Raw genomic sequence first — 53,242 nt, forward strand, 5'->3', positions numbered from 1 at the left:
CACTAGAAATGTGATATGTTCCATCTTGCTTCCAATGCTCTACTATTATCCCAATGCCGAAGAAACCCTTCATCAAGGAACTGAATGACTTCAGACCAGTTGCTCTAATTATCTGTAGTTATGAAGACCTTTGAAAGGCTAGTGCTGGCCCATCTGAAAACCATCACAGATCTGCTGTTATTTCCCCTTGCAATTTGCTTACCGAGCAAATAGATCAACAGATGATGCTGTTAATATGACTCTGTACTACATCCTAAAACATCTTGAATCTCCAAACACCTATGCAAGGGTCCTCTTTGTAGACTTCAGCTCAACATTCAATACCATAATTCTAGACATTCTTTTAACTAAACTAAATCAGCTAGCTGTACCTGACCACACTTGTAAATGGATCATAAGCTTCCTAACAGACATGAAGCAGAAGGTGAAGCTAGGCAAAATCACATCAGATACTTATACAATTACCACAGGAGCCCCCCAGGGCTGTGTGCTCTCTCCACTTCTCTTCTCTCTCTACACCAATGACTGCATCTCAAAAGATCCCTCTGTTAAAGTACTGAAGTTTGCAGATGATACAACAGTGATCGGTCTCATTCAAGACAATGATGAATCTGTCTACAAAGTGGAGGTTGAACAACTAGCCTTGTGGTGCAACCTGAACAATCTAGAACTAAATATACAATCTAGAACTAAATACATACAAAAAAATGGTAGATTTTAGGAGAAACTCTCCTATACTATCACCTCTTACAATAATAGACAACACAACAGTATCAACAGTAGAGACCTTCAAGTTTCTAGGTTCTATCATATCTCAAGGCTTAAAATGAACACCTAACATAAAAAAATCATCAAAAAAGCACAGCAAAGAATGTTCTTTCTGTGCCAGCTCAGAAAGCTCAAACTGCCCAAACAGCTGCTGATTCAGTTCTACAGAGGAATGAGTTGAATCTATCATCTGCATCTCTGTCTGGTTGGGCCCTGCAACCAAACAAGACAGACACAGACTTCACAGGATAATTAGAACTGCAGAAAAAAGAATTGTTACCAACCTGCCTTCCACTGAGGACCTGTATATTGCACAAGTTAAAAAGAGGGCTGTGAAAATATCTATAGACCCTTCATATCCTGGACATAAATTGTTTCAACTTCTACCCTCAAAATGCTATAGGGCAAAGCACACCGGAACGAGACACAAGGAGTTTTAGCAGAATGCCATCACTCTGCTAAACAACTAATTCCCACAACACTATCAAATTATTTACTAAGACTGTATTACTATTATTCTTCTCATCCTTCCTAGTATCTATCTCTTCCCACTTATGACTATAACCATGTTGCTTGTACAATTTATATTGTTTTGTTTCCTAGTGCGATTTGATTGCTTATTAGTAACCTTTGACTATCACTAAGTGTTGTATCTTATGATTCTTGATGAATGTATTTTATTTTTTCTTTATGTACACCAAGAGCATACGCACCAAAGACAAATTCCTTTGTGTGTCCAATCACACTTGGCTAATAAAGAATGCTATAAAGGATTCTATTCTAAATATATGCATTTATATAGGTATTTAGAAGTTGTGAAAAATATGAACTTCTAATCAGTTTAATATCCTTTTGGCACTATGAATATTTCTGTTATAAATATGGATTTATTTCTGAAATCAGAAAAATACGCAATCAGATTCAAGATGAATTGCTCATGGCTTATTGAAATTACTGTTTTCTTTGCTTGTTATATGAGCACCTTGTTATAACAGAAACATTAATGGACTTCTCTAATTCCCCACAGGAATGATGTAGTTAATTTAGCATAGATTTTGCTGCCATGCAACATGTTCTAATATACTTACCTTTTGTGAGAAATGGAGAAGAAATGGCTTCTTATTGCTGATGTCTAAAAGTTTTAAATGTTATGATTTGATGACAGCTGCATTTGTTTACTCAAGGGAGATTTCTGACCATGTGCTTTTTATAGGTTGCATATGTTAATTGTATGCACAATTATGGATTATGTGTAAATAATTATTCAGAATATGTAATTGCAAGGAATTGACGTCTACTTTAAAATAATTAAAGATATGAAAATTCAAGAAGCAACTCAAACAGGAGACCAAAAAAGTTTATTATTCACAATGACTGCATTAAGAAAAAACAAAAATGGTATAACAGAGTCAGCTCACTTGCACTGTGGAAGGCTTAAGTTAAGAAAGAATAAACTTGGGGATCTTGGCTCTCCTGCTAATGTCCATACCTAGAAAAAAGAGTATTTTCCTTTTAGGACAAAGTAGCAATTGTGTCAAAATACAATCATTTTTCTAATCTATGAAGAAGTTATTTAGCTTTATAATCTATGGCAGGGATAAATTTATTTATTTATAGAACTGCTTATCTCACGTAATGATTCTAATTGGTTGAAAACAATCCATTAAAAAAACCTATAAAAATAAAAGATACCCTTCTCTCTGGCACCAGGCCAAACAGCTTTTGAATATAACCCCCATCCTAGCATGAGGGAAAAGTCATGGACTACCAGAAGGTTAAAAGGTTAAGGACCCCTCAGATCTCAGTTGGGAGACTATTCCAAAGGGCTGGGGAAGCCCTGCAAAAGACATGCCTCCAAAATCCCATCAGATGACAATATTTAAGGGAAGAGAAACTGTAGTGCACCCACTCTATCTAACAAAGTGGGTTTGGCAAATATATAGTACCAAGGAGAGATGGTTCTGCAAATAATTTGGCCTGTGCTATATACATAATCTGGTTAGTACTTGGATGGGAGACCAATAGGAAATAGCAGGAAGTTTAGCTAAATTGGTTTTTAAAAACATACTGGAAGAAAGTGTTAGTAAATCACTTCTGGTTAGAAAGAAAACTACACAAACATTTCCGTGAAATCACCAGAAGTTGACCTTAATTTGAAGGAGTCCTGACTTGCAGATATCTTCCAGAAGTTTAGAATGCCAAAATCATAAATGTTTGTTCTTGGTTATATTTAAAGGGACAAATATGAGGTGGTTGAAAACATCTAGAGCAAACTAGGTTACATATTCCTGATTTAAGGGATAGCACCTGCAAATTAGGAAATCATACTGAATAACTCCTATATCCGTGCACTACTTGTTAACTGCTGGTTTGCACAAGCTGGCAATTCTGCCATTTAAAAAGGAATGAAATATTACATCATGCTTATACCATATTTAACTATGGTATATTGTGATGGGCACACTTGATCTTAAATGTTGTGCACACTTTACATGACATAGAATATTGAAAATCTCTGTAAATCTTAACCAATATTATTTATTTGCTCTGATGCTTTTGTTTATAATGCTGCAATTTTATTGATTCTTATATATTAATTAAGGTGAACGGAAATCTCTCCATGTTATCGAGATTTTATTGCTGCTTATTACAACCAAAAAAACCTGATAAGTTATCAGATTTAACAGTCATTTGGCCATAAACTGTTATTAAAGTAGTTGTAAATCTGCTCCATTCATTTGCAAATCTGTCTCTATCAAAGTAAGTTTACAAATATACTTTATACTGTTATTGGCATTTTAACAGACATTAGATTAACTACCTTTATTTCCAAAGATGTTTAGTCCCGAGTACAGATAGTCCCCATTTTAAGGTCTACCCTTCCCAAGGTCTACCCTTAAGTCGAATTTGTGTGTAAGCTGGAACAATATAATCGTATAAATAATATTGCATAATGAACTTGATCCATTATGTATTTAACTTGAATCGATGTATATTTAACTCAAATTTTTCTGGAATAGGCTCCGTTCTTAACTGTGGTTATTCTTAAATCAGAGCATTTTTAACCTGGGGACTAGTAAGCAATCATTCTACTTATACAATGAAATATATGTGCAATCTTGAATACAAGCCTGCATTCTGCATACAAGTATATGCTATACTTTTACCAATGACACTTTTCTCTGCTGCCTAAAGAGTTAATTCATATATGCTTATATAATTCCCTTTAAACAGATGTAGTAATGTTGTACTTTATCTGTATCCCTTTAGAGGAGATGGAAGTGTCAATTTCAGCTTGCCAAAACACTCTTAATATAAGCTCTACCTATAATCAAAATACCTAGATCAGGGATGTTGTCAAACTTGATTTAATTGAGGACCGCATCAGCGTTGTGTTTGACCTCAGGGTGGGAGGCGTGGCCAACTCGACGTCACTTGTATTGGGCGCCTAAGACAGCCCAAGCACTGTCAGCGAAAACGGGCTCTCGAGCTCCATTTTCAGCCATGATGGCTTCATGTAAACCTCGGCTAGTGAAAATGGAGCTTGGAAATTGTCCTCCCAAGCTCCGTTTTTGCTGGCAGAGGCACCATGGGCCGGTCCTTTGCTGTTTCTAGGGTGGCCCCATGGACTAGAGCTAAGAACCCTACAGGCTGGATATAGCCCGTGGGCCTTGAGTTTGACACCCTGACCTAGATGAAATTAAGCATATATTATGTTTAATTGTATTTCCTTTATTTAGGCAAGTATGTGATACTTACTTCTGAAACTCCCATTCTCGATTATCTAATGGGCATACCTGCCGAGTCTTAAGCCAGCGGGAAATGCAATGAAAATGGAAAGCATGCTAAAAAAAAGGAGGGAAAGTTATGACAACAGTATGGTGTAAACTGTTTTATTTCTATTGTTACTTTGTAGAATTACTTCAGAGGATAATGAGATCAGCAGCATATTCAGGGTAAAAATTATCACCAGGAATTGCAAGGCAAAGCCTGGTGTAGAGAAGGTCTCTACCCTCTATGTTGCCCACCTTCTTGGTTTTTATCTTTCTATTTAAGCCTTTTAATTTTAATTGCTTTGTATTATCTTTTTTTAAACCTTTTTGTTATGTTTTAAGCTGCCCAGTCACTGTATTAGTAAGATGGGCAGCATAAAAAATCAATAAATAGAACAGTTTCAACCAAATACAATAGCATAAACAAGTTTCAATTATGTTACAAAGAGAATGCTATTAGGTACACTGCACTCCCCCAAATTTGAAGGCTGGTTTTAAACATTTAGCTTCTTAAGACTTCTAGCTTATTTATTACTGGAAATAAATATTAGTAAATTCTTATTGCTACTGGAATAATCAATATACTTAAAATGGCATAAAAGTAGATTTCTTACATTACAAACACCCCATGCAACAGTGCATTCTTCTGAGGTAGCTGATGCTTGGTTAGCTTGGCATTCTATACCTGCAAGAACAAGAACAACACTAATGTTATGATTCATAACTACTTATTTGAGTAGATGAAACAAGAACCTGTGATGACAAGTATGTTCTCTGCTAAAAGTGGGACTGGAGAAATGAGACAGCTATATTTTATGAGTAACAAAGAAGGCTCAATAAGACATAATAAACAATTTTTTCATTTTTTATTTTCATTACATCATAAGAAGCTATAGAAGCCAACAGACAAGCATAGCAAGCAACACTGGTTCTCATAATCATACTGACATGGAAAAATTTGTCCATCTGTGACTGGAATGAGTCTTAAAGCCAAAAGAAAAAAAAAGAAAGAAAAAGGGGTCTGGGCATAAAAATATGCCTTCTACTAACTGGAATATACTTCATGGATGTGTAACTGATAGCTCTCCAAAGCCTGAGTGCATCCCTAAAAACCTTCAAATACTGCATTAAAATAATAATTTGCAATGTGACAGAAAGGAAAAATTAGTAAAAATATTGGCATAATTATGTCTCCATCTACATTTAGCAAAAGTAACTTAAATGAATACAATTTATTTATTTAATGTGGTATACTTGCTATTAAGATCTCTTTAATAGTTTACAATAAATTTGATATCAAGATATTAAAAACAAGTAAAATAACAAGTAAAAAGAAAACAAATCAAGAGGAATAACAATGGTTCAGACCCCATATTTTTTTCTTTGCAAATGGCAAAGGCAATTTATTATTCATTTGAATTATTAATTTGAATTTTGAATGGTTACTTATTATGAATCTCAAAATTAAGAAATGATGCTCAAGGCATATTGGGCTTAATTTGCCACACCATTCCATAATAAAAGCAAACTTCAAAGGTAAAAATTCTAGCTTGTCTCAAAGGTTTCTTCTTTAAAAGCCAAAAATCAGTTTATAGAATAGAATAGAATTCTTTATTGGCTAAGTGTGATTGGACACACAAGGAATTTGTCTTGGTGCAAATGCTCCAAGAAAAGATACATTCCTCAAGAGTCAAAAATCATAAGGTACAACACTTAATAATAGTCATAGGTACAATAAGCAAATCATACTAGGAAACAGTCATGACATTTGTAATTCCCAGCCCACAAAGTAATTGCAATTCAGTGAGAGTTTGAAAGTTGGCAACCCAGACCCAGAACTATGAATACAGCTTCAAGTGGGAGTGTGACAGAGAATTTACACAAATGGTGGCAGGCAATTATTGCCCTACTTTCCATTTGAAGTTGTTTTTTCATCATGTCACTGGACTTTTCTATTAATCTTTGCACATCTGTAATTATAGGACTTGCAATACACAAACACATATATTCTCTCTACAAGTACTTACAGAGATCCATAATATGATTTCTGCATATTGCACAGTTGTCAACAACTATGTCCCAAGCCCAGAGGGCAACTGCATTCCACTACAAAAAGAAGAGACATTTAAGTGTATACAAGTATCTACAAAAGAATTAATTTTACCCACTTCCTCCTAGTCATCCTTGACACAATTCAGCTCTTTTATTAAATGTTTTACTGAACAGCAATACATAGACCCAATCATTTCTAGTTATTTTATAAACATTTTCATTGAATCCCAGTGACTTTCCACAACCACTAGTGTTATTGTACAGATGTATTCTATTGTTCTAATTAATAAAAATAAATCAAAAGCTTTATTCATTTCATATTAAGCCATACTACTTGATTTAACAATGGATTAAATGTGAAGGTTTCAAACTATTGTTTCCAAATTACCATATTAAGATATTATGTTAATTCAAATCAAATAAAAAACATAAGAGAAACAAGAACTATTCTCAGTCATCTATGAATCATGAATGCTGAGCCTGTACCTTTTTCTCAACCTGACTTAATACATATGCTAAAAGACTACAAATCAGTAATATTTAATAATTTAATGCAGTTACAGCCATTATTTAATAGCAATTAATTTTGACTTTTTTCCTCTGATGAACCATCCAATTAGAAAATAAATTGTTTTGTAACTCAGAAGTATGTACCAATTCAGAAAATGTTATTTCAAGTAAATATAATTAAATTTTGCTGAAGTTACTTTCATCTGTTAGCAATGATTTATTTTTAAGCATTTCATTTTCTTGTATGAAAATTCAGGAAAATTATTGTTCCATGGAGATGGTTCTACATACACTTTGTCTGTTACCTTTCACCCCAATTAGCCAACTGCAGTGACAGCTACAAGTATCCTTAGAAATCACCTGTACACAGTACCACTTTCTTATCTAGTGAACTAAGTTATGGGACTATCTCATAAGGACACATACTGATTGGAAATTAATATAGGTAGTCCTCAACTTACCAAAATTGAGCCCAAAATTTAGGTTGCCTAGTGAGAAATTTGTTAAGTGAGTTTTGTCCCATTTCACAACTTTTTTTGCCAGTTAAGTGAATCACTGCAGTTATTAAATTAGTCATACAGTTGTTAAGTGAATCTGGCTGCTCCATTGACTGCTTGTCAGAAGATCACAAAAGGGGATCACATGATCCCAGGATACTGCAATTGTCATAAGTGTGAAAAATGCTCAGAAGTCTCCTTTTTCAGTGCTGTTATAATTTCGAATGGTCACCACACAAACTGTTAGGACTACCTGCATGTTCATATTTACAAACACTGTCACATGTAGATTAGACAACCGATTGGTATGATCTTAGAACAGAGCCAGAAGGGCCAATTTCCTGATGTATCATTTATCCAGTATTTTCTTGGTCATAGATCTTACTGCCAGGTTCCCACCCCACCCCTCGCGCAGGCATCTCAAATCAAAGAACTACCGAGAGCTGGTCATCGAAATGCCGTCTTTAAAAAGCCTAGTGACTAGATAAGTCCACCGGTAAACTTCTCCGTCACTTTCCTCTCACCCCTCTCTTCTCCTCACTGCCTTTCGCACGGAGCCACGCAATACCCAAGCACTTGGCGGCTCACTCCCGCGCCTGACAGCCCCTTCTTAAACTCGGTCCAGGAGGATGCTGCCTAATCTAAGCACCTTCCCATTCACATATAATAAAGAAGCCCCCCAAAACAATCGACACCCGCTCTAGGCCGTTCGGCTTCATTACCATTACCGGTCAAGCCGCTTTCCCTTTTCTCACCTTCTTCACTTCAAAGCGCTTTTTACCGGCACCGCTGTTGGTTCCACTCGGAGTATCAACATCCATCGCAGCAGCCATTTTGGATGAGGAAATTCCTGCAGCGGTCTACCCTCAACTCGCATGCGCGCGACTAAATAAAAGCCACGCGATAGTTTCCTTTTGGTTCCCCTCCCCTTAATATTGTGTTCGGTGTCTGACACCCTCCCCTTCCTACAAGCAGGTGTGAACGAAAAGGGGGAGCGGAGGGGGGGATCTGATCACGTGCCCCTTCTCTCTTAAAGGCGCGGGCCAAGGCGGGGCCCGCTACGCGCAGCCTTTGCGTCGTCTTCGTTGTCGCTCCTCGCCAGTGGCCCGACTCTGGCAAGGGAGGGTGGAGGAAAAGAGGTAGAACCTCGTAGACGCTCCTTTAAAGAGATACTATCGAATTACTCAACCTCAGTTGATCAGCCGCAGAAAAGGCAGGGTTACCAAATCTGGTGGCCCTACCTTTTCTTTATTTCCTTGTTGCCAACTGATGGTTGGATTTGCGCGGCCCGAAATAAATACAACATGGGAATAATTAAAGGGAGGAGGGGGGGGGATAAAGGCGGGTGGGTGGGCTGGTAAAATAGAAGGTGCAGTAGTCCAAATCTTAAGTCATGTCACTCGCTTCAGAAGCAAGTGCTCTTAAGAATCGCCGCTACAAATTTCGAGCAAGTTGCAGCGTTGGCAGTTCATCTGGTCCCTGCAAAATCCCGCCCCCCCCATCCCCAATGTATTGGGCTTAACACCAGCTCGCGTCGGAAGCCTCTCTAGTACTGCCTAAATCTTTTACGTGCATCCTGCCTACTATGGCCCGGATTAGCAACTCTTGATTTAACCAGGGTTTGCAAAGCGATTTCTTTCCACGAACCTTTTGAAAACATTTTATGAGGCACTTCGCCGCCGTCTCCTCGGACGCTTTTGTTTCGTCCTGCAATACATTTTTGCACGGATATTGTGTGCCATAGCTGGTTACAGTCGATCGCGTGCAAAATGCACTTGCAGCCCCAGCCAGCAGAGAATCACGTTGCCCCATTAATTTGAACAGTACTTCTAACGAACGAAATATTAGGATGACAATCAATATATAGCCGTCCATCTTCTCAGCGTGTTAACTCACAAACAAGTCTCGCTGAACTCCGTGCTTGTATACTCTGCGTCATATCGTCCCTGTATCATCTTGGCATATCCACAAAAGCTCGTTTGTTCTCTCAGTTTTTGACTTTGATGTAACAGTTTGAAGTTGCCCCTGATTCTGATTACCAAGCAAACGAAATAAGGCAAGGGAGCCAAAAGGGGGGGGGCTTAAATTCATAATCATAGTCATTAATAAACTAAAGATTAAAATCTTATACACACAATTAAAATTATTAAAATGCCACTTTGAATACAATACTCAGTTGCTTCCCCCTCTTATTAACAGCCTCCATGGCTGACTTCATGCAGCTACATCCCCAGCCCAAGATAGACTCCTAAATTGTTAAGGTATATAAAGGCCTATTTCAAATGCAAAAAGACTGAATTGTAGGTTTTATATAATATAGAGAAGATTCACCAGCATTTTAAAAAAAACCTTTTTCTTGACACTTAAACTTCCTTTTCCTTTAAAAAATGAGTAAACTGAGGAAACTCAAAATGTTTTATGTTTTACCAACTTCCACATATCCTGAATCATTGATAACCGACTTACCCTGGATCTACGCAAAAATATTTTTGGAAACTTCCAGTTTTTCATATACTCAAATAACTGCTTCTTTGGTACTTAACATGGTTTAATATCTACATACTTTAGGCTTGGAATAACACTCTTACCTAAATGTATTTACTAAATAAAATAGATACGCATTAAATAAGTAGGGAGCATTTCTGCAAAATTACTTACTGGAGTGCAATACTCTTGGTACAAGCATTAGCTTCTACCAAGAATACATTTCAGCAGTATCTACAACATTTTTCAGTGCCTAAGGTAATTGTTTTGTGAGACCTTAATCCGAAAAATGGATTATAAATTGTAGATTAAATCAAGCAGCCCAAACACCCATTCTAGATTAGTAAATATGCACACACTTAGCTTTCCCAGCTAAATTAGCTAAAACTTTTGAGGAGGGAGAATGGAAGCCAGCAAAAAGAAGTTACCCAAAATTGGCATGGATCCTTTACATAAGCCTTATTGTGAATAATCACTAAATAAGTATGTTGAAGTAAACAGGAACAGAAACATCACCTGGCTTGTTCTATACTAACACATATCAATTAGTATAGAAGAAAAATTAGTAATCTGCAGGCCTAATTTTAATAATCCTCTGTAAGAGATAAATTTGGATCTCAGTGATGAAAGTGTTTTTCCTCTAAAGATATCAGAGGATGAGTATGTAGTGTCAGAAAGAAATAAAATCTGTCAAAGAGAAGGGGGTATCTATCCACTTCTGCTGCTGTCTACTTACTGTGGCTCTAACTTTTTTTAAAAAGCTGTCCAAGCCTAAATAAAGCCTGGAATAAATTCAAGACTATAGCCATACAATGGTCAGTTCAGATTTCAGAAATGTCATAGTATTATAGAATTACAGAACCTAGTTACAGGTCAACTGTTTTTTGGGGTTTTTTTGGACTTTAAAGGCTTATCAAGAAATAATACTTGAAGAGAAATAATACTGTTTTAGATCCACTGAAATGTGTATTAAATAGAAAATAAAAGGACTCTTAAGCATTTCATTATTTCCTGTTATTAAAACAATAGGAATGCCATGAAAATGACCTGAAAAAGAAGGCAAAGGTCTTTGAAAGAAGTTTGTAAGGCTCCTTTCTTTGTCGTCTGAAAATACTTTTTTCAACAGAGTATCCTTAAGCTTCTGATCAAAGCTTTGTACAAACTCTTCAATAAAATTAAATAATTTAGCTTTATCAGCAGTATAGGTTATGTGGTTCTCCAGCATAGCAGAAATTTTATTTTTTTGCAAGAAGCTAAAAAAACATTCCCCAGTCCTTCTCTTTAATTTGAAATCATTTTATAACTGGGTAAAATGTTCTTATGATATCTCAAAGGAACTGGGCTTTTTGATAAAGGGTTTCTATTATATTAGCCCCATATCTTTTTTCAAAACCCAAATGTTAAACTACCTTCTTCCAGCTAACTTAGGAAAACTATTACAAAAAGGATGCAACAAAGTAACCTGATAACTACTTATATATGGTACTAATCAGGATAGTTATTAAAGAGATGCAATTCTCCTTTCCCCTATTTAATGACATCCATCATTAAAAATGGATTGAATCCGCATGTATCAAGATTTCATAGCAGAAAGAACATGAACTGCCTCTACCTATGAAAGCAAAGTTTTTTCAAAAGGTGAATGCTTAAATTACCCATGCTTCCTTAAAACTATGCAATATTTTATCTATATACAGGTAGTCCTTGACCTTTGATACCACTTGGGACTGTAATTTTGGTTCCTAAACTATGCAGTAGTTAAAATGATGTATCATGTGACTGAAGTTGATTTTACAATCATTTTTACTTTGGTCGTTAAGCCCATCATGCAATTGTTATGTGAATCATGTGGTCACTCAGCAAATCCTGATTTCTGATTTTACTTGTTAGAAGCCAGCTGGGAAAGTTGCAAATTGCAATCATGTGACCACAAGATGTTGTAGCTGTTGTAAATACAAGCCAGTTGTCAATCATCTGAATTGCAATTGTGAAGAGGTGCAACAGTTGTAACTTTGAGGATCTGTCTGTGGGTGTACAGCTAATAAGGCTAGCTTGGTCGGTCAACAGTGAGACACTGGTGAAACGGGCACAGCAGCGCCTGCATTTTCTGCGTCACATGAGAAAAGTACATATTCCTTCCCCTGTCCTTACCACTTTCTATAGAAGGATTATTAAGAGCATCCTATTGCATTACTGTCTGGTTTGGAAGCATTGCTGCTTCACACAGGAAGGTGGTGCAGATTATTTTCATTTCATTTTTTATATTTCATTTTCTTCTATCCATGACATAGCATGTAAGTGGTGCTTGAGCAAGGTCCACAGTATTGCCTGGGAAGCTACATATCTTCTCCATGACCTCTTTTCCTTATTATCTTCTGAGAAGAGGCTTCGTGATATCCAAAACAACATCTAGACACAGTCAAACATCAACCTTGTGAACTCTCAAGTTTTCCTCAGCGTTGGTAGGGCACTTTGTATCAGGAGACCTTCTGCCACCATTGCTTTCCCTTCTCCCCGTGCTGCCGCGGCGTTTAGAACAATGCCGTGGCGTTTGACGCAGCCACATGACATTTGGCGCAGCCACGCGTGGCCAGCCAGGGCTCCTCCCTGCAACTGGAGCCCGGCAGAGACACTCGGCTTCAGGTGCTCCTGTCGCCGCCTTCCCGGGCATCGTTCGAAGGCAAAGCCCATTCTTTTAAAAACAACACCCTACTACTGATACGACAAAGCCTCCCCTGCCCAACCCCACGTGGGGAGGTGAATCTCCCAGGGCCGCAGTACAGGATCGGCCCACCCCGGGAGAAGCTCCCAGCCGCCATCCCTGCCTAGCGCTGGGCAGAGCGCGAAAAGCTTTGCCTGGGGTGCCCAGCGCAGCTGACAGGCGGGCCCTCCTGCCCAGTGGCGGAGCTCTGGCCAAGGCAGTGAGCGCCTCCCCGCCGGGCCCTCCGCTCATCCTGCCAGGGCCGTGCTGGAGCCAGACGGGCTGGGCAGAGCTGGGAAAGTGAGCCGCAGGTGCGCGCCCGCTTGCCAAGTGAAAGAGCCAGGCTGACCCGAGCTTGGCTTCCCAAGTCCCTCCAGCCCGATCCTGAAGTGGCCACTGGGAGAGGCTGCCCGACGCAGTGATAGCGCCCACCCATCCGCAGACAGGGAGGTGAGGTGACGGCAGAGCTGCTTCCCTGGCCGGCGGGTCTGGCGGAGAGAGCCCGAAGCCGCCCGTCCTTTCCACCCCTTGCCCAGCCCGTCCCGGTCCCCACACGTTTCCAAATGCGCTGGCAGCTCCAAACGCTGCAGCGGCATGGGCATCGGCCCTCACTCAGCCGGTCTCAACTCGGGGGAGGATGTGGTGTGGGCCGTCGCCTTGCCTCCCTGTCCACAGATGGGTGGGCACTACCACTGCCTCGGGCAGCCTCTCTCGTTGTGTATATATGTGTTATGGATGGGTATGGGTACTTTTTTTGAGAGCAAACAACAGAATTTCATTTTTAATGTGGGTCAGTGTGTTCACAGAAAAAAATGACAATAAAGTTATCTGTTTTAACTCACTTTTTCCAATGTCATAACTTTGAACCATCAATAAACCATCAAGGACTATTTGTACTACTAAAAACTCTTGTCACTGTTTGTAATCTTCAATTGGGTGAAATGGTATGTCACAGGGGTCCCAACTCACAGGGCATGGACTGGCACTGGTCCATTGCCTGCCAGGAATCAGTCCATGCAAGGCAGATAAGCCTTATCTATGCACATGCGGGATGCAGACAGCACATAAAACTATGCTCCCCCCCCCACTCTGCAGAAAAACCGCTCTCCATGAAACTGGTCCCTGATTCCCAAAAGATTGGAGACTGCTGGTCTATCATATGGCAACAATTTTTGAATCAATGAACATCAAATGGGTTAACTTACATAATTTGTCCAAAATCTGGGAGTCATAACAGGAATGGGTCTGAATGTTAGTTTTGTGACTGCTTCAGTGCAGCTGTGCTGGGTGGCACTATAGTCAGTTGTAGTCATATGATCATCATTTCTGACATTCCTGGTTAGCTTCCTATGAAAAAAGTCAATGAAAAAGCCAGCTGGTAGTTGGAAATTGCTTCCACTCCCATTGCTTGTTTGGCCACTAGCAATCATTCTGTTATTCTGTTTAGGAAAGAAAAGATCTCTGAATCACTGATCCAATAAGTCATGGGTTATTTAGTATATGTTAAAAACAGATTCATATCTTCAGTGGCTATCACTGATAAAAGGCAAGAAAGTTCTCATTTTAGGATATTGAAGAAAATAGGTTAACTGATAGGGGGGGGAGGTTATGTAAGCTGAGTTTTAAATATAATTTTTTAAATTATATTTTTACCAATACACATATTTTTTCTTTTTAGAAGAATAAAACACTTTTATATATTACACATCTGTAATTACATTGCACACAGATAGCATCTTTCTTTTAAAAATGTAAAAAGCACTTCAAAAAAAGTATTCACCAGATAATTATGTAACATTTCATCTTTCATACAAATTCCTTGGTAAACAATTTGATTTGACCCAACTAAAATAGTATTAAGCCTTAATCATATTTGTGAACTTATTAGCGTACTTATTTTTATGTTTCTACTTGTTGATTTCTCAATTTTTTGATTGTTTTGATCTTCTGATAATATGTGGCATTAAGACCTCAACCTTAAAACATTTTGTAAGAATTTCAAATAAAAAAATCCTGATGCTTTGCATCACTTCAGAAATAGTCTTATATCAGTTGCTAGATTTTACCACAATATAAAAATTGGAGTGTTACCAGTTTTTGGGTTACCATTTGTGGGTATTTAGTCAAGGAAAATTTAATATAAATGCAGTACTTTTCATAGTTTGGATCCCAAAGTACTTCTGTATTCACATCTCCTATGAGAGGTTGAGTACATAAAGAAGAAAAATACAGCAATCACAATTCCGTTGATAAGCATCTTGGATCTGATTCACTGTGAATTTATCAAATGAGTTCATATTATTTTAACCTAAAACTGACATTTTTTAATAACTAAAACCATCATCAATATATGCAGTACTGTGTGTGCTTAAACACATTGTAACCAATAGCTTTGCCACATCTAATTCTGCACAGGCATTTATCTCTAGTTGTCCTTTATATATAGTACCCTCATTTTCACATTAATGGATTTCCCAACACCGCAGCCCTTCTTGTATCTTCTGAAAAGGGGAAAAACTCTTCTAATTTCAAGTTTGAGGGTGGGTTGGTTTTTATTTTTATTTTGCTTTTCCTTTATACACTGGAAATTATTGTATCCAGAAAAACTCTCCTTTTCTTTTCAGCTCTTACAACTAAAAAACTAAAACTGAAATTTAATTGTTATGGAGGCACGTATGCAGTATGAGAAATGTCAATACAACTGATATTCACTACATCTCTGTAAATAACATCATCACGGTATAAGCAGAGAAAGAAATAGACCAAATGAATTTTGTTTCATCGGCTTTGTTTTAGTATTAGCATAACTTTAAAATACATGTTGAACAGTAATGTACATTTTCCCATTTAAATAGTGTAATTGTGCCTTGCAAAATATTTACACACAGTTCCTTGCAAGTAATATTTTTCTAGTAGTGACTCTATCTAGTTAAGCAATTCTATAAGTTACGAAAAACTCTTAGATATGCACATGTATTTTCCAATCTAAACCCGAGCAAAGTATAAAAGGCAGTGAAGAACAATCAAAGGCTACAGCTGCAAACCTGTTCAATATCATAGATCTCCTTTGGGCAATCTGCAGACAAGATTAATGGTACATTCTCTGTCACCACCACATCATCTTCAATGCGTATTCCTATGCCACGGAATCGTTCAGGGGCACTTGTATCATCTTCAGGTATGTAAATGCCTGGAAATAAAAATACTGATCAAAATCTATCAGATTCAGTTAGCAAATTATACAGTATATTTCTTCAGGGTTTAGAAGGCATAGCAAGTATATCTCCATTTTGATCCAATTGATATAATACAATACACACTTCATTTTGTATCAGCAGTGGAAATACTGGGCCAAACTTACAAGAATAGAATAGTTTTTACAAGCTACTCTACCCTGATATAAGTCCTATTAAGCACCCTTTTAAAATTATTTTCCTACAGACTAAATATCATGAAGGTTGCTTGTTCATAGTTAAATCTATCAAGCAAATGGCAGTGTTTTCTGGATAGTTCTCAATGCTTCTAAGATGATTGCCTTCTCACATTTATGGGGGTGAATAATAGATACAGTAGAGAGAGGATATATTAAGAATCCGAAGCTATTTAAAAACAAAACAGAAAAACAATTGCACTGAAATTTTTGAGAATAATTTTAAAAAAATAATTTTTGAGAAATGATTGTAGCAATCATTGCATAAATAAGTGGGGATTCTTCATTTCAAGATACCACACATAGACACACATCTTTTTATATTGCTTTCACTGGTGCAGTATTTTACCTGGCTCGATGGTAATCACCATGCTTGGCTGGAGGAAAGTTGATCGGGATACGTCAGGTGTATCATGAACATCCATTCCCAGATAATGCCCTACATGATGTGGACAGTATTTACGAACAGCCTATGAGGCAAAAAAAATAATACATTCCTAAAACAAGCAAAATTTGGAGTAATGTTGGATGGATATGTCTTCAGCACAAAATGTAATAGAAGCATACAATGAAAAGGAAATATAACATTAATTTGTTGTTCTTACTTATAAATACAACTATTATGTTTTCTGTTGGCACCATTTCTGCCTTGCATCTATAAAATTTACTGTTTGTTGTAAGGGCAACAGACTCTAGTCTTTAAGAAAAATATATAAATGACAATCAGTTTGGTGTTAAAGGCAAATAGTGTCTATTTTGAGCTCCAAGGTACCTTTGATTTTTTAGCTGGCAGATTCCTCTGTGGGTAAAAATTAATATTACATGGAATTGTGAGGCCATCATTTATTTCAGTATCTTGCCTAAATTTTATGCAATGTTTATTCAAAATCATTTGACCTAAGCTTGGGTTCTTGTTCAAAACCTCATCACTTTTTCCAGCAGACGAGCATGAACATAACCATTTTTCAAATAGGTTATTCTTACTGGGGTTCTGAAACTTTTCAGCTCCTGTGAATTTCACAAATCAGAGTAGGCAAGAATATCCAGAAGCAGCAGTACGCCTCACTCTGCGAGGTAGTTGGTCTATGACTTTATGTTGTTGAAGTAGCCATTACATAAAAATATTCTTAAAGAGCATAACACAAAAAAGCCCAGGATAGGATCACTTTCCATTTTAAAATGTTCTCAATACATAACTTGCAAGAGTAGCACATCTCATAACACTCTGTTTTACTTAGTATGAAATATTTTCCTACATTTGCCCGTTGAAACAGAAATTCATATTAGTTCAAAATATCCACTGATTTAAGCTAATTTTATTGGAAGCTGTACAATGCAAAACCATACTCTCTCCATCTAATATTGTTTATGCCAACAGGTTGTGGCTCTTCAGAGATCCACAAGTTTTTTCTTGCTCCATTAGAAGAGATACTGGGCAGACCAATATAGGATTGCTGGGTTAAATACATATTTAAGGTTTATTCTGTTGGCTCCCACAACTTGTGAAAAATTTCAAAATAATGCTATAGTGATGCATCTTGTATTTATCCCACCATTCCTGAAGAATTAAAACAATTGGTGTACGTGTGTGTGTGTATGTGTTTGTGTTTGTGTATGTGTGTATACATACATACATTCTGCCATCTGCTGGATGAAAGAGATACTATACTGCTAATAACCTTCGACTTATCACCAACTAATAAAGGTACTTCTTGATTCATGACAGAAATTGAGCCTGGAATTATAGTAATAAATTGAGGCATAATGTGACCATATTTGAATTTACAATTGTTTTTTACAGCAGTGGTTGTGAATACTGTGATTCTGAAGCAAATTCATTTCCCACAATGATTTTTTTTTTTTTGGTCAAAAGCTGGAAGTAAAGGTGACTCAGTTGCCAAGAGCCCAAAATGGGATTGTGTGACTGGGGGTGGGGGTGTTGTTCTAACTCCAAAAATAAATTGTAAGTAACTCTGGGGAGGTCCATCATAAGTCTAAATGATTCTTAAGGGTCAGGTTGTAAATCTATGACTATCTGTATTTCTTTTAGACCTGTATATATGCAGGAAATTACAACTTCAAAACTTAAATGGGATGATTTAAAGCAAGTCTTCAAATTTTGCAAGATTTGTGGACTTCAACTCCCAGAATTCCTGAGCTAACATGACTGGAGGAGGAATTCTGGGAGTTGAAGTCCACAAGTCTTAAAGCTGTCAAGTTTGAAAACCCCTGATTTAAAGGATTGCTCACGTTTTTTACTGTTCACTGTTGTTGTTTTTAGCCAGGGAAAATAACAGGGTAACAGATATGCAAAGAAACCAAATACCTTGAAGACCTGACCCTCACTAGTGCTATCCTTTAGGATTCCCAATTCTTTCAACTTCTGTCCAATGAGAGTTAGCATTAAATTGTAGATGTTTTCTAGGCTCACACCTGAAGAACAAAGTCTTAGGCATGACTTCTGGACCTCCAATATAGCCTGGTACAGCTCTGCCTGGGGACTAGTGAACCTGTCAATAAGAGAAAAACACAAATCAGCTCAAGTGAGATTTAAGCAGAAAGAAAAGCAAAAAATTAAATGCTAAGATGCATGTACAAAACAATTATGAGGCACAGTCCTTTGGGCTTGTTCTAGTCCAAAATGTTGGTGGAAGACTGCATACCTGAACACCTCGTTTCAAATCTTTCCGTAATTTTAACTTGGAAAATATCAGTGAAATTGATAAATAATATTTTGCCATTAACATTCTGAAATGAAATAATGACATGCAAACTTTTCTGAATTATCTGGTTTTGCAGTACCACAAAGCATATCTGAACTCTAGAGCAGGGGAAGCAGGATGCCTGTAGTACATTGCACTAAAAACTGCAATTACAGTGTTGGCAAGGATGATTCTGAAGTATAATGAAATGAAGAAATCACAATAATGAAACATTTTCAGAAAAACTGCAACCAACTTGATGTTTCTTTGCTGGGTACAGGACCTACCTGCCATTGATGGGCCAAGTGCGGGTAATGTCACTCACATAACAAGAGTATTCACACCCTCCGTCCAATAAAACCATTTCTCCATCCTGCAGCATAAGAAAAAGCAATTACTTGGCACTTAAGAATTTCATTTAAACAGTATAGTTTTTTTTAAAACAAACAGACAAACCTGGATTTATCCTTAGTGAGATAAATTACATTTGCTTTTTCATCAAATAGTTCAGCAGAGTGTAGCTTTTTATAGTTACAGTGCACTCTCCTTCTCTGCAAGCTTTGATGTTCAACTTATTTTAACACTTTCCATCACTCTTATTTTTTTTATTATTATTATTAGTTAATCTTTACTGAGATTCACAGCCTTTGGGGCTTGTTGGTAGCTCAACAGCTCGAGTCCTAACCAAGGACCTAGGAACTGTTAAGGTTGCGTCGGAGGATATAAACTGTTCCAAGTAGGGTGGTTTTTTGTAGAATCAGGGTATTCAAATCTGATAGTCAGAATTTCCAAATAGCGAGGTAGCCCTTTGGGTATTGCTCCAAGGGCTCCAATTACAATTGGGATAACACATGATTTCTTTTTCCAAAGTCATATTATTATTAATATTATTTAATTTTTAGTGAGATTCACAGCCTTTGGGGCTGGTTGGTAGCTCAACAGCTCAAGTCCTAACCAAAGACCTAGGAACTGTTCAAGTAGTTTATTATTATTATTATTATTATTATTATTATTATTATTATTATTATTATTATTATTATTATCATCATCATCATCATCATCATCATCATCAAAAATGACAGTGTACACAGCAAACGAGATAACTATGCTGGGTTTCGTATCACAAATCATTAGGACTGCGTGATGTATCGGCGAATTATGCGAGCAGATCCCAGTAAGGTGGCCTTCTACAGCTGACCAATGGTGATATCATGCCCGTTAGAATCTGAGGGAGAGAAGGAACAGCTGACAGAGAGTGGGAGTGTGGGTCCGGAGGTTGTGGAGGAAAATGGGGAACAGCACAGGCCAGCTGGGCTTTCAGAGGAAGACCCAGGCCCATCCCCTCTTCATCCTAGGGCACACAGGGTGGAGCGGACAAGGGAGAAATGTGAATGGAGTGGTCTACGGGGGAGGAAAGAGCCTTGATTGCCTTCATGGGCTGCAGCTGTGAGGACTGTTTAAAAGGACAAACTGCACATGGGCCAATGCTGGAAGCAAAGCATGAAAATATTTCTAGTTTGTCAGTTCTTATCGGAGTTCTGGTTTCCTTCCCAGTGTGTGTATTTTGATATCTGTGTATGTCTTCAAGCCCTTATCCTGCCTTGTCTCATTAATTGCTTCAGTGTGGTTTGTGTTGTTTTTTCCTGTTTATAATTTATATGTATTTTGAGTTTGAATGGAAGTTCTTCCTTTTCGCAACTGTTTGTGGGGAGTTTTTTCTCCAGTCATTGATAATTGAACTGAAGCCAAGTTGAAGGAATTAAAGGGATTTCACTTGTTTTTGTGACTTTGTTGCTTTTGTATCCCACCCTGGGTCATCATATGTGATTTTGTCAGTGCCAATTGTTTTTAAGTGCTTGCCTAGGTCTTTGGCACAGCACCCAGTGTGCCAAATACGACTGGAACCACCTGCACTGGTTTATGCCAGAGTCTCTGCAGTTCAATTTTCAAGTCTTGATATCTGGTGATTTTTTCAAGTTGTTTCTTGTTGATTCTGCTGTCACCAGGTATGACAATGTCAATGATCCACACATTTTTCTTCTCCACAATCATGATATCCGGGGTATTGTGTTCAAAAACTTTGTCAGTCTGTATTCGGATGTCCCACTGTAGTTTTGCATGCTCATTTTTGACCACTTTTTCAGGCTTATGATCCCACCAGTTCTTTGCTACAGGCAGATGGTAGTTGTGACACAAGTTCCAGTGGACCATCTGAGTGACTGTGTTGTGATGTTGTTTGTAGTAAGTCTGAGCAATTTTCTTGCAACGGTTCAGTATGCGATCAATGGTTTCGCCTCCTTCTTTGCATTTGGAGTCATCAGTTCATTTTTCTATTCTGGCTTTGAATGCATTCGTTCTGATGACTTGTTCTTGGGCTGCAAGAATCAGGCCTTCTGTCTCTTTCTTCAGTGTTTTGTTGGTAAGCCATAACCATGTCTTTTTCTTATCTACTTTTCCTTGGATCTTTTTAATGAACTGTCCATACAGTGCTTTGTTACACCAGATGTCAGCCCGAGTTTGCATCGCTGGTTTCCTGTATTGATTCTTGGTTTGCTGCACTTTGAGCAGCTTATTGTTGACCTCCATCAAAGCTGGTTCAACACTGTCTTTCACATAATCTGCCAGAGCATTTTTCTCTTCTTCAACTGTCTGCTTCACTTGCAAAAGTCCTCTGCCGCCTGCTTTTCTGCACAAATATAGCCTGTCAACATCACTACGCGGGTGTAGCGCATAGTGTATGGTCATTGGTTTTCTCATTTTCCTATCTAGGCTGTCCAGCTCTGCCTGTGCCCAGTTTACGATCCCAGCAGTATATCTGATGACTGGTATGGCACAGGTATTTATAGCTTTGATGGTGTTACCATAATTCAGTTTGCTTTTTAGAATTTTCTGACCCTCTGTGTGTATTCTTTGCTGACCACATTTTTCACTTGCCCATGCTTGACATTGTCCAGCTGCAGTATGCCCAGGTATTTGTAGGCTTCAGGTTGGCGGCACTTGATGGTTTGTCCATTGGGCATTTTGATTCCATCACTTTCTACGATTTTTCTTTTCTTCAGTGCCATTGTGGAGCATTTGTCCAGGCCGAACTCCATGCTGGTGTCAGTGCTGAAAATTCGAACTGTATTGGTCATTAACTGTGATTTCAATTTCTGATTTTCCATATAACTTCAAATCATCCATGTACAGCGGGTGAGAGATTTTTTGTGAATTTTTAGCAATTTGATAACCCAGGTTAGTTTTCTGTAAAATTGTGGATGGGGGGTCATGGCGATGATGAACAGAAGAGGTGACAAATTATTATTATTATTACTATTACTATTATTATTATCTTCTGTAATCCAATAACTGTCAGTCCAGCACAAGGTGCCAAAATGAGAAAGTTGATCTAACTTAAAAGCTATTGCTGTGTTAAATCTCATTTACTTTCATTTAAGTACTATCTTTTAATTGCACCCACTTTTATTGGCCAATACTGGTCATATTCATCAAGCACATTGGTGGGGAAGGAGGCGAAGAGAAGGCTGCCTGAAAAAATTCATTTTTCTCATGAAACAAATCAACCAATTCATATGAGTAGTGGCAGATATTATTGGGGGCCATGCCTGTTCAGAGGTAGATTGCTTTTATACTCTTTAAACAAATCCCCATATTTCCTCATTAAAAGATTCATATGCAATACACCGTAAGAATATTCCTAAATTTCTTTGTTCTACTCCATAGAATGAGGAAGTAGATTTTTTCCTCTAGAAATATAGGACAGTCAGAAACACACTAGAATGCAGTAGAACTGGTTATGGTCTACTCAGTTTAAGAAGGTACTCAGAAACAGGATTATATCCTCTCTTAAAACTGTAGTTTCATTCCAATCTTCTTAAATGGCTTAGTTAATATATTACGGCAGTGTATCTTGATTTATTTCTTTTGGAGAGGTTCAGTAGATAATAATGCTATTATATTGCAGCGTTCATTCAGTTACCTTGATAAGTTGATTGTTTTTCACATAATGCAAGGTATTGGACCTGTTGCCACCGGCAACCACAGGGGGATAAGCTAAAATATCAGCACCACGAGCCCGGCACTCAAATTCAAACTGGAAATAAAATAATCCATTAATTGTTGAAATAAATGCACAGCTTTTATCCAAGCCCTTTCTCACAAAGGTTCTGCCAATGCCCATACTTGAGCTAGCAAAGTAGCAAAATATATGGGATACACTGTATGTTTGAATAGGAAGGTGGTCCTCGCTTAACAATCATTCATGATTGTTCAAACTTACAACAGTGCAGGAATGAATGGTACTTATGACCATACTTATAACAATTGCAGTATCACCGCAGGCACATAATCACCATTTACATCCTTCTTTGCCAACTTCCTACAAACAAAGTCAATGGGAAAGCTGGAGTTCACAAAAGGGGACTACATGACATCCTTTTTTAATGACTTGCGATGATTCACTTACCAACAACTGAAAATGCCACAATTTCCATTGTTAAGCAGCAAAGTCATCTGTCATTGTGCTTTACAACTGTATCACTTAGCAATAGAAATTATGGTCCCAATTACAGTTGGTGAGTAAGGACTTAATGGATCTGTATCATAGTTTGCTGTGAGGACAAAAAAATGATCAACCACATAAAAGGTATTTTTAGCTCCTTGAAGGAAATATATACATCAACTCACAGAGCAAGCTACTGCTTAAGTAAAATACCTAACAGCTTCAGTTATTGGAATTAGCGGAGAGGAATTTTGTTGTTCAGTACCATCTGAAAAGCCATACATTTCTCTTCTCTTCTACAGAATGTGAATACAGAAACCTAGTACGCTATGCGAAGCAAAAAGTATAACATGTCTATTTTTTTCAGGAAAAAACTCTCAAGAACTTGGTGATTGTTTTGAAACAGCAAAATCAAAGGTAATTTTTCTTGCGTGCTTCTATCTATGCCCAATCTTTCTCCCTGTACCTATATTTATCTTGATCTGGGTGCATATCCATAGACAAAAATTGGTTTCTTAGGAGCAGCAAACCAGGCAAGGATTTCTTTTACTAAATGAAAACAACATGAAACACTAGGAGGTACTAACCACATTATTTTTTTTTGTAGGCTGTATTTCCTACTCAATTTTGTTCCTTTGAAAAGGAAGAGACTTTAATCTGTACTTATTCTTACATTGTCATTAGGTTTGAGGGGGTGGCTGTTGGTTCTCTCAACTGTTAATTAGAACCAAAATATATTTTTAGATACTATATATGTATAAGAGAATGTTTATAGGGAAAATACCTCTAAATTAAAATGTGCAAATACATTAACACTTTGCATTTGCACTATTTTTCCCTTGATATTTCATTTTTATAACAGGTATTCTTAAGGAAAGATAATGTTCAAGAAGTGCTGAAGAGCAAAATTCTCTCATCGTTCAGATGAAAGGCTATCAGTAGTCCCCTACACAAATCTATTCAAAAGCATATCTTATCAAGTTCAATGGGATTTACCATCTGTAAGTACTGAGGCAATTTGTTAATAAATCCTTTCTACACTTTATTAAAATCCTGGTGTCTCTCTTGATGTTCTCCTTTAGTAATAATTTTTTGTTAATAGTTCTAAATTAAGCATATGAGGATTAATAGAAACCTATCACATGTTATGTCAGCATACACATCACATGTGAATATAACCTAAAAACTGGCTGTCAGGTTATAGTGAAGGACTCTTTTCCACAATGCAAAAAAAGCACATACCTTAGCATATAGAAATGCTTCATCCACTGGTGCTTTACTTGTAAACATAGTCTCTATGAATGCCTGTTGAAATGCAGTAATAAAAACTACTAATTAATATGTTAAGTTTCCAAAATATCATTATATTTTCCAAAAGATGAGACAAGAGGATCAGGTCTCCTAATCTGATTTCTAACCAGTGAGGAAGAGCTGGTTGAGGAGGTGAATGTACCATATTGGGATGCAATATAAATTGGATCACTGCTGTAAATGTACACTTTAGATTATGATGTATTATGGAAAGTGTTCAGGTATGTTTGATTTCTTCCTCACTGGTATTTGTCACACTAACTTCTATGATTATAATCTTATTATGTGAAACATAAGGAACTACAGTGGTACTTGTTGACAGAAGGCTTTCCATAAACACAAGGAGAAGGACCCCATATTTTATTTCTGGAATAAATAATCAGCATTAGTTACAGAAACATCCTAGTAGAAAGATGCCAGCTATATCTACGTGTCATTTTCCTTTTGGCATGAATTCCAATATCATGCCTTTTTTGTTTCTTAACACCTTGTGCAACATAAATGCTTTGATCGATACCTGTGAAGTGATTTTGGCAGCAAATTTCATCCTCTCAATCTCTGTGGCAGATTTGATCAGCCGTAAGTTTTGCACTAGATGCCGGACAGCTCGAACACGGTTGTTGTATTTAGCTTTTACCTCAGCCAGATGCAGAAGATAATCAGAATGGAGCTGGGGATGCACAGATTTAGCAACATCATACCAAACTGTGCTAGAATCATCTGTGAAACAGAATATAGTTACACTTTAAGTTTAATTAACTATGCTCTTCTTTGGAGAGATGTTTGCGTATTTTTGGTAAATGTCAGATTGCAGCCAAATTTGGATAACTATTCAAATCAATACTGGAATCCTTAATAAGAGATGTTACTTTTATTTTATAGTGTTTTTAAACCTGCCTGAAAGGAATCAGTAGTAAGAAATATTGATGAAGTGTAACCCACTAACAGATCAGCACCTTAGAAACAAAGATATGGATCTAAATTAACTGAGTAAAGAGGGCATGTGTTTTCCCAGTGCATCATCTTTTATATACAAAAATAGATTTCAAGTACATTTGAATAAGAATATATAATTCTTTTGGATCAAGAACTGTACTTGGTCTTTGAACAGAGTGCCAAGAATTGCACTGCAAAAATGGAGGAGATAAAATATATAAAAAATAATTTAAACTAGAGTTAATATAAATTGATTGAATTAAATTATTAGTTATTCTCAATTGACTTAATAAAACTATTAGTTATTCCTATAGTATTTAATATTGTCCACTTCCATTGCATTAAAGATTTCAGATTAGCAATATCTTTTGATAGGACTCTGGAGCCACTTCCATGGCTATGGCAGTGGCTCTGGAGCTATAGATTATGAATCTCTATACCATAATTTAACAAAGCTTCTTCTTTTCAGAATACATTCTCATTCATGTGACACAGAAGTAATGTTTTTAACACTCTAAGTGTGTTAAGAATGCACCCTAAATGAAGTACCTAGTAGGACTATGCAAATCCTTTGAAAAAGTTGGAAGCATATACTTTTGCACGATTAAAGCAACAGTTTCCAAATTAAGTAGCTAATTGAGAAGCTATTTTCAATTATTTTTGTTGCCTTGTGCATGGACAGCTATTTTCTTTTGTGCACTAACCCTATTACTTACCACCTTCAATATGTTGCACATATACATGACTCTACTACAAAATTTCTTAAAGAAAGGAATTGTGAAAGAAGAACTTAAATGTTCTCTTTGGAACAAAAGACCAATAAAATTAATTACAGTTCTGTAGTAATCATTTCTTCTGTATAATTTACAAGTATCAAATATATATAAGCCCCACAAACTTAGGAGACTTTCACTATTGCATAACAGCTATCATGTGGCTACAGACTGGGCAAAGTAAGACTCTCCAAAGCCTGTCTGTCTCTATTCATAATTTTTATAAACTTTGCCCTTAAATATACCCATGATCTAGAAGGCCGTTTGGGATTGGGGGAACCTAGAAATAATGTTAAATAAACATTTGTATGTGTTTCTGAAATGTAAACTTTCAATCAAATAATATTTAGTTGGGCACTTTATACTGTTTTTCAGGTGGCGTATAGTTTCAGAAAATATGAACTTTGCATGTTAATATTTGCATTAAAATCCAAAAATAAATTTGCTCCCCTTACTATTGAAATTATTATTTTTGAGGGGTTTTTTTTCCCTATAAAGGCATTTATGAAGCTAGGAATGCAAGATTTTAATTGAGTTAAACTTCTCACATGAAGTTATTATTTCCTTAGTTATAGGTCACTGAATAATTGATGTGCAATTCACATAACATGCCTACCATGAACCATATTTTATGAATCACAATTGTTGGGTTCAAATATTAAGGCGAATCCAACCCATACTAAGACTTACAGGTAGTTGTCAACTTACGACTGGTTAACTGTTCAAAGTTATGACCAACTCCCCCCCAAAAATGTACTTACATCTTGGATTTGAAGTTCTGACACCCACCCCACCCATTACATGACTGTATTTTGGGCATTCAGCAACTGGCCATAAGTTGAGGACTACCTGTAATGCAGTGCATGCATCCAGCTTTCTATCTCCTCTCTTTTATGCCTTTGCTTGACAGCAAATGGTTGAAATGATTCAATATCATCCTATTTCATACAGTGCAAAATCTATTTTGTTTTCATACCTTTTAATTTAGATACCAGATGTCTAAACTCTTCCATGGTATATGCTTCATCTACACCAGTGAGAGCCATTGCTCCATCCGTGCCAGATCGTGGCCCATCCCATAACTCTCGGCTTGGATCTCGTTTTGGAACAAATAGTAAAGCTTTGTGATATGGCAAAGATCTACCAGGCACACTTTGCAACACTAAGATACTATCTGGTTCTTGGAAGCCACACAAATATAGGAAATTAGTGTCCTGGTGAAAGGTATATGGAATATCATTGCTCATATAATAGGTAGGATTTGAAAGCAGAATTACTGTGTGATTTGTCCCGTGCACCTCTTGCTGTATCTGAGCCATCAACTTGTGTCTACGGAGAGCATATTCCACTTGTGATAATCCTGGTGTTACCTCTCCTGTAAATAGAATTCAAAAACACATTTTCTGTTTTAGAAACAAGTTTTTTCATGCTGCTAAATGCTTACAACTTTTTGATATTAGTCTCACATTTGCCAGTTCATTTCCTTTTTTATTCATTTTCTCTGCACTCATGTCTCCACATTCCTAGTTCAACTCTAAATTATTTTTTCTCTATTATTAATAACAAAAATTGTTTGTAGAAACTTGAGTTCATAAGGCATTCCAAAAGCTACAGTTAATACTAATGTAATGATTATGACTAAAAATGATTATTGGGAGAGAGAGGAACAAAGAAAAGTAAACTTGAACACCTTTATATACCATTTGCACATTGAACAGAGGACAGTAGAGCTTGTTGTACTCTGCATTTTGATAGCAATATGGACATTTCATTACCTAGCAATAACTCCTCCATGAAATGCACAGCTCATAATGCTGAATTTAACAAAGGATCTTTAATAAGCTATGTATCTAAGAATTAGATTAGACGTAATATAGAATTTTCTCAGAACTTCAGATTTCATCATTCAATCTAATTTTATCTATAATCTAATCTATGTACAATGAATACAATGTCCAGAAAGCAAAAATATTTTAACCAAACTGGACTAAATATCAAAAAAATGATTGTAAATGGAACATTTTCTTTACATAGTCTATATCCAGATTTGTATTTATTAAAGCTATTAAAGCCAATCCATTAAAATGAACAGAGATAACGCTGAAAAAATGTGAGAATTATATTTTCTGAATCTTCATTAAATCTAACAAAATGTTCTAGTGGAATCAAAAGGATTTAGTTAACATAATAATGAATATTTTTTATTAATAAATCTATTTGTTGCCCATCTCACCATGGGGCTACTGTAGGTGGTTTATTATATGCCCTATCATTTAAAAATATAAATATCTGCATAAAACCTGGACATACTATGTACTTACAATTGGTAGCCTCTATTTTTAAATGTTTTTCTTTATATTTTTCTGGCTAGCTGCCCAAGTCGGATTCTGCCCATTAGAAAAACATCTTTTAAAATTGAGAAGAGAGAAAAAAAAGAGAGGCAATATTTTCTAGACCAGAGTTCAACCTTTTTGGCTTTGTGAACCAGAGGCTGTGATGGGATTGGAACAACTTAACAATAGGTTTTCTGGCTGGGTAGGTGTGGCCAGTTGGTCATGTGACTGGGTGGGTGACATCACTCATCACACCCAGCCCCACCTCCCGGCCACTCACCTCAAAGGCAAAGGTTGGATTCAGCTGGTTGGGGCTAATCCCATCACTGGCTGGCCCAGCCCCCACCTGGTTTTTGGCCTGTTTTCAGGCCACTCTGAACCAGCAACATCCAACCTCTGACCGGAGGGGCAGGGAGAGGTGGTAGTGGACATGCACACATGCCGCTCACACTCACCTGCTGCCTGCATGAGTGGGGATACATGCATGAATGTGTGTGCTTGCCCCACACTTCCACGGCCCAGTTCCAAAAAGCTCAAGGCTCAGTAGTGGACAGTGGCCTGGGGTTTAGGGACCTGTGTTCTAGACTATGATCCTCCAAATAACTGCAGAGGATTGTGGAACTTCTAAAACAGTGATCAGTAATACAAGTAGCTGGTTAATAGTGAGGGTATTAGAAGTACATACATAGGGAATATGATAGCGAATACTGATTACAGTAATTGGCAGGGACAGGTTTCTGCCTTTATGCCTTAAACATGGATCTCCCTAAAAGCACTTTGTCTGATACTGCAGGAAACTGATGAAAAATGATGAACTTTGGTTTGATGTCGTAGGACTTCTCATGTGCTTTAGGAAGAGACATTTGTTCCACTAAATACCAGGCTCTTTCCTATCTTTAATAGCAACATACTGCTACCTGATAACTATCCATTTTTTTAAAGTTATCCAAACGCTTTTCAAAAGGAAGCAAAAATTTAAAAATATAGAATATACTTTTAGATTAAAATTTTGTTTTGCTTTTTTCTTCCATAAATTATATCACAGTACACACTTTAATTTAAAAACATTAACCTACTTGCAATAAGCAATTTGCTGACCTAAACTAGTTGCTGGGCAGCAGCATCACTAGACAAGATGAAAATAAGACATTTTCCACTGTGCAGAAGGACAAATGCTGGCTGGGCACATTATCTACTCAGATGCCAGCTACTGAAATTTTCTGTAATACAAATAAAATGTGAGTGGCATTGATATCCCATTATAATTACCTAATCAATATTAATAGAGAATCGCACATTTCAAATATTAAAGATGTGGTGGAATCTCTGGCTAGAGTAGAGGAAGGAGTAAAGAGACAGTTTAGCTTAGAGTCTCTCAGTGGTAAGAAGCGACCGAGGCAAGACTCTTGAAGCCTTGATCTGTCAGTTTCCAAGAGAATGCAGTTACCCTGGCAAAATACTTGTAATAGAGGAATTATAATAAAGAAAGTACTTTGGCCTAACCAAGGAATTGTTCTGGTTCCCTGCACCAGACAAAGGACAACTAAATCTTAGAAAAAATTTCTAAAGAGTTGAAATGAGGAAAGCTACTTAGCAGTACTCACATCGGCTTTTACAGAAGCATAAATTTAATTAACAGTTGAAAAGATAAATAATGCACATCAATGAAAAACATGGCATTCTGTATAGAAATATATTAAAGAAATTAATAATGAATTTGATTAAAAGAATAGCTTACCAATAAACATGCATAAAATCAAGCTACATGTTTGGAGAGAGAGAGACAAAACTAATGACAAATAATGCCATAAAACAGACTATATATGCAGTGAAAGGTTGAGTTCAGAAAAATGCAAAATCCAGGCACTGATGAATGCTTTCTCTGTTTTCTAATAGAAATTGATCCTGGGTCTTATTCACAAATGTGAATCAAGCAACTACAGTTATTTATTTCTAACTGATTTTGATCTGCTATTCTGTCAAACGATAAGAAATGATTGTTCAAATAGAAAATACCACTCAAAATGCAGAACTAAAATAAAATACATTGATAAAAAGAACAAAACCTTCATAGAAGAAAAATTATATTTACAGGCCATCTGAAGGCCAGTAAAGAATGTTTAGTTTCTCAATATTTCCACATCTAAACAGCACATCTGCTTCTGTCTCTCATGTCCACCCTCTGTAAATCTGATGAGACAAAAAGTCCTCTCAACAAGGTTTTCTAACTTTGGAAGTAGTTCTTATGACAAGAGGCAATTCTTCTGATGGAAAACAATTGCTGTAACTTTTTCCAGCTGTTGCAAACGTAGAATTTTTTGCAAGCATTACTTGCGATTGGGTAATTTATATCAGCAGCCCCCAACCTTTTAGGTGCCAGGGACTGAACCCTTGGAGGATGGTTTTTCCACAGATCTGGGGTGTGTGGTTTCATGCATTAAATTCCATGCATGAGCAGATGGGGCTTTGTGGACCGCAGACTGGGGGTTGGGGACCCCTGATTTTTGTGATACTTTATCACAAATACATATATCCAAGAGAACACGAGTAGCATTTTAGGAAGAATTTTCTAGCTGGCACATAAAACATTCTAAATAGGAATTCATTGAAGGATATAAAATTCTTTTTTTCTCCAGGTTGTTCTTTAAGAAAACTATAAAACGTGGGATGTTAAAGTGTCACTAGTGGAGCTTTATGCAAACTTGTTTGGGATTTTAATGTCTCTGGACACTTGTTTCTCACTACAGCAAATGTGCTTAGAGTTGCATTACCGTTATCCTTACCTGGCTTAAGAAGATGTGGATGTGTGAAAGGGCTAGGCTGGCCTAGATATCGGTTTGGAATCTTCTTTTGTTGAACTGGTTGAATGGATAATTTTCGAAAGAAACAAAACTTGCAGCCTAAAATGAAACAGCAGAATAGCATCAAACTGAACTGTTCTCCCTTTTGAATTTGTGATAGAGCCAAAGTGAAGTTTGCCATTCTCAAACACCACTCATCTCTTTTTGGTTTAAAGGTAAACATGTACTCAACAATACTCACAGGTACTTCTGCACTAATAATATTAACGTGAATATCTGAAAAAGCAATGAAAGTTCTAGAATAAGATTTCAATATATTTCACTGGCTGATCCTAATTGTTTGTCTAATACTTTGCATTTTTACTGATATAAGTAACCTTCACTGATGGAATAGGCTGAAAAGCGAGGTATACATTCAGCAATAAATACACACATTTGTAAATATGATGTTCAAAAATGAATGGTTTTGCAAAAAGTTCAGAATCAAAAATAAAAATCTTTCCAGGAATGGTTCTCTTGTACACTACAAATCCCACACAGTAAGGCAAATTTAAATATTTGGAATACACTATGCTTTCTAGGACAAGTTATTGAACTAAGCAAAAACAACATAACAAAACTACTTAGATAGTAACAATAACCTTCAATGTTTAATGTTCAATGCAAAATACTAATATTTAGGTTAGCAGATGGGAAAACAAATTGAAGAAGTCATTATAAAGTATTTCTATAATTTCTTTTACTCATGGTTTATCAATAGTTGTTCCTATTTTGTATATTTAACTTTCTAGATCAGCAGTTGTCAACCGGTGGGCTGTGGTTCACTGGTGGGCCGTGAGAAAATTTTGGTGGGCCGCAGAGAAATCTCACTCTCAGAACACTCCCCCAAAGCTGTGGAGGCCAGGCCGCGCAGAAACACAAGGCTACGCCGCCCATATGGCCCGTGGGAACCTTCCCCACCCACTCACTTATCCGGCAAGCTTGCCTGCTAAATTGCTGTTTTTCCTTTTTCTGACCATCAGGTATTCTGCTGTGCTGGGAGATTTAGATTAGTTAGGAAGCAGGAAATTGATTTCTTGCTTTCTAGCTAGTCTTTAGATCTTCGGCTCTGCTTTTAAGCACAGCAGAATCTCCCTTAGGACTGAAGGTTCTATTATTCAATGCAGACTCATGGGAAGCAAATTTGAGAGACTGAGCTAGCAGATGGCAGATAGATAAATCACTGAATGATTCTGTGAGCAACTCAATCTGCCTGCCTGCTTTGCCTGATTTTGGATAAAAGTTACTCTTTTTCAATAAAAAATTCAATATTTACATAGATGGTGTGTTGTAAGTTAATTTTATGAGTTTGCTTGCAAGCAAATTTTATGAGTTTGATTACAAGCAAATTTTATATGACAGACTAAGCTAGCCAATGGCAGATAGATTTCTGAATGAATCTGTGATTCTGTGAGAAACTCAATCTGCCTGCCTGCTTTGCCTGATTTTGGGTAAAAGTTGCTTTTTAATAAAAAATTTAATATTTTTATAAATATTTATATTTACATACAAGCCATGCCCAGTCAGTCAGCTGACCACTAAGCCACACCCACAAATTAGGCCACACCCACAGAACCAGTTAGTGGTCCCTGGGATTTAAAATTATGAGTTTGGTAGTCCCTGGGGTCCAAAAGGTTGGTGACCCCTGTTCTGGATGACTGTTAAAAGCTTAACTTTAAAAATAAAAATAATATTTCTGATCTTAGCATTTATTTCCTTCACTATGGTTACAAATGCTATAATTATGGTACTGATTGTATTTTCATTTATACAATAAATCACCCAATCTCCAGTTTAAAAATTGCTAAAACATTTATGATAAATCACTTGAGATATTCCAAACAATGCAGATTACGTATTGAAATTATGTTTCTAATAATCATTTCTGATCCATCCAATGATACTTAATAGGAATAACAATAATGGGCCCTTATATAAGAAAATAGTGATATTAATAGTTTTATAGCAACTCTATCGTTCATAGTTACTGTTACAACAATCCTAAAGTGTTAAAGAATGGCAGTGTTCTGTTTTTTGGTATAAAACAGGATTGCTGCTGATACTAAAATCCAATTTTCAAAGTGCAGCCTTTATACATATTTATATAGAATGTAAAAATTATAAGTGTTGACAAGCAGAGCATCTAAAATCTCTAAAAGGCTTAAAGCAGCCATTATGCCCTTTACATTTAGGCACTCTTAAAAAAAATCCAAAACAAAATAGGACAGTTTGGGGTCTTTCTACTCTGGAACCAAAAAGAGGGTGTTCTTTACTGAGTTTAAAAACCTCATGTTAATTAAGCATCTGGTAATATTTTGTTAGCAATTTTGAAAGCTAAATTGACCAGTTTCTGAAACTTTCATTTTAAATAGAAAAAACGTTTCTTTAATAAGTTTTCCCTAATACTACCGTGGTCTGCAGAGTAATTTTTTTCACCTTAGCCCGAAATCAGCTACAAGTATCACAGCTGAAACTGAGACAGTAAGTTTCTTTCACTGTATATTCTTTTAAAATATACAAAATGGAGGGAGTACCTAAAATAACTAGCTTTCGCCCACAATTTCAGAATTGTTCTCTTATGTATCATCAAATTGAGTCTCTGACCTGAAAAGTTGCATTTGACCCTTACAGGTTGGGTAAGTCTCTGAACTGGCAACCACACCATCGCTGAGCTCCCTGCCTGTAAGAAGAGTAATCAACACTACGGGGCGATCTCGGAAGAAATCGCAACGCCCCAAGTCCTGATCTTCCTCCACTTCGCTCTAACGCTCTCTTTCCAGATCCCCAACCCTGAAGCATGGCCAGTTACACTAAGCTCGATTTGAGTTCGCAGGACCTTGCTTCCACTGGGTCGGCACATAATGACGTCACCATCAATCGTAACCAGCTTTGTATTTCGCCTCTTGAGCTTCGGCGAGTGACTGGTCATTATATTGTAGTCGACTAAATAAATGCCTACTTGTTAAAGTGCTTCATTCGCGCCTTCTTCTCACCATCATGGTTAAGAAAGCACCAGAACCAGTGAATGCAATGCTACGGCTTTAACTGGCATCCTGTCATTGGACTGAATCGAAGGAGAAAAGCGTGAGTCCAAAGGCAACGGCAAGAGGCAAGATCGAGGGCAACTCCACTTTCGTTTCTAGAAGATTCTGGACCCCGCTGCCAAAACTGGGGCTATAGGGGCGGCTCGTGAGAAGGCGGGGTTGGAGGGGAGGAGCTTCGGCCGCGCGGAGAGAGTAGAGAGGCAAGAGCGGGAGTCGCTTACCCCCCGTCCCTGGAAGGTTGCCAGAGGGCGTGTGGGAGCCGTTGCGCTGTGCGGCGCGTGAAGGCAAGGCCTGCTTGACGGGGTTGGGGGAGCTACGGCTGTTCCCTCCCGGAGAGAGAAGCTGTAGCGGTGGGAGCAGCAAGCGCGGCGAGGCAGCAGCGGCGTGGCAAAAGGGCTGGCCATGGACCCGCAGAAGTTGAGTGAGCTGCGGACCTTCGTGAAACTCTGCAAGCAGAATTCTGCCATCTTGCACTCCGAAGATCTGGTCTTCTTCCGCGACTGGATAGAGAGGTAAGCATGGAGCCGCTCTTCCGAGGGAGCCCGAGCAGAAAGCAGGTAGGGGCTACGGGAACTTATTCCCGCTTCTTGTGACTGCTGCCCCTTCGGTTCCCTCCTCTCTTCCTGCCTCCCCCCCCCCCCCGTAAGTTAAAGTTGTTGGAGACGGTCCTGAGATGGTGAGTTTTGGGGGCTAAATTGTTTTCATCTTTTAAGGGGCGGCGTGAATTTTGTCTTTCGTGGGATCGGTTGTAGAACTTGAGAAACAAGGGCTGCTGGATTACAGAGAGTTAAAGAAAGTCTTAAAGTCTTGTTAAATACTTGTACATTTGAAGGATTTTATTGATCTGACGCTGTCTGACTCCTTTAATTTGCCTCTGAAGCAAATCAGAGACGATTTGGGGGAATGGAGTACTGAGCTTTTAGTGGCAAGGCCTAGTCGTATCATTGAAACCTGGCCTCTCTATTCGGTTACTCAACTCATACCACACCCCGCAAAAAATCTAGGAAGACTTAAGATTTGCTAGGATCTTCCGTGTTATTTAACTTGCCTAGATTTTAGAACTGAAATTGTTTGCCTGATAAAGAATACTTTATGTGAAGGAAAGGATATTTTAAAACCCTTCTGTATTATATCTGTATGCAGAATTATATCGGTCTTGCTTGCATGTAAGTGGCTGGAGCTATAAATGTGATTTATCACGGTTAGTGCTCCAACACAACAAACTCCCGTATCTTAAGTGACAAGTACATTTCTTCGGGTTTTTTTCTCCTATTCTTAAATCCTTTATCTGTGGTGAAAGTGACTTTTAAAGTTGCTTAACTCTATTTTTTCTATGTGGAAAGAAAGTTTTCTCAAATTATGTATTCCATAATAATGCAGTAAAAGTTTGACTTGAGCCTATGAAAGAATTTAGGGATCAAATTCTATACAGTTCTTCCTCAACTTTTGATCACAATTGAGCCCATAACTTCTGTCCCTAAGCAATGAAGTTGAGTTGTGGCCAATATTACAACTTTTTAAGCCATGGTCATGAAGCAAATTATGTGGTTGTTAAGGGAACCTGTCTTCCTCCATTTTGCATGTCAGAAATCTGCTAGAAAAGTTGCAAATGGCAATCCCAGAGACTTTAGGACTACAACCATGGTAAAATACATGCCAGTTGCCAAGCAGCGGAATTTTGATTGATGACCATGGGAATGTTGAGTTGGGTCATAAGCCACCTTTTCAGTGCCATTTTAACTTTGGTTATTAAACAAATAGTTGTAAGTCAAAGGCTATCTACAGTGCTTTGGAAATGAGCTTCCTCACAGCTATTAAGATTCTCTGCTTAAAGCCCTTGCTGTTCTACCCATTTTACTTTATATAGCCACTTTTTCAAAATGCCAATTTGTTCTTTGACAGTAATTAAGGGGTTAGAATAGCTCCTCTGTGAGGAAAGACTAGAATTCAGTGCTGGTATTTATGGTAATGACAATTTGCATAGTTTTAATAGAACACTGAATGAATTCATGAAGGATCATGCTATTCCTGGCCATTAATACTGCTGGTTGTTCTATCTCCTGTATCGTAGGCTGCATGACTTATATACCAATTGCAGGAAGTTAATCGTAGAAGAACGCCATCACTTCACTTTAGATTTATGAACTTTGCAAATACATCCTGTTCACTTCTGTATAACATAGAATGTTGGATTTACGGCCTGCAGCAGGAGAATTCTTATCTCTTAGTTGTCTCATATCTAGCGTGAGAGCAGTCAGACTCTTCTTTATGCAGCCAATTACAAGGACATTTTCATATTCTAGTAAGAAACCTCGTAAAGTAATAGCAATAGCACTTAGACTTCTATACCGCTTCACAGTGCTTTACAGCTCTCTCTAAGCAGTTTACAGAGTCAGCATATTGCCTCCAACAATCTGGGTCCTCATTTTATTGACCTGGGAAGGATGAAAGGCTGAGAACTTTGAGCCTGGTGAGATTCGAACTGCCAAATTGCAGGCATCCAGCAGACCTAGCCTGCAGTACTGCACCACCAAAGCTCATAATATTGATAATGTTGGTTCTACGAAAAGAATGGAACAGCAAGCCCAGACTTTAATGGCCCCACGACATTGCAAAAACATTGATTTCAAAGTGGCATTGAGGAGCCATGCTGTAGATGAGTCTTTCCATCATGTTTCTGGCTATAGCTAAAGTGATAAAGCTAGTTCAGCCTTTCCTATCTAGGGTCTTCTAGATTTGTTGGGTTTCAGCGGTTTAATCTTTACCATCATGACTGGAGCAACATTCAGGAAGGTGCTGAATAGTAGAAAACAAATCTAGATCATTGAAGACAGTGGGTCCAACCTGTACCCTGGACAGCTAGTAGGACCCTACAAGATAATAGAAATAAATATTTGTTTATATAAATTAACCATATTACATATTTTATATGCGGCCCAAGACAATTCTGTTTCACTCAATGCAAGCCAAAAGGTTGGACAACCATGATTTAAGATTTTGGGGCAGGTTGTGAGATAATTCTGAATTGGTTGATTATCAATTAACCCTTTGTAGATTCCAGCTTCCAATGATCAGTCTTAACTGTGCTTCATTTAGCATATAAATGAGCCATAAACATGAATACATTTATGAATGTTGAGCTAAAAAAAACGAGCAAATCAAAGATTTCTACTACATATTTGCACTTGTAATTTTCCTAAAATTTTCTTGAAAAAAATGTGTTACATTTGCATTGAATACTATTTTTAAGACACGATACATTTAAAGGGAAAGGAAAATAATACAATAGAGCAAATATTTTAATTTTAGGAAATATTCTTACAATGTAAACAGTGATTCTAGATCATGGGTATCAAGCAAGTGGCGTCACATTACCGTCCTGTGATGTATCACAAAATTTTTCTCTTTGGGATGGGCATGGCCTGCACACGACGCATCCGGCCCTGGCACCCCTGTTCTGGAGGATACAATGTGGCATGTCATGAATTTAATAGGGCACAGGTACAATTTCACTCCATTTTTGCTGGGCATTGTTGGGGCAAACAGGTGGGCAAAGTGAAGGTTTGGGGGATAAATACAGAAACATTAAATGTGTATTTGAGCATCAGCACCTTTTACTCTAGAAAATTACTTGGGATTGATGTGCATTTTATTTTTCTTTAATAGTCTTTCCCTCTATTGTGTACTTTATAGTTCAGAACACTTTTAAAAAGAATAACTTTCTGTGTTCATAATAATCCCTATATTATGAAAGTTATGTTTAGAATAGGATCCTCTTAAACATCCCTAAATATTTTTTCATATTTCTTTGATCAGAAGGCTGAAAATGATAATATAATTCATTCTTCTTAAAGTGGGAAGATCTCTGTCCTAACAATTTAATATTGAAGTTTAAAGCATTCCTGAAAAATAGTTTAGAAAACTAACTAGACCCGATAATATATCCAAAATAAAAAAAAATCTGCCCTGCTAATTCTTGAACTCATAAACAGATCTTTGCTACAAGATATTATGGATTCCATATATTGCTTTATTTAACTTAAGCCAAAGCGTTTATATTGATATTTGATGATGTCTTTAATTGTTGTTTTTCCTTTTGATTATAAAGCATGGGAGGTACAATACCACCAGCTCCTTGCAAAACTTCAACAGAAACAACTGATGAGGTAAGACAGAAGCTTGGCTACAATGTACAATACTTCAGAAAGAGGATATTGCCTTTTTAATTATCTTTGCAAAGGAAGGGGTTTTTTTCAACATGTTCCGACAGGTTCGATCGGTAATCTCCCCTTATTTTCATTCCTCATGTCTCACCTTGAACTCTTGCAACTCAGATTTCCTATTACTCTAAATATGAGATAAAGAAACCTTTCTATAAAGATAATGGAAAGTCTAAATCTATCAAAGTTTATTACAGCCATGAGATCAATATAAAATACAAACAGGTATATGTATATATCTCCATCCACCCACCCATCCATCAGTATAAAAAGATAACATTATGGAAACTGTTAACGAGACAGAAGCAGTTTGCAATATTTACAAAGACTTCTTCGCAATTTTCTACAATGTGGGATATTTATAATAATTAATACAATATCCTCTAGAATGGCATTAACTACATTTCCCATTTTATTTTTTCTTGGATATAACTTTACCTTGCAGAAAACGTTATAAGAATTTTCCTTTTTTTCCTGCAATCTCATTTTTACCTTCAGGATGTGTTGTAGTTCATGAAACTCTTTGCTTCTTGTGATCCTGCATCTTACTGTATATCGTGATCCTTTATCTTTCCCATATTGGAAAAATAGGCAAATAATGCTGGCCATTATATATTTTGTCCATTCTTTCTATAGTCACACAGCACTGTATAAAATAGTATTGTGGAAAAACCTTCCAGGTAAATGCATTGCAGATTCTTCTGTTCCTGATAGAGGGTATTCCACAGCAACACTTTGTTTCCTAGTTTGTTTTTTAACCCCCCCCCCCCCATTAACCATATTTTATGAAAAGTCACCTTTCCTGCAAAAATCATTGGAAGTAATAATACCCGCCATTCTTTAGATTTATTTACTAATTGAATTATTTCACTCTCGGCCACTGGCAAAAGGAGATTCTAAGAGAGGTTCTTCCATTAACTAATTTAAATTTATTATTGGTCAGAGCTACTTTTCAATGCTCCCTCTCATTCTGTGTTTATGTTTCCGAATCCACACAGTTTTTAAATTAATTGAATTTTAGAGTTTTTTTCATTGTCCTGCCCCAAGCAGATACTTTATAACTTTATATCACAGTTTGGATGAGCTCACCTAAAGTTATTTTAAAATCTCCCACAAGGAAGGTCACTGCGTCAATAGTTATCAAATTTACTCCCTGATTATGTTATTTTTAAATTGATATAACATTCTATGAGAAAAAAAAAAGGATGTCATTAATGACTTTTTTTTAGCCAAAAGCAGAAGAAAAGGCAGAAGAACCACCAAAACCACCTGAGCCTGAAAGTGAAGAAAGTGATTTAGGTTAGTGACCAGTATTGAAGTCTCTTTGATGTAATTCATTTTTTTATTTTGAATTCAGCTAACTTGAATTCTTCTAATTTGTAATATATGTTTGTAATTTTTTGGGGCTTTGCAGAAATTGATAATGAAGGAGTGATTGAACCAGACAATGAAGAACCTCAGGCAATGGGAGATGAAAGTGTTGAGGTAATAGTGCTTGGAACTCTGAATCTATGTGTCACACTTAATCAAAAAAGAAGTTAAGTGTGCGACTGTTAATTCCTTTATGTTATTGGTTCAGCTAGCAATGAGCCTTTTAATGGTTTTTGGCTAATTGTGTCATCTAAGCATATATATATACACAGTAGCTAGGTTTGCTATTGACAGGATGAAGAATATGTCTAACTGGAAATAACCAAAAAATATAACCATCATTTATTTTATTTGAAGCAATACTATCTGGTCAGTTTTGGGCAGCAATATCTTTTCTCCTATGTTCAGATGACATATTTAATTGTAAAATCATGTGCAGTTGGTTTGCAGTCTAAAAGTGCACACTTGTGCACTAATCAGCTCTTGGTTAAATGTAATATATTAATGCTCCAACTGATTTTAAATCCAGATACTGTTTCCTGAAAGCATGATAGCTTTGATCTGAATTACAGTTTCTTTGCCGTTGTTTTCTTTAGGTAACAGAAGAAATGATGGACCAGGCCAATGAAAAGAAAATGGAAGCTATACATGCATTAAATGAAGGTCAGTTATATATGCTACATCAACTTTATCTTTTTTACTAGATAAACCCATAGAGATGTGCTTGGGTTAAAACTCCTCATTTCGCAACTGTTCAGTTATGATGATACTTAAGACTGATCCTTAAAGTTCTGGCTGGTACTTATGACAGTTGCAGCATCTTGCAGACATGTAATTACCATTTGTGACTTCTACCAGTTTCCTACAAGAAGTTAGTGACAAAGCCACCAAGGAAGGTCACCACTTGAGTCTCTTTTTTCTAAGTCATTTTTATACAACATGTCCAATCAGTTTTCTTCTTTCCACATTTCTAGGCCACCAAATTTAGAATGGATTTCTTTTCCACTAAAATTTTATATTTTCAGGTGAACTTGCGAAAGCCATTGACCTGTTCACAGAAGCCATAAAATTGAATCCTCATTTGGCTATCCTGTATGCCAAAAGAGCCAGGTGAGACTTTATATTTGAATATTTCTACTATAAAAGATAGCTAATATAAAGATAGCATAATCTGGACTGTGTTTATGAATTATTTTATAGACTTTTCAAAATTTATCACTGAATAAATGTCTTGTTATACTGACATTCTGAAATAACAAGGCTATTTTTATAGTTCTTATTTTTAACATTTTTAGCAATATGAAAACTTTCTGCCAATCTTCCATTTTTCTCTTGATAGCCATATCCAAGTTTGTGTTTTACTTTGGTTACCACTTTTTCTGTTATTTAATACTGGTGCATTTGCATATCTTGAATTCCATGGGAAGACTGGAAGTGTAGCTAGGCTATAATAACAAAACTTTACAATACTGATTGTGCTTTATCTACCCTCTTTCTTATATTCTGGTGAATGAGGGAAGAGTCAGCCCAAATCTTCTCCAAATACTATCTTGTTTGTCAGGACTTAAGGAACGTTTTGCTATCCTTGCTTCTTGCCTCTTTCCTCTATAACTGGTTATAGTTTCTAATCACAGTGGCTATATATTTTCTGCAGTTTGGGAGCCTGTATACCAGCAAGTAATAGTTACTGTTCTACGGAGATACAATAGCATTCAGGGCTTACTAAAAATGGGAATGAACTGGGTATGGCATATCTTTGTGACAGCTTAAGTTAAAACTAAACATAATGATTATCATTAATTGGAATCAGAAAATTTTAATGAACATTAAACAAGAATTATATAATGGTAGTCTATAAGAACATTTGATAATTCAGATATATTTAAATAGGTAAATGTACAATGTATTAAAAGTGCTTATAATTTTGTGGAAAATAATACATGTATTGAGCTGAATAGTATTTTAACTCACTTGCTAAAAGGATTAGGCTGCAAAGCATATGGTATTCTATTAATTTTTAGTTAAGGATGTATACTTTTCATGTTGACAGTGTTTTTGTGAAAATGCAGAAGCCAAATGCTGCTATTAGGGATTGTGATAGAGCCATTCAGATAAATCCCGATTCGGCACAGACCTACAAATGGCGAGGAAAAGCTCACAGGTAAAAAAAACAAAGCAAAGCAATCCTCCTATCTTCTTTATATCTTAATCATCTTATTATAGAAAATAAAAACTTTCTAGGTTAAATAGAAAGCTTTTAAGATGTTTTATCTCCACTGCACGTTAACAGAGTAACTTTTAATTTTCTTCAATTTTTAAAAATGCAGAACTTGAAAATAAAGGATTTTTGGATATTATTAAAAAGCTTGCTTATTTATACCTATGGCTTAAAATTGTTTTTAACATTGTCTCAAATGATGCTGACTGGAATTAATAATTTTCTTGCCAGGCTTCTAGGTCATTGGGAAGATTCTGCACACGATCTAGCTTTGGCCTGTAAACTGGATTATGATGAAGAAGCTAGTGCCATGCTTAAGGAAGTACAGCCACGTGTAAGTAATGAATGAAAATGTGGATGACAGAAGCTCATGATTTCACTTCTGTGATATTTTATGGAACTTGTCAGGGATGGGATTCAAATTTTTTAACAACTGGTTCTGTGGACATGGCTAGGTGGGCGTGGTCATGTGACTGGGTGGTTGTGGCTTCTTTTTTTTGGCACCCCGTTCCCCTGGCTTTTGGGCCTTCTGGGCCTTAGGGAAGCCTCCTGAAGGGACATTTTGCTCCCAGAAGGCTTCCCTGGGTTAAAAAAAAAAAAAAAGCGGAGCCGGGGCAGGCACACAGCCCCCCCCCACCCCCCAGTCCGTTTTGGGGCCTCCTGGGCAAAGCAGTCAGACAGCGAGGGGAATCCCGGCACAGCTGATCATAGGAACAGCTGATCATCAGGTGGAGGGAAAAAAGAAATACCTTAAGGAATGACTGGGAGGGGGAGAATGCAGTCGGTGATGTCGGGCATGCGCGATAAGGACTGAGTGGGCGGGCAGGGAGGGCCAGGGCCAGGGCCAGCCAAGGGCATGATTTGCTGGTTTTCTGAACTGCGCAGAATCATAACCGGTTCTATAGAACCGGTATAATCCCACCCCTGGAACTTGTGCTAAAACACTATCCTGTTTATTTGTGATTTTTTTTAAACTCCAGTTTTTAAGGATATTGTGGTTCTGTAATTCTAACAATTGTTGCCACAAAGTAATTAAGTTTGCAAGCTTGCCACTAACTTATTGTAAGGCTCTTTAACAAAATTTAACACTTGAAGATTAAATCTTTTTTCTCCCTATTACCAGGGGACAAGCTGTAGATAAGTAAAGTATGAATTGGTTCTGAAAACTGCAACTGGAATAAAATGTTTCTTGAATGTTTTGCTGATGTGCCACAAGGGAGTAGTACTATGAATAACATAACTCAAAAAATTACTGTTCTCTTTTTAGTTACATCATAAACTGGATGATTACATACTAGCTTTAACAACAATTGTGTTGCTATTTCTGGCCTAACATTAAAAGCTTTAGCATTTGACTAATAGTGATCTCTATTTTAATATAGAATAGAAATAATGTTCAGTAATTTTTATTTTATATACAATAAGAATAAATATAGTTGAATTATTTCTGTAACATGGAATTGATAATCACAGCCCCTCTCCTTATTTGGTTTTGTGGTATAACAATGTTTTCTCCAGTGTCAATTTATTCTAGGGTATGTCGACGAAGTAGCCCTGAACCATTTATGTTTCTACCTATATCACTGAAAATTATTACGGAATGGAATATAGCTTTTTCTTTAGCCTTATCTTACCTGGTTCTTATTAGCCAAAGGGGGGAAAAACTTATGGAAGTTAGACATCCCAGTGCAGCATTACTGACTTCATGGTTTTTGCTTTCTTGCTTTTCCTATTAAGAAAAGAATAGTACCAAGGACATTTCTGTTCTTCCTAATCTGTTGCCATTAAGATTGCTTGAGATATATACCCTCTTTCCCTTATATCTCTGAACCTAAATTTATTTCCGAGACACAAGTAAAACTAGGCTGTGCAAGATTTTACTTTGTATTTATAGATAATGCAACAAAATTTGCTGAGGAATGTCTACAAAATGAACTACTGTGAAAAAAATCTTATGTACTGATAATTTCTTCAGACAGACGTACCATTTCTGAATTAAATAAAGTTTCTCTTCATTGAATTTTTGTTTTAACTGTCTTAGATCTCAAGACATTGGTAGTTCTGATGCTTTGCTACTTGTCTATATATTGTGTATGAAAGAAAAGAAAGAGTTAATAGAAACCAGAAGTTTTTGCTTTTGAAGAGTTTTACTGTGTCCATTCTGCAGATTAACTTGCAGATTGCTTCTTATTAATTATTTTTATTTAACCCTTAAGGAGAGTTAAGCTGTATTTACTTTTTCTACTGAAATTAATTTTCATCTAAAAGACTGTAGTATATTGCCAAATTTAGACTATTCTTGGGATACTTTGGAGTCATAACAGTGTTGAAGGGAAGAATTAATGTTGATTATAGCCCTGTAGTTCTTGAGAGAGAATTGACATAATACAAACTAAAAATAGTTATTGTAGAATGCTAGAATTATATTGTATAAATGATATATATATGTGACAAATAATTTTATTCATCTTGTACGTCAGGCTCAAAAGATTTCAGAACACAGAAGAAAATATGAACGAAAGCGTGAAGAAAAAGAAATTAGAGAAAGAATGGAAAGAGTAAAAAAAGCCCGAGAGGAACATGAGAGAGCTCAAAGGGTAAGAGTTGTTTTTCAAACATGGTGGCATAGTTGAGTGCTTAGAGGGAAAGACTAGAGATGTCAAACAAGAGTTCATACCCCGACATATCATCTATCTAGGAACTTGGTCATTTATACAGCCACCACCTGTCTTCCAAGAGACCCCTCACCTGGCATCTTCTCCTTAATTCTGATGTATGAGAGGACTGTGCTGTCTTTTCTGATAATTAAAGGGGTAAAATTCAGGGGACGAAAATGAAAAAAGATTGTATAATATATTATTCTGGTCTTATAGAGGTGTGTGATTAGAAATGTCAGCTCCACTCCTTCCATTTGGGAAATAGATTTAAACAAGAACAAATTATATTTTTTAAAAAATAGAAAAAGTTTTTATTTAAAATATTTGGTGTTCCAGGCAGACCACAGAATGCTGCTACTCTTCTATAATTAGTGACCTCAGAAAAAGTTTTTAGATTATATCTAGAGAAAAATTCCTGAATACAGCCTGAAGTGGGAATAAAAAAAGACTGAGCAAAGTTTTCTGCTTAAATAAACACAAGAAACAATAAAATTTAACTAGTACCATACAGACTGGTAAAAATAAAAATTTCTAATGCAGTTTCACGGCTAGATGGTTTGTCTTTAAAGAATATGTAGGGAAACAGATTACTGAAGCGATAATGCTCTGCTTGCTTGCATATACTGTACTTTTCCAAATCCTTGTAGATTCCTCCAGAAATTCAGGAGACCTGTGCACTGCATGTTCTCCTCATTTCTTAACGGTGGTAACCCAGCTGTTCTTCTTCCATAAGCAGCTCCTGTTTTGTTCGTGACAACTAAAGTTTTTCTTCAAAAATTTCATGCTCCCCACAATTGTTTCCCTGGCCAACTTTCTGCTTTGGGTCACTTGTGAAGATCTAGCAAGCAGTCTCCTCTCCAGCCTTTCAGCTGCGTGTGTCCCTCTGCAGTTCCATTCAGGCCCCTGCAGGCCTCGCCCAGCAGGTTGCTGGCTGAAATGGAGCTTCTAAGGGGTGAATCCAACATTTTGTTTGGCCCTCTGTAGACCTACCCCTGGCCTGTTAGGGGCTGAAATAGGGCCTCCAGGTGTTGAATTCAGCCCTCCGTGGGCTTCCCCCATCCCATTGCAGGCCAAAATGGAACCTCCAGGGGATGGATCTGGCCCTCCGATGCTCCATTTGGCCCTCCTTGGGCCTCTCCCAGCCCGTTGCAGGCTCCATTTCGGCCTGCAAAGGGCAGGGCAAGGCCTCTGGATGCCTTAACAGGGCTTTTGAGGGACAGATCTGCCTCTCAGAAGCTCCATTTCGCCTGGCAACATGCTGGGTGAGGCCTCCAAATGCCCAAACGGGGCAAGGCCTCTGGATGCCTTAACAGGGCTTTTGAGGGACAGATCTGCCTCTCAGAAGCTCCATTTCGCCTGGCAACATGCTGGGTGAGGCCTCCAAATGCCCAAACGGGGCTTCTGAAGGATGAATCCATCCATCCTAAGCTCCCATTTCAGCCAGCAACATGCAGAACAAATGTTGCAGACCCTTTGGGGTGTTCGTAAGGGCGAACAACTGCCGTGTTCCTGCAAGATTCATAGTTTGGGGCCTTGTTCACAAACACTAGGGGGTGCTTATTGCGTAACTTTGTTCTCTAAGGAAATGCTTGTAACCCGGGGATTACCTGTATTAGGAAAACTTAATTTCATATTTTAAAAGTCTTTGTTTCCCCAAACATCATAAAAATGGCTTCTTGCCCAACAGTAGTCAGATTTCCACTTCACACAATATCACAAGGTTGTTTGTTTAGTTGTAAATTAACATAATGAGGAAACTCAACTATAGGTATAAACTATGTTATATGTTTTAATAGGCATCGAGGTGGTATAATATGTAAGCCATTGGTCCTAAGCTTGGATCCCTGAATGGGTGCAGGAACTTATTTTATGGTTAATTTAGTTCTGATGGGTACTTTATTCTTAGCTGCTATGTATTTTAACACTTGTAATATTTTAATTTTTAAAATTTTGTTTACTGCCCAGGATACTTGATGAATTGGGTGGTCATACAAATTAAACAAGCCACAATTAAAACCAATGTGCAACGGTTTCAGCTCCCCTCCATGCATGGAGAGAAATTTTTTGGGTGGGCTACAGGAACAGAGATTTCAGCTCCCCTCTGTCCTCTTTGCTTGAAACCTCTCCTATTGGCTTCCTCATTGATTTTCTGGGGAAGTTCACAAAGAAGATTAGAAATGATGATCACATGATCCCCAGTGGATTTGGCAACTGGTTGTAAATCTTAGCCAATTGTCAAGCACTGAAATGTTGCGGGGTGGGTGGGTAGGGGGCACCATATTTTACTTTTCCTGAGGCTGTTGTAACTTTATTCATTAAATGACTGATTGTAAGTCAAAGACTACCTGTAAAATAGTTTATCATTTAACGTATGGTGGTTTGAATGTGGATAAATGGAAAAAAGATTTACTTCCAGTGAACTCCAGAACCACTCCTGAATGGCTTGGTTGACCTAGGTTTGAAGAAAAAATAGGAAGTTCCATCTCTGAAATGGTGGATTTGCATATTCTTATGGGAGACTAAGTAAATATTTTCATGTTTGCAGGAGGAAGAGGCTCGTCGGCAGACAGGAGGACCTCAGTTTGGTGGTTTTCCAGGTGTGTATTTCAAAGCATTTATAGAAAAAAATTGAGCTTCATGTGAATCGGGATCATAATATTTTGCTTTATTTCGGGCAAAAAATCTATGTTTTGTACTCTTGATTCATCAAACAAATATGGAAGTGCTGTATTTCTGATTTTTGAATATAAAAATTCTGATACTATCGTATTAGCAATTAACCAAGGGTGTGATATTAAAAAGTGTAACATGGATTTCAGCACACAAAACAGTAAAATAGACATAACTATTTCAGTCATTGACCAATAAAAATACAACCTATAAAATGAATAACACAGTCTCTAACAAGTACTATTAGCAACTATTTGTGAATAATACACATAATGTAGCAAAATTTTGCTGCTGTTAGAGAAATAAAATTTTAAGTTATTCAACAGCTCTTTGAGTGCTCTGGAAATTTACATAAAACAGGTATAATTAACTCATGGATTATATGATAAGCTAAGATATAGTCCAGTGTAATACTTTTTCTATAACAATATTCCTTATATTTAGGTGGTTTTCCTGGAGGCATGCCTGGAATGGGAAGCATGCCTGGTCTCAATGAAATTCTTAGTGACCCTGAAGTTCTTGCAGCCATGCAGGTGAGGAATAATTGAGAAAAAAAAATGCTGCAACGTAAGAATTCTGATTGCTTTTGAAGAACTCCTGCCCCAATTACTATAGATTCTTGCACTACTGTATTTGTTATTTCCAGAAATTTTCATTTTGTTTTTCATTAATTCATTCTACTAAGTTAGCATTTGTAGGATCTCAAAAACAAAAGTCAACTGGAAAGAAAAGGTGCGCCCTTCTTACAAATTTTATTGTCACAGTCAGCAGATGTTTAGAGTGACTTGGCATTTTTACCCACGTGTTGAGTCTTTCCCAAAGACCTGAGATAGGCAGATGTTCTTGTTTGATGGTGTTAAGGGTATCATTGCAGGATGTAAGCTATTCCAAGCAAAGCTGTCTTTTGCAATTGACTCAGGGTGACTTCCAGCAATTTTAGTGTGGTTTAGAATAATTAATCAGCTCTAAATACCTCATATATTTGCTCAGTTATTAAAATTTTATGCAGCACAAAGCAGCATACAAAGCAGCAATAATTTCCCACTTTATTGCACTTTAAAATGCATTCCATAATTGAGGTATCTTTTAAGAAATTGAGGTATCTTTTAAGAAGGCTATAGCAAGATATAGGAGTTGATTTGGAGTAAACAGCAAATATATGTCAATATGGTTTAATAGATACCAACATTATCTCTGAACCTTAATTAGAAACATGTCACAAGATTGCATGCTCTATAACCTACCTTCAGTAAAAAGCTATGACTCCAAACCTTGGATGCAAATGAATTATTCATAAGTAGAACAGATTTTGGCTGTGATAGTTGCCTCCAATTTAAAACTTTACAATACCCATTTAGAATAATCAATTGCATATATTTCTGAGGGACAGATTCATAGTATAGCAGTATTCACTATTCTTTTTTATTGGGGTACGGTATATTTTATTCCTTTTTCTGTACCTAGCCATAAAATAAATACTTGGCACATCTTTAGTTTTACATATTTGCTAGTTTGACAATTTTCCATGCCAGTTCTTCCCATAGCCTGTTTATTTTATTGGTGCTTTCATCCTTATATTTAGTAGCCACTGACAAACTCTCAATTTCAATCCTTTCTCCTTGATAAATCCCTTCCTAGCTTTTGTTATTCCTAGTTTTAGTCACTTCCTCTCCTCTTAGTATTTCATGTGGTGTGGTAGCTTCTTTGGTAATCCCTCTGATCATACACTACATCAGTGTCCAGGTCAATCACAGGGTGCATTTGTTAGGTCTTTGTTGAATTTTGATAGCTGGTCCAGAACAGCATGTTGTATTTACTTTACTCGTAGTTTCTTGTCCTAAATTTTGCTTTTTAAGTCATACTTTATGAAATGATTCAAGTATAATCTAACAAGTGCATAGTACTTATTAATTTTACTGTAATTTTTCTATTTTATACTATATTTTATGATGGATTGAAGCATAAAACATTAAAGCATGTACATTAAAACTCACCATATTATCCTAGTGATACATTTCAATACTTCATTACTTTACAGGATCCAGAAGTAATGGCAGCTTTCCAAGATGTTGCCCAGAATCCAGCAAATATGTCAAAATACCAGAATAATCCTAAAGTCATGAATCTCATTGGCAAACTTTCATCCAAATTTGGAAGTCAACCATAAAATTTGTTTTCATTGTAAGACATGGGGGAAGTATTGATCGCTTATTATATCTCGCAATAACACAAGCCATTGTACTGCTAATTCTCAAATGAGAACTAGGGTGCTCTGGATAGAATCCATTTTCCTCTGTTTCAAAAATGAATATTCATAACTGTATGCAAGGTTCATATAAAACCACCCCACCTTTCTACCATGCCCTTAATTTTCTTACTGAAAACACAGGTTTGTTTTTAAATTGTATAATTGTTATTTCTTAGTAGATGCAAAAATATAAAGTGGCTGGGGATAAAGTTTGGAATGGAGGAATGATGGTTCTGTTTATGATGGTTTGGGATAATTGGACTGTTTAATTTCTAACACAAATGAGGCTCACTGTTTTTATTTTAATTGGAAGAATTCATTTTCAATTCTTAAATTTATAAGAATTACTTATTAAACTGTTGAAATCAACTCTTCTTGGATCATATCCTTGCACTGGAAAGAAGCACCCTAAATGTTGCATGCTTTGGCTTTAACTATATTGATACAAATGATACTGAGACTGGAAACACTACAATCAGTGTTGAGCAGATTAACATGCTACTCATCTATATCACAGTGAGCAAATGTTTTATCAACACCAGTAAGCTGATTACTTGAATGATTGGGAGCCCTTTAGTTATTTGTACTGATTTTGCTATTGAATATGACTAATTTCTTAGTTTTGAGGGAGGGAAGCAAAATGGTTCCCATTACCATGTAATATTCATTATTCAATTCAGAATATACGTAAAATATAATTGTGATAAATGGTAATGACCTAGACACTACTTTAGAAAGTTACATATATCATCTATCTCTAACGTCATGTCATATGAATACATATGGGGCAAAAGGAAGAACAAAAACTATTGAAATCCTTGTTACGAAATATTTACTGATGGCTAACACAAATTTTGTTTTGGTCTCTACCTTTTTAATTATCTGCTCAATGTTGGAGGGCCTGTTATAATTAGGTTTTGGTTTTTTTTTCTAGGGCTTTTGAATGTTTCCAGTTCTGTGCTTTGTAATTTTGTCTGAATCCACAAGTGATGTATGTTTTCTGTTTTTAATTAAACCTCAACTGGTTCAGAAATTCAATATATTCTTAAAATAAAATCCACATAATAATTATCTTGTCAAACTAAAGGAAATATGACTTCATTTTGCTTAAGAAATAGTTATGAAAGTACTTCTAGTTGCCTTTAAAATAATAAAGTATGGTTTTGAAGAATCTTGGTTTATCTGTCAACATTTAATTAATGGGAGATAATATTCACAATCTCTGTATTCTATGGATCAGGAGAAATCTTCCTTTTGATTAAGGAAAATATAATTGGATTGTTCAATGAATATAGGTAGTCCTTGACTTATGGCTTGCAATTATGATCAGAATTTTGGTCATAAATCATTGCAATCATAAGTCAAGGCATCATATTACCAAGCCTGATTTTTAGACTGTTTTTCATAGTGGTCATTAAATGAATTACTTCAAATTCATTCTCCCAAATGAGAAAGTTTTGCCTGAAACTAGTAAAAAACATTGCAAATCACAGTCATGTGACCATGGGATAATAACTAGTAATGCAATTAAGGAGGCACAGTGTACCATGTAATGAAGGCCACAAGTGCTTTACAGACCATAAAGCACCTTTTATAAGGCTGTCGTAACTGAATGGTTGTTAAATGGCTGGTTGTAAGTTGATGATTACTTGCATATTGCAAATACTTTCAAGATACATTATTTTCTAAAAATAGTATTTTTAGGATATATAAAATCTCTTCAGGATGAGTTGGGGATTCATAATAACTAGAGCAATAGCAACTAACTGTTGATAAATGCTTAGATGTAATTTGCAGCATCATTACAAAATAGGAATCTAATTCTTTACTCTTTTTTGTGGTTAAATGAAAGTAAAGTTATGTTTAATATATTGGAACAACCTACTGCAAAAGTTCAGTTTTTTTTAATTTTGCAAAAGTATATGAATATTTTATTTACTTCATTTTCTTAATAAGAAGGACAGGTAGGCCTTGACTTTACAACCAGGAGTGGGATTCAACCGGTGTTACTATTGGCTCGGTGATTATGTTTTGCACGCGCATGCGTAAAAAACCTTAAGCTGTGCCACCAGGACAGCTAATAAGCACTGTGCGCAGGTGCACAGCATTTGAAAAGCCTCTTTTTTCCTGCTTTTTCAACCTCAACTCTGCCACGCAAAACAGCTGAGGTTAAAAAAGCAGGAAATAAAGGACAGATAAGAGCCCAGGCGGGCGGGTGGGCCAAACATCAGCAAATAGAGACCCTGTTTGGTGTCTGCTGCTCTTCAGAGCTACCGGTTCTGTAGAGCTGGGCAGAACCGGTAGCATCCCACCCCTGCTTATAACCGCAATTAAATCAGCATTTCTGTTGCTAAACAAGGCAGTTGTGAGTCTTGCCCCATTTTATGACCTTTTTGCCATGTTTGTTAAGTGAATCACTACAGTTATGTGAATAATGTGGTCGTTCAGAGAATCTGGCCTTCCCTCATTGACTTCGCTTGTCAGAAGTTCAGAAGGTTGCAGACAACAATATCAGGACCTTGTGATACTGCAACTGCTGTTAAATACATGAATGGTTATTAAATGAATGGTTGTAAGTCAAGGTCTACCTGTTTAAGAAAGTGATCTAACTCAGTTGATGCCACTTACATTGTAGGTCTTACCTATTACTGCTTGTGAAAATTCCACTTTTGCAGACCTTGGCTTGTACCTATATTATTAGAAGCAGGTAATACCTGAAAAACTGGTTTGAGGCAAAGGCAACTCAAAAGTGTATGTGTTAGTTAGAGACTAACTGTTTTACAAAAACTACCCTAGATCTTATATTTGTACACAGACTGAGAAATACATTTAAAAACACAAACACTAGCATAATGTTGTATAAAACTTGCACAGCAAAAGAAAAAAATGCAAATTACTCAGTGTGTGTACCTAGTATGGATAAATAAAACAATCCGGCTATCTTGCCCCTATTATCAGTTCAGCATTTTTCCTACAGACTGGTGGTGTAACACTTATCACCCCATTTTATAAACAAAGGAAATAAACTATACATTGACAACTATAGATGCATCAGCTTACTGTATATAATTGAATTCTGTTAATCCACTTGGATCAAAAGTGAAAACATTTTTGCTGAGCAACAGGCAGATTTTAGAAGTGACTAAGTTCTGGACCACTTTCTGGTTTTCCATTTTTAGCCAAGAAAAATGCTTCCTAGCCCA

The 53,242-nt window shown here is 36.8% G+C and overlaps 3 protein-coding genes, 1 long non-coding RNA gene and 1 pseudogene across 12 annotated transcripts; 2 read left to right on the forward strand and 3 right to left on the reverse strand.

Moving 5' to 3' along the window:
- Positions 1-2,107: 2,107 nt before the first annotated feature.
- RBX1 (ring-box 1) lies at positions 2,108-8,708 on the reverse strand. The gene is made up of 5 exons (XM_026696853.2): positions 8,356-8,708; positions 6,569-6,647; positions 5,156-5,226; positions 4,528-4,613; positions 2,108-2,257 (listed from the first exon to the last, which is right to left on the reverse strand). Exons 1-5 carry the CDS (start codon positions 8,431-8,433, stop codon positions 2,245-2,247), a joined length of 327 nt encoding a protein of 108 aa, XP_026552638.1. The 5' UTR covers positions 8,434-8,708; the 3' UTR covers positions 2,108-2,244.
- LOC113433969 (uncharacterized) lies at positions 8,503-27,525 on the forward strand. 2 transcript variants are annotated; one of them, XR_015743873.1, is made up of 6 exons: positions 8,503-8,575; positions 21,977-22,109; positions 23,786-23,835; positions 24,281-24,419; positions 24,797-24,950; positions 27,427-27,525. It is a non-coding gene; the product is annotated as an uncharacterized LOC113433969 (long non-coding RNA). The 2 variants fall into 2 exon arrangements; XR_003373741.2 differs by lacking the exon at positions 8,503-8,575 and adding an exon at positions 8,615-8,739.
- Positions 13,542-34,823, reverse strand: XPNPEP3 (X-prolyl aminopeptidase 3). Of its 8 annotated transcripts, none has more exons than XM_087934767.1 (12): positions 34,571-34,752; positions 31,555-31,671; positions 29,870-29,991; positions 27,415-27,813; positions 25,247-25,449; positions 24,661-24,723; positions 22,897-23,010; positions 19,205-19,290; positions 18,542-18,725; positions 16,565-16,685; positions 15,830-15,975; positions 13,542-14,132 (listed from the first exon to the last, which is right to left on the reverse strand). In XM_087934767.1, the coding sequence occupies exons 4-12, from the start codon at positions 27,755-27,757 to the stop codon at positions 14,106-14,108; spliced, it is 1,287 nt and encodes a 428-aa protein (XP_087790893.1). In that variant the 5' UTR covers positions 27,758-27,813; positions 29,870-29,991; positions 31,555-31,671; positions 34,571-34,752; the 3' UTR covers positions 13,542-14,105. The 8 variants fall into 8 exon arrangements, with proteins under 8 accessions (XP_087790893.1, XP_087790889.1, XP_087790888.1 ...); XM_087934764.1 differs by lacking the exon at positions 34,571-34,752 and adding an exon at positions 34,216-34,455 and having other exon boundaries at positions 13,901-14,224; XM_087934766.1 differs by lacking the exon at positions 34,571-34,752 and adding an exon at positions 34,216-34,455 and having other exon boundaries at positions 13,945-14,132.
- Positions 19,942-21,770, reverse strand: LOC148125633 (uncharacterized; annotated as a pseudogene).
- A 59-nt stretch (positions 34,824-34,882) lies between the features above and the next one.
- Positions 34,883-51,210, forward strand: ST13 (ST13 Hsp70 interacting protein). The gene is made up of 12 exons (XM_026696789.2): positions 34,883-35,167; positions 38,764-38,821; positions 40,105-40,174; positions 40,290-40,360; positions 40,843-40,909; positions 41,272-41,356; positions 42,297-42,407; positions 42,696-42,798; positions 44,945-45,061; positions 47,667-47,718; positions 48,236-48,324; positions 49,830-51,210. Exons 1-12 carry the CDS (start codon positions 35,058-35,060, stop codon positions 49,956-49,958), a joined length of 1,062 nt encoding a protein of 353 aa, XP_026552574.1. The 5' UTR covers positions 34,883-35,057; the 3' UTR covers positions 49,959-51,210.
- The last annotated feature ends 2,032 nt before the right edge of the window (positions 51,211-53,242 follow it).

The sequence above is a fragment of the Pseudonaja textilis genome, chromosome 5 (genome assembly GCF_049901715.1).
Source record: "Pseudonaja textilis isolate UNSWEBS1 chromosome 5, rPseTex1.2, whole genome shotgun sequence".
In the NCBI taxonomy this organism is placed as follows: domain Eukaryota; kingdom Metazoa; phylum Chordata; class Lepidosauria; order Squamata; family Elapidae; genus Pseudonaja; species Pseudonaja textilis.

Bases quoted from the DNA above. Each gene is read 5' to 3' on its own strand.
- RBX1 (XM_026696853.2), bottom strand. From the start codon at position 8,433: ATGGCTGCTGCGATGGATGTTGATACTCCGAGTGGAACCAACAGCGGT. The intron at 6,648-8,355 runs GTGAGAAAAGGG...TTCTTTTTGTAG, and splicing joins AGCGCTTTGAAGTGAAGAAG to TGGAATGCAGTTGCCCTCTG. The intron at 5,227-6,568 runs GTAAGTACTTGT...TTGTTCTTGCAG, and splicing joins AAATCATATTATGGATCTCT to GTATAGAATGCCAAGCTAAC.
- XPNPEP3 (XM_087934762.1), bottom strand. From the start codon at position 34,276: ATGGTGTGGTTGCCAGTTCAGAGACTTACCCAACCTGTAAGGGTCAAA. The intron at 31,672-34,215 runs GTCAGAGACTCA...GTTTCATTTTAG, and splicing joins GGTCAAATGCAACTTTTCAG to GCTGCAAGTTTTGTTTCTTT. The intron at 19,291-22,896 runs GTAACTGAATGA...CTTATGCTGCAG, and splicing joins AAAACAATCAACTTATCAAG to GATGGAGAAATGGTTTTATT.
- ST13 (XM_026696789.2), top strand. From the start codon at position 35,058: ATGGACCCGCAGAAGTTGAGTGAGCTGCGGACCTTCGTGAAACTCTGC. The intron at 47,719-48,235 runs GTGTGTATTTCA...CCTTATATTTAG, and splicing joins TCAGTTTGGTGGTTTTCCAG to GTGGTTTTCCTGGAGGCATG. The intron at 48,325-49,829 runs GTGAGGAATAAT...ATTACTTTACAG, and splicing joins AAGTTCTTGCAGCCATGCAG to GATCCAGAAGTAATGGCAGC.